At 44.5% G+C, this 69,129-nt stretch overlaps 2 protein-coding genes, 1 long non-coding RNA gene and 1 pseudogene across 14 annotated transcripts; 3 read left to right on the forward strand and 1 right to left on the reverse strand.

Moving 5' to 3' along the window:
• The first annotated feature begins 9,953 nt into the window (after positions 1–9,953).
• On the forward strand, positions 9,954–14,107 carry LOC110741171 (annotated as a pseudogene).
• Positions 14,108–25,271: 11,164 nt separating this feature from the next.
• On the reverse strand, positions 25,272–30,156 carry LOC108581900. Its single transcript, XR_001894753.1, has 2 exons — positions 30,072–30,156; positions 25,272–25,572 (listed from the first exon to the last, which is right to left on the reverse strand). It is a non-coding gene; the product is annotated as an uncharacterized LOC108581900 (long non-coding RNA).
• Positions 29,697–31,371, forward strand: DUSP23 (dual specificity phosphatase 23). The gene is made up of 3 exons (XM_003892893.5): positions 29,697–29,794; positions 29,900–30,168; positions 30,981–31,371. Exons 2-3 carry the CDS (start codon positions 29,902–29,904, stop codon positions 31,164–31,166), a joined length of 453 nt encoding a protein of 150 aa, XP_003892942.1. The 5' UTR covers positions 29,697–29,794; positions 29,900–29,901; the 3' UTR covers positions 31,167–31,371.
• Positions 31,372–50,215: 18,844 nt separating this feature from the next.
• Positions 50,216–66,036, forward strand: FCRL6 (Fc receptor like 6). 12 transcript variants are annotated; one of them, XM_021925529.2, is made up of 12 exons: positions 50,218–50,563; positions 52,433–52,473; positions 56,662–56,682; positions 58,249–58,515; positions 59,021–59,305; positions 59,461–59,742; positions 60,151–60,276; positions 63,302–63,367; positions 64,053–64,124; positions 65,260–65,291; positions 65,368–65,391; positions 65,815–66,036. In XM_021925529.2, the coding sequence occupies exons 1-12, from the start codon at positions 50,544–50,546 to the stop codon at positions 65,851–65,853; spliced, it is 1,275 nt and encodes a 424-aa protein (XP_021781221.1). In that variant the 5' UTR covers positions 50,218–50,543; the 3' UTR covers positions 65,854–66,036. The 12 variants fall into 12 exon arrangements, 11 of the variants coding, with proteins under 11 accessions (XP_021781221.1, XP_021781214.1, XP_021781232.1 ...); XM_021925522.2 differs by having other exon boundaries at positions 50,219–50,563; positions 65,368–65,430; XM_031654351.1 differs by adding an exon at positions 54,066–54,209 and having other exon boundaries at positions 50,225–50,563; positions 65,368–66,036.
• Positions 66,037–69,129: the final 3,093 nt, after the last annotated feature.

Raw genomic sequence — 69,129 nt, forward strand, 5'->3', positions numbered from 1 at the left:
AACGTTTTCTGCTGGCAAGCTGGCTCACTGATTAAAAAAAAAAAAGGCCCTGATTTATAGCATTTGCTGATTTCTGTGGTGTAAATGCTCTATACCACTATGTCTGATTTCAACCCACAGAGAATTTAACAGGCTCCTAATAATTACCAAATAACAATTCATTCTCGTGAGCCCATATGGGTCACCTTCAATACACTACTGGGTGAAAATGTGCATTAATATTATAACTTCATATGCTAATTGAATTTATTTCAATTATACTTTTAAATAGATTATACTTCAAAATAAAAGAAGAAAACTGTTGAACACATGCTAAGATTTCCATTTCTAGTTCTTGGTTACACATAGCCTTGGAAATAAGCCCAGGCCCATATTCCCTGGCCACAAAGGAAATCAGGCAGCAGAGATTAAGATGAAGAAAATGTGCCTTACTATTCTCTTCCTTTCTGAGCTTTCATTAGAACCCATGTCTGTGAATCAAAATAAAAGGAGAAGAAGAAAGGTCATCATGCGAGGGAGGTTGCTGTGGGTATTTCCTTGTGCTCTTCGGTTTATAAAGAAGATGAGATCATAAACAGGAAGAGAAATGAAGAGCACTGGGAGAGGCAGACAGGGACATTACAATTTATATGTGCATTTTTGTGACCCTGATCATTTCTGAAAACTATCTCAGAGTCATTTTCTTTTAAAATGGCTACTACTGCCAAATATTAAATCAGGTAATTCTTGAATTTGCCCTAATCCTCTTATATTCATCAAAAGCCTGTCTTCCTCCCGATCACAAAAAGATTCAGTAGGAAAGAGCATTTAATTAGAAATCAAGAAACCTGCATTATCATCCTCATACAGGTACTGTTTTGCTGCAAAAGCCTCAACAAGTCACTCAACCTCTCTGAGCCTCTATTGTCTTCTATAAAACAAGAGCTTTCAATTATAAGGTTTCTGAGGACTTCTTTGGTTTTAAAAATCCTACAATTTTCTTATTTCTACTGGCCAAACCCTCTTAACGAAGCTCATTCCTCTCAAGAACTTGCTTAGATCCCCCGAAGTGTTCCTGGGTCGGATAGAAAGAGAGCAGAAAGAGCCAGCGCTTCCATGTAGACAGCACTGGTATGGTGCCAGGACCTGAGACAAATAGGAGGGGCATCCCCAGGAGGCACCATGGGACCCTGCTCTGGACCCCAGTGCCACATCTGGGGTTTGGGAAATACTTCATCAGCACCCACCAGCCTAGGACACTAGAACTGAAGGCCTCACAACATGGATAGTGTTAATCCCTCTGTGACAACACAATGCCTCTCCTGCTAGTATCTCCATTATCTCCTTCCATAAACTAGTTCTTCATGAAGTCCCCACTGAAGGAGTGCTGTTCCTGCCCTGTGCTCTAAGATCATCTTTGCCTCTGTCTCTTCTTTTTTTTTTTTTTTTTTTTTGAGATGGAGTCTCTCTCTGTCACTCAGGTTGGAATGCAGTGGCGCGATCTCGGCTCACTGCAACCTTCGCCTCCTGGGTTCAAGCCATTCTCTTGCCTCAGCCTCCTAAGTAGCTGGGATTACAGGTGCCTGCTACCACACTTGGCAAATTTTTGTACTTTTAGTAGAGATGGGATTTCGCCATGTTGGCCAGGCTAGTCTTGAACTCCTGACCTCAAGTAATCCGCCTGCCTCAGCCTCCCGAAGTGCTGGGATTACAGGCGTGAACCACTGTGCCCAGCCCAAACTATTCTTTCTTCAGGATCTTCCTCCCTGGGGGGCTTTCATTCATCAGAAATCAACAATATCTGAGCTTGGCTCTGAGCCATACAGATATAAAATAGGAGCATGCAAGCCTTGTGACTCTTGACAGGGGGAGAGAGAAAGATCTAAAGGGGATGCCATTATTACTGTGGTCCCTGGTGGCAAAGGAGAACAAATTCCAGCTCACTGTGAGATCGGAGAAGATTCAGACACTGGGAAAGGCCAACAGCAGCTTCTTCAATTGTAGTTTACAGCCTCTTAAGTCTTAGTTGACTCTTTACAAAGATGAAAGCCACTCCTCCCCTGAGGTTTGTGGGAGAAACAAAACAGTGAAAGAAAGTAATTTTCTCTAAGAGCAGAGGCCTCACACTGTCACTAGGATTGTTAAAGAGCATAAATCCCTAGCAATAATTGCAAAGATCTTTATGTCACTTTTCAGAGCATAAATGCCTTTCAGCACATTATCTAATCTGATTTCACAACAAGCTGTGAGTTACTGGTGTCACAGGAAAGACTGGAGAGGGGACCAGGAAACCTAGATGCAGACCTGGACTTAATCACTTATCAGCTGGTGACTTACTTGAGCTACTTGTCCTCAGGCCACACTTTACCTTCATTTTACAGATGAGGAAACTGAAGCTCCAAGGGCTAAGTAACTTGTTCTTACCCACAGGTGACAATATGGGCCAGACTGGAAAGAACGAAGACTGAAGCAGCAACTTCTTTATTATAGAGGACGGCATGAAAATAAAAAAGATAAAAATAATACACAAAGCCTGCAATAGGCAAAGTGGGCAGAAAGTAGGCCTACCGAGGTTAAGGAGATGTGAAGTCCATCACTGAAAAATTAGCATGGTTTATTTATTAGAGAAATGATAGCTGTATGAATGCCCAATCCAAGTAGAATCCATAAAGAGCAAAATAGGGGGTGACTGTGACTCACATATGTGACTTCCTCTGAGCCCCAAGTATGACAAACCACCTTGAGGCTGCCAAAGAGTCACAAGCCCCCACCTGCCAGTCATAGCCAGTCATTAAGAGTCTTACAAAAGGAGTCATTGAGTTACATCCTATGGTTCCTCTGGTACCTCAACTAGTAAAGAAGGGCAGAGGCCTAGAAGTGCAGAGTCCAGGAACCTAAGAATGCCTTGTTTCACATAATGTCATTTCATTTTTATACTAAATCTACTCTTAAAGGTTTTAAGTCATGCCTCTTAGTTGTGATGAAACAAGAAAACGTGATTTTTATGCCCAGGTATCAGCTTCCTATCTAAAGATTTCAAGCACGCTCTTCTCAAGTTTGTTTTTTGCATCCTGAAGAGTCCTTGCTGTGGTAACCATTTATCTGAAAACTTGTCCTTCGATAGGACCCCTCCCTCTGTTCCACCATGCTAACACCTGGGGAATGGGCTTTTCCCAAAAGGATAAGGAGGCGCTGGAACCAGAGTCACCATGGCCATGTCCAAAGACTCTGACAGCAGCTGGGATGGAAGATGAGGTGGAGGTGGGAATAAGCTGAAACACTGCTTTGCACCCTCAGGGGGCACCATTCACACCATATTCCTGTACTGGGCAGCCCTCGTGTGAGCCCATCTTTCTACTTCCTGCTTTCCAGTTGCTATCTCCCTACCTTGAGTTTTGTTCCCTTTGATTTTTATAGGGAAAAGTGCAAGGTAAGGAAAATATATTAATGTGCAAATTTTTTTCAAATATAGTCTTTTGGGAAGTGTAGTGGGTGAGACTCAGATTTACACTAAGGAATGGCAACATCTGCCATTGAAGACCCTATCCCAGCCTCCATAATGCACAAGTAATCACCATGACATGGTTTGGTGCTGACTCAGGGAAGGAAGAACCATTGATCCCAAAATCTCTCTGCACCACCTGAGTATTGATTCCTGTGTACAACTTGTGTTGTACTGTGTTAGCCTCTCCCCATTAACATTTACAGAATGTGATTTATGGACCTCAGAGAGTCTGATCCATCTTATTTTATATGACTAAGTCAAAAGAAAAGTGCAAAGACTATTCTTAGCATTCAAAAAAGTAAAAGACAGCTGTTCCACATATGCACCATCCCAGTCAAATGACAATATATAGAGTACATATAGACTGAGGGGATGACAAGCACATGCATACTCAGGGTGAGCTCAGTAGAATGGTGAGGGGTTGCATCAGTAAGAATTGCATTCACCTGGCCGGGCACAGTGGCTCACGCCTGTAATCCCAGCACTTTGGGAGGCCAAGGCCTGTGGATCACCTGAGGTCAAGAGTTCAAGACCAGCCTGACCAACACAGAGAAAGCCCGTCTCTACTAAAAATACAAAATCAGTCGCGTGTGGTGGCGCATGCCTGTAATCCCAGCTACTTGGGAGGCTGAGGCAGGAGAATCACTTGAACCCGGGAGGCGGAGGTTGTGGTGAGCCAAGATCAAGCCATTGCACTCCAGCCTGGGCAACAAGTGTGAAACTCCATCTCAAAAAAAAAAAAAAAAAAAAATGCATTCACCTGTAGTATCAGAGACCCAAATACAGTGGCTTAAGCAGAACTAGGGGCTCATCTTCTTCCATAAAAGAAGTCAAGATAGAAGGCCCAGGAAGTGGTTTTGTTGCCCCATAAAGTTATCAAGATCTCAGGTCCCCTCCAACTTATGGACCTACCATTCTTATTAGGTGGCTTCCATTTTCAAAGTCACAAGATGACTGATGAAATCTGGCCAATCCATCTGTTTTCAAAACTAAAGGGGCTGGTGGGGGAGGGAAAATGGAAAGACTAAGGTCAAAAGATGAGACCCCAGAATTTCGTCTCACTTCAAGGAACACTCTCAGAAGTCCCACCCAAACCTGTCTGTTCAAATTTCATTAGCTAGAACTTAATCACATAACAAAATGTTATAAGAATGCAAGGGAGGCTAGGAAATGCTGTCTCTTAGCTGTGCATAAAGTAAAACCAGGGTTTATTTCTAGGAAGAATAGAAAAACAGATATTGGGTGACCAAAGAGTGGGTGCTGTCATAGTATTGTATAATCTGTGTGAAGTCAATGTGATGGGCCATGTGATCTCAGCTGAGCAGAGTGGATAAGAAATCACTAAGATGGTGAAGGGTGCGAGCTTAGCAGAAGAGTAAGAAATGTACAGAGCCAACTGTGAGAGTGACAATGTAGTGTGTGGTGTATAACCTATGGGGGCTCAGTGGGAAGGTGAGGCTGTGCACAGTCAGTCTGGGTTCGTGGGATCATTCAAATGTAAAGCAGAGTCACTGCAGGGTCAATGTGCACAACCAACATGGTCTGAATGAGTTGGTGAGAGGTGTGCACAACTGGTATGAATTCAGAGGGCAAATTAGTGTCTGGTTGGCCTCTAGAAATGCACCTTCATTAAAGCCTTTATTTCTCTTTTGCAGCTCTTTGAGAGCATCCTTTCATAAGAACTACTCAGCAAGATCAGAGAAACTTGGAAATATCCTGTGGTCATATAGAGAGGCCATGCCCACCCCTCCATCTAGATAAGTGGTTTGTAATTAGGGCCTGCCTTCATGGGGCAGTTGATACAGGTACAGATACAGGTGCAGGTGATTCCTCTTGTCAGTTCCAAGCAGGTGCCACTTTGCTGCTGTCCTTCTATGACCAAGTTTCCTCCGGTTAGCAGGCTTCATACATCACAGCAGGCAGGTTTATACACCTTAACCCAAAGCCAGTACTGCTAACAAATTACCTTGACATGTTGATTGCTTGCCTTAACTCACCCTGGAGGCCTCCAGAGGCCTTCTTCCCATCACCACAAACACTTCCAATTAGTGCACTGGTTTATCAGGAACTCTTTTCTTGGTGCTCTATTCTGCTCTCCATGACCTTGGTTGCCTGAGTGATACATCCTTTGATTTGTTTCTACATCCTGCTTGGATTTTTCCCCTGCTCATCTCTGTCTCTGCTTATATAGGATGTGTTTTATTGCCACACAGACTTAGTTGGTAGCCACTGTGGCATCATCCAACACTAACTATCCCTCAGTCAACTCTAGAACACCTATAGGTGGCCTCTATAAGAGACATTTCCAGGAACAGAATGCCAAACACACTGTTTATCAGACTTCTTGAGTTGCACAATGGGAGGAAATTGTTGCTTAGGAGTTCAAAAGACACACACCTGGAATGGTGCCCTGTTGCTTGTCCAGTCAATGCCAAGTTAATGATGGGAAGGAACTGCTGGTGTGTCACCTGATTGCCAAGCACTCTCCCAAATCCTTCCTGAGGTCAACATTCCCAACCCCACCAAACCCTACAGTTCACAAATCAGCTGCAAGTGGAGCGTAAAAAATGCAACATTGTGGAATTAACTGCTTATGGGCCACACCTGAAATTGCTTTATTTTGGACAGAGAAGTGGTTGCAACATGCCCTTAAAACCATCATGAGTGTCTAAGAGATGACAATGACTCATAGACTTATCTGTCATGAGCAGTTAAAATTCTAGAAATAAACTCAACGTGAATTCTTAAGAACAATGGTTCGAAAGAACTGACAGTTGAGAACCCATCCCATTTTACTTTGTAGATGCATTGATACATTTGTGGAAAATGACAAGAAATTAATCTTGAGCTGCTTTGCCCAAGAGGTTACCCATAGTTGTATACTCTCAACATACCTGCAAGACAACGTGCTGGAGCTATGCCAGGATCTGATATTATTGAGTCTGATTTTCCCAACTGAAGATCTTGATTTGGATTAGTTATCTTGAATGTGGACATTCTTCTTCCTTTAATAATATCCTAATGAGATAAATTAGGATTGCACACAACTTTAGTAACTTTACCTGTGTGAAAAACTGACTTTTGCTCACTTTTGGAATAAGGAAGGAGCAGCAGAAATTATTACCCACGAACCCTATGTAAAAGATCCTGTGTCACAGAAATACGTCTGGTCTTCTTTGGAAAGGTAGACTGACCCCAATTTCAGGACACCGCAGGAATTCAATATAAATTTGGAATTCTATGTTACAATTTACAGAGGAGTAGCTAACTCAACAACTGGAAAGGATAACGATTACTGTCTCTTGATTACAAAATTTTTTTCTGTTCAAGCCTTCTTTGAACTTTCATTACATGAAGTCAACTCCATGATCAGAAAGGCCATGAGAATTGTGCCAAATGCTAGATAAAGATGTAAGTTTGTCAACCCCTTCACCAGTCCTCTTGTTTACCTGGTTGCCCAATGAGATTGAGTCTCTCTATTGGATCAAGACTGGTGTTGACAAAGAGTCCTAGAGCCAAGATGGGAAGCCAGATAGAAAAATACAACGAGTTTAAGAATTACAGGCAGAGCTGGGAACAGGAAAAGTCAATAAGGCTTCAAGCAAAATGAGCAGTCAGAAATCACATGCATATCAGGAGTTCAGGTTAAGTGCGTAGGTTAAAAACCAAGCCAGCAGTCAGAAACCAGGAAACCCACAGGCAAGTCCAAGGGTCAGAAAAGGAGCAATGCAAGTCCAAGGGTCAGAAAACAAGTAAAAGGCCAAGACAGTCAATTAAAAAGCACCATCATGATGAACTTCACCAAAGTCCCTGCTGTTTCAGGGAAGAAGGTTCTTCCTTCATTTCTGTGGGAGATACGACCATGCGAGGTTGTGCAGATGGAAGCCGAGGATCCATGTTAAAAGACTGGAGTCAAATGACAGAGGCGCTGTGTCTGGAATCATGCTGAAGGATGCATCATGACACCTCTAGACAGTGCAGTAATTAACCACCTATGTCACGTCAGGATTTCAGGGCACGCTGGCCAGGAACAGCCACATCCCTGTCAGTACCATTTTTCCACCTCCTGGCACCCTTTCCCTTCTGATTCCCAAGCCCAGGAAATTTCATACTGCCCATCAGTGATCCAAATTCTTCCTGGGAGGCACAGTGCTCAGACTTTCCCATATCCTAAAGTCTTCCAAGTGAAAGAAAAAAAAAATGCTTCTTTTTTTTTCAATTTGGAAGGCATATCACAGATGCTAAGAGGAAGCAAGTGTATCAAACTCTGAGTTTAAATGATAAATATCCTTAGCTCTCCTGAAGGTATTTCAATTTGAAGGAAAGAACTAATTAATACAAAAGTGCCTCTAGAACTCTGCGCCAGCATGCTAGAGGAATAAGGGTTAAAAACAAAACATCTCTATTTAAAAAAAAATTACTTAAACATACAACTTGAATTATAGTTGTAAAAAAAAAATGTTGGTTTTCCTTCACGTTGAAAAATACTTATTAATCAAGACTTCTAAAGACTCTGTTTAAAGGCGATAACTGATTCATCTCCCTTATTTCCCTTTTTAATCAGGTATAGTTCTAGGAATAAACACAGACAATTTGAATTTTAATGATTTCCAACAAGTGATATTTGACCACATAAAAAATTCAAATATTTCTGTTTTCTAGGACAAAAGATAAATTATTGCAGAGGCCACGCTGCACAAAAAAAAAAAAAAAAGCAGGGGCTTGAAATTGTCTTGGCAAGTCCCTCCCCATCGCTGGTCCCAGTATCCTCACAGAGATAAAAGTACAGACTTTGCAGGGCCAGGCAAGGTGGCTCACGCCTACAATCCCAGCACTTTGGGAAGCCAAGGTGGGCAGATCACTTGAGGTCAGGAGTGCAAAACCAGCCTGACCAACATGGCGAAATCCCATCTCTATTAAAAGTACAAAAAAAAAATTAGCTGGGCATGGTGGCGGGCACCTGTAATCTCAGCTACTCAGGAGGCAGAAGCAGGAGAATAGCTTGAACCCAAGAGGTGGAGGTTACAGTGAGCTAAGATCATGCCACTGCACTCCAGTGAGACTCCATCTCGAATATATATATATATATACACACACACACACACACACACACAGAGAGAGAGAGAGAGAGAGAGAGAGAGAGAGAAGAGAGACTTTGCAGAGTTCTTGTGAAGATGAAAAATTATGCATGAGAAGTATCTAGCGCACATTGTAGCACACCATAGGTGTTCAATGAATAGTAGCAATTGCTACTTTTATTCTACTTACCTAACAAATGTCAAATCACTTTACACTGTAAACACACTTCTATCTAATGGAAAGAAGAGAGAGAAAAGCAGGAAGAGCATCGAGGTGCAGTGGCAGAAATTCCAGTAAAGAGTAGAAAACTAGGTAATGATCCCATTTTCATCATCAGTTAGTTGTGTGAGTCTTTGAAAGCCACCTAACTTCACTGAACCTCAGCTTCCTCATTTGAAAAAATGAAAGATTTGAACATATAACTTTGGTCACTCCCAGATGTGAGGGTCTCTGCCACTGATTACCTTCCCAAGCAGAGAGAAGACTGGTAAAAGATTGTCCCTATCTGGGGACAGCCTATCCCTAGGTGATCAGATGTTTGCCCAATGCAGCTCTGAACTCACCCTTACACCTACAGCTCCCAATCCTGCCTCTCATATTTGGACCTTGCTCAAGAGCACAAACTAATTTCTACTCCTAAGACCAGACATAAACCCTAATCACTAATACATGGTCATCCAAAGATTTAGGATAATTTGCTTTAGTTACTTGTGCCTTAGTTTTCTCCTCTGTAAAAGTAGAAGAGCAATATTCACCTTATTGAGTTTTTATGAAGATTAGATAAGACATGCTGGTTAAAGTGAGTTATCACCTGTACAGCATTGTACAACACTAACATAGCAACTATGATTATTGTTGGTTTACACTGCTGCAAACACTCTATGGAAAACAGAATAGAAGTTGCATTCTGTGTCAGGACACCATGGTTCATCCACCTGAGCTCTTGCCTTCTGTGGTTTTTGTAAGCCTAGAAGAATCAGGCAGAATGGCATTGAATTCTGCTGTAATCAGATATTGATTCTCTTCCTAACTGAGAAAGGAGGATTATTTAAACTTTCACTTATAGGAAACTGGCAGGAACCTGTTTAAATGGCCCAAGTAAGTTTTCACCTCTTTAGCAATATCCTACCCATGTGATCCGAGTTTTCCCTATTTCAAGAGGTAATTGCAGAATTCCAGGAAAGCCACCTATTACTAATTGTAACAAATCCATCAATCTCTACAAAGAACAACAGACCTTTCCCTCCAGAGCCCCACTCTTGGGCTTTGCTGGGCTTACTGTTCCATGGATCACCAGGCTCCTGTGGTCACAAGGAGGCTGTAAGAAATTCAAGGCCATCTAAGAGGAAGCTGAGCATGCTGCTGTGTTCCTCAGGGACGTCCTGAAATGCCCCCTGTTTGCAGTGTTGTGAAATGTTGTAGAGTCTCTTCCAGAATTTTTTCCTCCATACCAAAGCCTAAAAACTATTTGTTGATAAAGGTTTTAGGCAGTTACTTCAGGACATAGTCCCATGTGTTGGGTTTTCTGAGCAGTCAGCTATGTAGAAACTTTAGTTAACATTCTCTCTCTCTCTCTCTCTCTCTCATCCTTCCCATCCGCATTTCATTTGCAGGTCGCATGCCCTTGGCAGGGTTGAACCTGTAAACAGAATAGTAAGCAACTACTTGCCTGGTGTAATTTGAGATGTATCACAATCCCCCTGCTCAAAATGTCTTCCCCACCAAATGCCACAGGGCCTAAAATTCCCAGTATTCAACTCATGGCAACTAGTCTTCTCTTCCTTCACCCCATCATCTCTCCTAACACCTGCATGTGTGAAGCACATCCATCCTTCCAGGCCTAGCTCAATAACACTTTTTCCTGAAGCTTTCATGATCGCCCAGTTGGAAGTGATCGCTCATTCCTCTGAACATTCAAAAAGCTTCACTTGTGCCTCTTTTATGTGATATATTACTTTATATTTAAACACATGTATTATATCCCACCAGGTATAATCTGGAGTTTCAATTCCTCAGCTGAGTCTTATTTATCTTTGTACCACCATCCCATCCTCAAGCAACCAGGCCCAGAGCTGACACTTAATAAAGAATCAGTATCTGACCAATGGGTGCTATATGGCTGAATGAGGAGTAAGACACAGCTTTTCCTGGGCTGAGATTTTGCTGCTCACTAACTCTGTATACTTCAGCAGTCACTTCAGAGCCTTATTTTCTTACTATAAAATAAGGTCATTGAAGAGTTACAAATTCCAGAGCCCTCTCAGCCATCATTGCTAATCTACTGGATGATCTTACAGTTCATACTGGTTCAGCAAAAGCCCAACATTATTTGCATTCACTTTTGGAAATAGCTTGACAAAATATATACTGTATTAAGGTCTTTAAAAAGAAAAAAGGTAAATTTAAAAAACAGTAAGATAAGGCTAAACAAAAAGCAAACACACAGAAATAAATTATTGATGGTCCTATTTACTTACAAAGTGGGACATAAATTTAGCTTTTAGCTTCCTACCAACCAAAGCAAAAATGTATTAAAGTAAAAGTCTATTGTTTGCTCAAGAAAATACAGATTTTCCTGTTACTAAAATTCAAGAGAAATTGATGTAGTAAACTTTGTACTCAAAAATCCCAACAATGAATATGCCAGAAAGTTTCATAGAACTATTTCCTGCAGCATCCTTTTACAAGAGTGTTCCAGTTATCTATCACTGTACAACACCAAAATAGTGGCTTAAAGTGACAACATTGTGTATTATTATCTCTAAGATAAGGGGTTAAGCTAAGCAATTCTCACTTAGAGTCTCTTACAGAACTGTAGTCACAAAGTGACTGGGTCTGAAGTAACCTAGAGCCTAAGCTAGGAAGATTCAAACAACTGGAGGCTAGAACAGTTGGTCCTCGTCAGATATCTCTCGGTGGTCTCTCCATGTGACTCCAGCATGGCAGTGTTAGAGCAGCTAGAACTCTTACATAGAAGCTCAAGTGCTGAGAGGAAGACAGCCAAGCCAACTTTCGCACTTTTTATGGGTTAGCCTCAAAAATCACATAGTATCACTTCTAACACACCCATTTGCTAGAATCAAATCACTAAGACCAACCTGTATTCAAGGGAAGGGTATTTTAGTTTCCATCTTTTGATGGGGGAGTGTCCAAGAATGTGAGAATATGTCTTAAAACCATGATTAAGGAAAACATAGAAATTTGCTATTCAGTAAACACTATTCTTTGGAAAGCCAAAGAAGAAATACTTCAGCTTGATTCAGGGATAAAATTTAGAATTACAGAGTTGTGCTGTTCAATATGGAAGCCACTGGCATGAGTGGCTATTTAAACTTCACTAAAATTAAATTAAACATTTTCAGTACCATTATTTTGTTTTAATAGCCACATTCCAAATGCTCAATAGCCACACATGGCTAGTGACTATTAATGATGGATACACAGTTACAGAACATTTCCATCACTGCAGAAAGTTCTATCGAGAAACACTTATCTAGGATGATGAAAGAACAATATATCCTTAATGGAGGCTGAGGTGTAGGGAGCATTACTTGAGCCCACAAATTCAGGGTTCCAGTGAGCTACGATCATGTCACTGCACTCCAGCCTGGTGACGGAGCAAGACCTTGTCTCTAAAAGGAAAAAAAAAAAAAAAAACTATATATCCAGCTGTCGATTAGAGCTGCTAAGTCTTCTAATTAAGCTTTTGGTAGGAATTGGGCAAAAGAGATGTCCAAATTGTAACATTTGACAAGACTATGAACCGCATGAAATCTGTGTTGCTAAAATAAGATAGTCCATATGCCTTTAAAATCAACCAAGTAGAAGGTAGATTCACTTCCTTTAAAGAAAATGAAGGTAGGCCTGGGTGATTGCTGTCAAAATGGGCAGTTCATAAAACCTGGGAAAGTAGTGTTGGTCTGGGCCAGACACTACACCGGATGCTACTCTGGATGCAAAAACCATCATCGTGAAGAACATTGATGATGGCACCTTAGAATGCCCCTACAGCTGTTCTCTGGTGGCTGGAATTGACTGTTATCCTTGAAACGTGACAGCTGCCATGGGCAAGAAGAGCACCCAGAGGTCAAAGATCAAGTCTTTTGTGAAAGTTTATAACTGTGGTCACCTCATGCCCACAAGGCACTCTGTGGATACGCCCTTGGACAAAACTGTCATCAACAAGGATGTCTTCAGAGACCCTCCTCTTAAACACAAGGCCCAAAGGGAGGCCAAAGTCAAATTCAAAGAGAGGTAAAAGAACAAGTGGCTCTTCCAAAAGCTGTGGTTTTAGATTTTTTTGGGGGGGTCATTAAAAATTTTAAAAATAAAAATAAAAAAAGGAAGAAAAAAAATGAAGGCTCCTAACCAAGACCCAAATCGCTGGCCACCTTGCCTCCATGTGGAGGTTTTCAGTGAAGGACCTGTCAGTAAGGGCAAGATTTTCCTCCAGACTTTCACACACTGTTTTCTCAAAACATTTGGGGGAAAGAAAAATAAAATCAAAGCTACAAAGTTCATTCCCTCACTCTTTAATTCAACATTTACTGAGTAGGCAAGGATGCTATGATTTGCATCTGAAAAAAAAAGATTGAAATAGATTTTACTAATCTCCCAAGTCCCAGAAATAAACAAACAAATGTCAATAACATGCCCAAGGAATATCCACTTTTAAGTAGCATCATTTTCTACTGAAACCACCAGAGAAAAATGGTTGCAAAACGTACCCCTAAATAGCTGAAAGAGTCGGCCAGCTATATATAATCATTAGATATAAGCCAATTAAATTGCAAATACTATCTGCCAAAAACGATGATTTTGAATATAGAAAAGTTGAATTCAAGCCACTCTATTTTCCAGTAAGATAAAGAGGCCATTTCTTGTTAGTGACAATAAAATTACATCACTAGCATAGACAGTAGTTATTTTTGTACTTTTTATAATAAGGGTACATGCAGTTAGATCACACACAAATTGTTTCAAATCATTAAGATACAAATTAAAAAGAAGAGTTGGAGGAAGCAGAGGCAGAACACAGTTTCATTTTTTAAAGACCAGAATTATCTGATCTGTTAGGAAACCATTCTCAGGAACACTTATTGTGGTATAAAGCTCAGACTGCATATAAGCATCAGTTATCAGATCTTACAGCCCAGCTGCATTACATATCTTCTCCTTCACCCTCCCCACCCTCTCTCCACCCTTTACCCTGCTCTGTGTCTCAGGAGGCTGACTTGTATGGGCTGCATCAATGGGCTCCCTCTCCATACCCCTTCTAAAGGAGTTCAGTCAATGGGAGGTACCCGCAAGAGATTAGAGACCGGGAGAATAGGAAGTTAGAGAATTTAACCCCCCCAGCTTCCTCCCTACTGGGCCACCGTAGGTTGGCTGCATTCCTCACCCAAATGCTGATGTCAAGCAGTCCTCTTCATATGGCTCCACTCTCCAAATCCCCGTAACCCCTCACTTCCTTTGATTTTTCACCCATGAGTTGCAGTGGCTCCCTGCTATTATTGTTGGCCTAAGGAACTATACCCACCTCTCGTAGGTTTTCCTCAACTCTACCTGCACCTTTGTATCTAGTTCCTTTCTTTCTTTTTCTTTCCTTTTTTTTTTTTTTTTTTTTTTTTTTAGAAGGAGTCTTGCTCTGTCACCCAGGCTGGAGTGCAGCAGCACAATATCAACTCACTGCAACCTCCGCCTCCCAGGTTCAACTGATTCTCATGCCTCAGCCTCCCGAGGAGCTGGGATTACAGGCATGCACCACCATACGTGGCTAATTTTTGTGTTAATATTTTTAGTGGGGATGGAATTTCACCATGTTGACCAGGTTGGTCTCGAACCCCTGACCTCAAGTGATCCGCCTGTCTCAGCATCCCAAAGTGCTGGGATTATAAGCATGAGCCACTGCACCTGGCCTGTATACAGTTCCTTTCATTAAAGTCTCCTTAGTTACTCGAATCGTGTGCACTGTTTCCTTACAAACCCTGATGATACACAAATTCATTACTAGTTTTTAATGCCCAGAGATCAAAGAAAGATCAATTAAATATATAAGCAATCTTAAAGTTATTCCTGAAAGATTTTTCCAGCACATCAAAAAGAGTATAACATGATTAATAATGGAATATTGTACCTAAATCCAACCTGTTCCTCAGGAAATATTAACGGAAAAAAAAAATGAGAACTATAATTTATGAAAAACATTTAAATGAAAAGTCTGCCAAAATAATGACTCTATGATTTCACACAGCAATATTGTCCTTTTAAAAAAAACAGGGGGCAGGAAAGTTTAACCAGACAAAATTAATAAGAGTAAACAAATTAGCCCTCAATTAGAGCAGAACTTGAGCAGTTCGGGTGGTAAGAAGTCTTTGTAATCAACAGCACTGTATGAGGAAGTAATATCAGGACACAATCAACAAATAGACTTGTTATCCCAAAGATAGGTGAAGTTGTCCTGGAGTTAAGTCCCTGAAGCTACCCTGCCCGCTACCTCTACGGTGCAGTGAATGAACAAAATTCTTCAACTCAGGCAAATCTGCTTTCAAAGTAGGCCCAGCACTTTGGGAGGCCAAGACGGGTGGATCACGAGGTCAGGAGATCAAGACCATCCTGGCTAACACGGTGAAACCCCGTCTCTACTAAAAAATACAAAACACTAGCCAGGCGAGGTGGCGGGCACCTGTAGTCGCAGCTACTCGGGAAGCTGAGGCAGGAGAATGGTGTAAACCCAGCAGGCGGAGCTTGCAGTGAGCTGAGATCCGGCCACTGCACTCCAGCCTGGGCGACAGAGCAAGACTCTGTCAAAAAAAAAAAAAAAAAAAAAAAAAAAAAAAACCACTTATAAAGTGAAGGAAATAATATTTCCAATGTAGAGTAGTTGTAAGGATTAAGTAGAAAAATACATATAAAATACCTAGCACAGTGCCTGATTTGTTCAAGTCATTAAGAAATGGAAATTCAAAAGGAAATCCAACAGAAGGAAACCAAAGACTTACATTGTGAGACCAGCCTGAAAATCAGCAAGTAGATTAGAAACATATATGAAGGAATAGTTGACAAAGTGTCTCAGCCAGGCTTCTGTGGGTCATGTACATTTCGAGGACCTCTATAGTGGATGAAATCCTTTCTCAAATTCCCTTCTGTAAGAAATAATCACCTAAGAGAATTTTCTCATTCTCTGTCCTGGAAGATCTCCAGCTTTCCTTCTTTTTCTTGCACTTTATGTTTCAGGTTAATTAACACTTTCCCCAAGGTACATACTGATCATTTCTTGCTATCACAAACCATCCTAGAGGCCGGCACGGTTCAAATGGGTACTGGACTGAAGTAGGCACACCATTGGCAAGTGGTTGCCCTTCCAGCTGACTGGAAAGTTTTCCGGCACTTTGTTCCAGAAGTGCCCTGAGTGCAGTGCCCAGCCGGGTCCTCCGCTCAGTCTTTTGAGATCATCCCATCTGAGTGACTAAACATTGCCTTTGGGTGGGTGGGCCACACGCAGGACCCAGAAGTAAGATCATCATTTCCTCACAAAAGGGAATGCTTTTTCCTTCCATTCTATTCTTTGTGTTATGCCAGAGACTCATGACTGACCCTAAAATTCATATTTTAACAGCAGTCTCTAAGATATAAAGATTCTTCAACAGGACCTTAAGGAAGTGGGAGTGAGAACAAAGTATTTAGACATAGGAGAGAGGAAGAGTGTTCCAAAAACTAAGACACTTCACAGTGTGTTGGAAAGTCCCATGAAAGCACACGTGAGAGAACCTTGAAGACAAATCAATTCAGAAATTCCACCCCCTCCCTGAAGTTGGTTTACAGACCTTGCAAACGTAGGCCCAGTTCCCCGAGTTTTCCTGATTCTGGGATTGGTGTTCCGTGGATCCTCACGACGAACTTCCTAGTAGACTCCTCAATAAAATATGCCATGGTGAACAGAAAGAACTCAAGTAAAAGGGATCAACATGTAGCAAACTCCTACTATGTGCCAGGCATTGCACAGCACTTTTTACCCGTTATCTCAGTCAATCCTGATAGTAACCCCATCAAATAGACAGTGTAATCCCCATTTCACAGGTAAAAATGAAAAGACTCTGAGAAGTTAGGTAACTTACTTAAGATTAACTTGTAGAACAATAATTTGCACCAGATCTTCCTGTTTCGTAGCCCATTCTCATTTCATTCTGCCACACATTCATCAAGGACGTCATCCATTGCTCAGCATCTTTACATGTAGCTATGAAACCCTGTAACACATTCTGTTTATTCTGGCATAGGCTCTTCATCTTTTACACAAAGTTGCCAAAAGTACCAATGACTTCTAGAAATCCAGATAACCCAAATGTACAGTATCCCCCACTCTACTATTTTCTACATGTAACTGGGTGCTTGACAATGAACACCTGTATCAGTTGTCTGTCATTGCATAATAAACCAATACAAAGCTAGTTGCTTACAACAACAATTTATTATATATCATGATTCTGTCAGTCATTTGGGCCATTCTTCCACTGGTCTTACATAAGCCTACTCACAAAGCTGCATTTAGCTGGTAGGTCACCTGGGGATAGGTAGAGCTTGAGGCAACAGGGTCTCTCTCTACACATGGTCTTTCATAACAAGTTTTTTTACAACATGGTGATCTCAGGGCAGCTTCCAAGATAACAAGCCTCAAAGTGCATGCATTTTACAAGCTTATGTCCCAAGCCTTTGGCCAAACCCCAAATCATTATGGGAGGGAACTAGGGGCATGAATACCATGAGGCACAATTCACTGAGGATCATTATTGTAACAATGTACCACAGCTGGCCCTCTGATCCCAATGACTGACATCCCTCCCATCTGCAAAATGCATCACTCATCCCAAAACCACCAAAGATCTCATCCAATCATGGCATCGAACTACAAGTCTAGACTCATCTGTCTCAGGTCCAGGTGCGGCTGAGGCTACTTGGGTGCAGTTCCTCATGCAGCTCCACAGGTGTGGCTTCTCATCATTCAAGAACCCATGAATTTAAAAAAAAAAAAAAAGTTATTGCCTCCATGCATACTCATCACACAATTGTGAGACTGGTACACTCAATAGATACTCCCATTTAAAAGGGGGAGGAACAGAAAGCCACAAAGCCATCTGGTCCATAGCAATTCTGAGATCCAGTCATGAGTATATTGCAGGACCTTCTATTCTAGGTATAGAAAATGCTACTTGAATACAGCCTGGTTTACCTACTTCTATTCTCTGGAAGTGGTTGCCTCTGCTTTCTCCAAGATGACCTATGTTTTCAATAAAAATAGCCTGTGTGTGCAGCTGAGTAATTTTCTCAGCTTACCTCCTGTTTCTATTTATTTTGACCTTCCTATACATCAGTTAGTCTAAACTAATCCAATACCTTTCTATGTGGGCTTTCTATATGCCAGGTGATAGTCCACTTGATTAGACAAAAGCTGTACCCACAACTATTTTTGAGATAGGACTCTACTTTGGTTCAGTATGTCAAGGTGCTGTGGAAAAAATGCCCTTAAAATTCTTAAAAGCCATTTTGCCCAGCTGAGAGAATCTAGTAGTCACTATTTTAAATCATTCTGTGGTCTTAAGAAAGTCTTGTAGCCACACCCTTGATTTGATTTGTACCCTGAGACCATTTCTAACTTTGAGAATCTTTTTTCAGTAGGAGAGACTGGCAATGTCAGACAGCTTTATTTCCCACCTAGCATATCCTGGGCACTCCATATTTGCTTTAAAGTCTGATTGCAAATGGAGCAATTCTTTTTTTTTTTTTTTTTTTTTTTTTTTTTGGTTCATCTCTCTCTTCCTATATCCTAGTATGTATCACTTTTAAAAAGCTAATTGGCCCCTTCAGCATTCTAAATGGAAACTTCCTTAAGCCAAATCTACAAGTTCATTAAGTACATTTTTTATCTTCCAAGTTTCTGGAGATGACAGTGTTGCCAGTTATTCTACTACTATATAACGTGATTTGCCCTTTATCAGCCTCCAGTAGTGGTTTCCTCTCAGGTCCTCGGGCTCCACTAATAATCTACTTGCTGTACCTATTGCCTCTGCTAACCACTCAACCCCAAAGCCAATGCCGCATAGTTTAGCTTTTTGTTACAGCAACATACCATTTCTGGGTATAAATTTTTATATCGGGCTGGGCGTGGTGGCTCAAGACCGTAATCCCAGAACTTTGGGAGGCCGAGGCAGGCGGATCACCTAAGATCGGGAGTTCGAGACCAGCCTGGCCAACATGGCAAAACCCCGTCTCTAATAAAAATACAAAAATTAGCCAGTCATGGTGGCAGACGCCTGTAATCCCAGCTACTTGGGAGGCTGAGGCAGGAAAATCACATGAACCTGGAGGGTGGAGGTTGCAGTGATCTGAGATTATGCCACTGTACTCCAGCATGGGCCACAGAGCAAGACTCCATCTCAAAAAATAAAAATAAAAATAAAATATATATATATCTCTCTCTCTCAGTTTTCCATTCCTAGGAAGTAAATGACCCCAAAATTTAGTGGCTTAACAGCAATTTCTATTTCTCATGATTCTGTGAATTAGCTGGGTCACACTTCTGCTGGTCATACCTAGGATCATTCATGCAGCTGCATCCAGCCTGGGGACTGGGCTCAACTGGTCTCTCCTACTATATGGTATATAATCCAGGGCTTCTTTATAGCATAAAGGTCTTAGGGTTCCAAGATGACAAGACCCAACATGCAAGTGCTTATCAAACCTCTGCTTCTATCAGATTTGTTTTGTTTTGTTTTGTTTTAATTTATTTTATTTTATTTTATTTTTTGAGACAGAGTTTCACTCTTGTTGCCCAGGCTGGAGTGCAGTGGTACCATCTTGGCTCACTGCAACCTCCGCCTCCTGGGTTCAAGCAATTCTCCTGCCTCAGCCTCCCAAGTGGCTGGGATTACAGGCATGTGCCACCATGCCCAGCTAATTTTGTATTTTTAGTAGAGACGGGGTTTCACCATGTTGGTCAGGCTGGTCTCAAACTCCTGATCTCAAGTGATCCACCTGCCTTGGCCTCCCAAAGTGCTGAGATTACAGGCATGAGCCACGGCACCCAGCCCACATTTGTTTATATCACATTAGCCAAGGCAAGAGCAAGGCTGAGTCCAGTACAAATGTAGGAGAGGCATATATAAGGGTGTGGATACTAGGAGGTTTAATCCATTCAGGTCATTGCTATAACAATCTGCTCCAAAACCAAAATGTAAGTTTCATGCTTTTATCTGGATCTTTATTCAAGTATATAGCCCAATATCTTGTTCACTTGGACTTATTTGGCATGTTTGTTTAATTGAATTAAAGAGGTAGAAAGTTTTAGAAACACAAGGACCAGAAAGGCTGAAACTACTGTAGTTTTGGAAATCCAAAAGACTATAGAGCAAAGCTAACCATTAAAAAACATTTTTTTCACCATTTTTCCATATTCTTGTGAATCAAATACGTTTTCTGACCAAAGGGATTTAGGGTATCATAATTTTCAAATAAATAACTGACTCATCAACCTTGTCTCTGTCATGGTCATAGCTATTCTAGAAATAAATTCTATATGAATTTGCAAATTTTCTCATTCTAAATAACTGTTTGAACATCTGAATAATCACACAATGTAGATTCCTCTGTATTTGCACAAGAGAAAAAGAATTAAATAGAATTACTGGCATTTCAAACCCAGTATTTGAATTTTGCTAAGATTAGACGCTAGACTTGATTTGTCTTTCCCATCTGAGGATATAGGTATATTTAGTTTTTCACTAAAATAAAGAGAATCATGGCTGTGTTTTAATGGCCTCAAAGGTTCTTTTCCTAACAGTCATTTTCTCCAGAAGAGGTTGAGGTTTTTCATCAACAGTAGTGGATAATGATGAGCACATTTTGAAACTGACTCATGATTAATGATATCTTCCTTTCAAGGATTGATAGACCATAAAACTCTGCGCTAAAAGACACATTCTTCCCTTGCTACCAATTGTGAGTCTAAGAATCCAGGTATGTTTGCACTATTTTTTTCCCATGAAGCAGAATATCCCATCAAAGTGTAACAAGGGGAGTCACTGAGAACTCAATTTGCATGTGCTGCTTTTTTTTATTTTGTTCTGTTCTATTTTGTCTATTTGCTTGCTTGTAATACAATAACTCCTCTGCCTAAGTTTCCAGTTCTAGCATATGATGTTCCTACCCCAACGTAGGGAACAACAGGAGGGGTTCCTGAACCTATTTTTGGGGACCAGATGGGGCCAGTAATGCATACTCTATTTGAAACTCCTGCTACCAATTGGTCCTGATAAGTATGTGCAGCCTATTGTGATGCTGATGATAACAATAGCCAGGGTTTATTGATTCCTCACTGTGCCAAGCATTGTTCAAAGCACTTTACAGGATTAACTCATTTAATCCTCACAACTCTCTGAGGTGGGCATTATGATTTATCTCTACTTTATAGAGAAGGGCACTGAGGTGTAAAGCAATTTATTTGGGGTTAAACAGTTTTAAGTGGCAGAGCCAGGATTTGAACCCACCACCAACTCTATTGCTTCAAAGACACTGGTCTCAAGCAGAATTCAGAATTTTTTCCTACATCTGTGGCCTTGGGACTGTATCCTTAGCAGGATGTCACTGATACTCATAGGCTTTGATGTTATTTGACCTATCTGACTTTCTGATGCTTTGCACAAATTGTTAATAGAAAGGTAATTACAGTCACCTAAGGCCAATGACATCTTGGCCTAGATTGTCTCCTTGATTGTTTGGGAGACTATATCCTCCTAGAATCCAAATGGGATTGCTACCCAGGTCACTATCTGTGCTGATGTGTCATGGCCTCCAACCCCACAAAGCTGGAACTCTCATGCGCCATGCGCCCTCCCTAGTCACCACCACCATGTCCCACCCTTACACACAGTCAATCCAAATGTGTTTCCTGAGGGTGTACTCTATGTCAGGCTCATTGTATACACAGAAGATAGGCCCACATACTGAGGGCTTTCATTCCCAACAGCCCAGACTTCCAATTTGAGAAACATGATTACTTTGGGGAAATACCAACCTGGCAGTAATTGGTGGGGAGAAATGTTTTAGGAAAGATTCAGACTAAACCACCTTTGTGGTCCCTTCCAACCCCACCCCCATCCTCTTAATTTCTCTCTAAGGCAAGCATTTATTAGTTTGATTTCAACACACACACTTGTACCTGTAATTACTATATAATGTCTGTTTACTTTTTTAAATGAAAATGAATTTAAATTAATCTTGTTTTGTGAATTTCAAGGCACCCCCTGAGATAAATGAAGACACTCCAGGGTGTCATCAAGCCAGTGCTGGGAATCCTACTCTACAAAGTAGAGAAGAGAGCTCATTAAACCTTGAAGGAGCCAGAGGGGAGAAATGTATATAGATATAGAGAGAGCACACTAAAAAGAGAGTTTTATATGTGCATTATACATGCACGCAAATATATGTGAAAGGTGGTGCACCAAAATGTGGTTATCTTTAGGTGACTTGTTTCTCATAAACTTAATATCAATGCCACTCATGACTAAGCTCTCTGTACCAGAGAGGAGATCCTGGGAGCAACATTTCCAAAATCCTTCCCATGGATCTTGAGTGCCAATGAGAGGCACCTATGTAAGATTTGGAAAGAAAAGAGAGACCATCATTTGCCAGAGACAGGTAAGTGCATAGGCAGACGAAAGGCTGAAAACAGCATTCAGGTGAATTTCTTGAGACCCCCCACATGAGTGCCAGAGACTGAGATAACTGGTGGGAATTTCCCAGAAGTTCCTGAGACTTACAGTGGAATTGCTTCCAGGAAGGATCTTAAAGAGAATCTCATTTAGATGTTACCAGCTCAGATCAGCCCACCTGCCAGGTATGTAAACCCTGAATTCCTTATATTGCTTCCTTTCCTACTAGGAGAGCACAGAATGGTTTCTCTTTTCCTAATTGAACACCAACTAATATAAATAGGTAATAGGTGATCATTTTTAAAATTTTGCATGTGTACGTATTTTAATGCTTTTACAATAAACATATTATTTTATAATATAGCAATAAAAGCTTTAATATGTGTTTAATATATAATGTCATAAATATTCTAATACACACACTGCAGAAGCTCAGAAGAGGGACACAAAACATGAATTGGAGCAGGGAAAGCTTCCTAGAGAAAGTGCTCTGTTTCCAAAGTGAAACTTAAGGAAGCTGAGGTGTTGCTGCAGGCCAAAGGTAAGAGCAGGGCAGGAAAAAAGCACAGCATGGGCACAGGCACATAGGAGAGCTCTGCTTCTCTGACTGACTGCACATTGTTCAGTGTAACGGGAAAAGCACTGCTGCAGAGGAATGAGGTAAGGTGAGGCTGAAGGAAAAAGCAAGAGGCCTCATCCTGGAGGGCTTGATATGCCAGTCTGTAAATCTTGGGGGTTGTTCTTGAAGACAATAAGGAGTTATTGAAGAACTGGAAAAGTAACTTCTGTGCTCTATAGAAGTCTGCGGATGCACAGAGGGGAAATGTGTAGAGGCCGGAATAGAGTAGGCCAGTCCAGGGATCTACAGAGATGAAGGGTCCTAAGGAGGTTTTCGGGGGATGGGATTTGGGTGGGAAGAAGGCCTGTTACAGAGGGGAAAGGAGGGGCTTGTGTGGAAAAAGGTTGTCCATGGTGCCTTCTTTCCCCTAAACTACAGGGAGGCTAGAGACATTTAAATTGGAGGATAATGACTGGGGCACTTTTTGCCCTGCCTGGAAAGGAAACTAGTGTAAAGATAGGTAGAGTAGGAAGCAATGTTTCAAGCATTCCTCTAGAAAGGAAATCTGGAAACCAAGCGCTTCCTTGGAACAAAAAACAGGAAAGGTACATGTACATTAAGCATGTTTTTCTTGGACATCTTTCTAACCTGTAGATAAAGCCAATGGGTTGTTCTAATCCAGCATTCTTAGGTGTTTCTAACTGACTTCAAGTTTTCACCCAGGCCAGTTAGGCCCCTTTGAGGCCTCTCTCTCTGCTGACCAGATCCTCCGCCCATAGCCCTGCTCAGCTAAAACTTCTCAGCTCCAGAGAAGAGACACCTGGAGATCTCCAACTCACCACCTCTGTGACCAGACCACTTTCTGGGTGCTACCGACGACCAAAGGAAAAACAGAGCTGCAGGACAGACAAGCCTTACACCAGGGCTTCTTAGTCATAGGTGTGCTTATGAGCCACCTGAGGATCTCATAGGTCGGACGGCCTGAGATTCTGCATTTATCACAGGCTCGCAGGTGACATCAACTGTGGATCACACCTTGAGAAGCACTGGTCTAAAGGTGGTGGAGGGAGCAGCCAGGAGTTTCGAAGGTGCCAAAAGGAAACCAGATGCTGACAGTTTGTGAGCTCCACTGGTTCATCATATTTGTTGCATCTGCACTGGAAAATGAACCTATGTGGCCTATAGTTTCAGAGACTGCAAAACTTAAAACAAAGGGGAAAGAAAAAAAGCAATACAGCAGTTTAGAAACTTCAAAGGTTTAGTGCTGTGGTGAGCATATTGAAGATAAGAAAACAAAGTAAATAAAGGCAACTGTATTGGTTTTCTATTGCTGCATAACAAATTGCCACAAACTTAATGGCTAAAGAAACACCATTTATGATGTCAGTTCTGTAGGTTAGAAGTTGGCCACAGGTTAGCTGAACCTCTGCTCAGGGTCTCCTCAGGCTGATATCAAAGTGCCGGCCAGGCTACGGCTCAGCTGAGGCTCAAGGCAGCATGAACAGAAGTGAGAGAGTCCACCAAAATGGTTTTGATCACAGAAGTGCCTCTCCCCTAACTGAGTGCTCCCTCTTGATTCCACTCTCACCTGCCTTTGTTGAATGGCTTTTCAAAAACCAAAGTCTAGTCCCCACCTCCCTCCCCATCTGCAGCTCCCATGATGATAGCATCTGATGCGAGGCAGCATTCCCAACACCCCAACTTAAACTTTCAATGCGCTCCTGGGATGATCTAAGAAAAAAAAAAAAAAAAACACAAAATTTTAAGTGCCATAAAGGCAATTGGCTTGTCAAAAGTACAAGAAATCAACTAGTAAATTGGGAGATTTCAGTTACGGTATGTTCTGCAACAGTATACGAATCACAAATTTTTCAACAAGACAAAAAAAAGAGAAACAAGGAAAAGCTATCAGTGCCATCTTGTGGAAAGACCTATATTAAAATGTCCAAGGTAATCTGGCCACACCCCAGACCATTTCAGAGCCTCTACTCCGAAGGCTGACACACATCCAACTGACATGAGGGTAGCTTCACTGTTTGTTTGCGGGTAATGGTTCTGGTAGAGGCTCCATTCTAATTGCTTGCTTCTTGTGCCGTGACCAATTGTTAAATAATTTGTATATCATCTCTAACCATACAAATACTACAGCAACCTATACCTCCAATACCATACACATATAAAATTCATGCCCAGACTACTCTGGTTGGTTCCCCCACAAAGCATGGTTCTCCAAATATGGAAAATTTGTATTAACCTATCACAACATCCCTGCATACACACTTACACCACAACTGCTTACAGCATAATTCTTCCTTTTTGAATTAACCTTAATTTTATTTTACTTCTTGAGTTTATTGTAAGTTATTTTTCTTCTTTCCTTCAAATTGAATATTTTATCTATATTAGCTACATATTACTGCATAATAAATTACCCAAAATTTGATGGCTTAGAAGAATAAATATTTATTATCTCACAGTTTCTATAGGTAAGGAATTCAGGAGAAGCTTAGCTGGGTTGTTCTGGCTCAGGGAATCCATGAGGCTATAATCAAGATGTTGGGTAAGTCATCTAAACTCTTCATGGGCTGGAGAATTCACTGCAACAATAGTGAGCCACTGACTTGATGGTTGGTAGGAGGCTTCAGTTTTTCACCACATGGATCTCTCCACACAGCTGCTTGAGTGTTCTCATAACATGGCAGCTGGCTTCTTCCCAAAGCTTCCCAAAGCTTCCCACGGCAGGTCTTCTTTCCAAAAGAGAACAAGGCAAAAATTAAGTATTTTTGATGCGGCCTAGGAAGTCACACACCACCATTTCCACAATATCTTACTGGTTACAAAAATCAGCCCTATCAACGTGGAAAAGGACTACGCAGGCATGAAAAGGCTCATTGGGTGCCATCTTGGAAGCTAGTTGCCATATGATTTCTTCTTAGGTTCAATCTCCAGATCATTGAATCTTAGGTGTGAAGTGTGTTTAGACATTAAAAACTCAGAACACTGAGGGCACTGAGAATTCTGACTGTAGTCCAAGGGCCACAGGAACCTGGACCCAAGCAATCCTTTGCATTGGTGGAACACAGGGACCTACCTGGAGGAATAAAGTCTCTGATTCCAATTGCACCCCTAATTGCCACTAGCATCAAGCCAATCAGGGAACTGGGGCTTCAACATGAACAAGAACTAAGTCAAAACATTCTTATCAGCTGGAAAAAGGGAAGCTGGGATACCCTAAAAATGATCTGTTGAGCCTTATTTTTTAAGTTCAGGGGTACATGTGAAGAATGTGCAGGTTTGTTACATATGTAAAAGTGTGCCATGGTGGTTTGCTGCACAGATCATCCCATCCCCTAGGTTTTAGTCCCAGCATCCATTAGCTATTCTTCATGATGTTCTCCCTCCCCCAGTCCCCACCCCAGACAGGCCCCAGTGTTTGTTGTTCCCCATCCCCATGTGTCCATGTGTTCTCATCATTCAGCTCCCACTTATAAGTAAGAACATGCAGTGTTTGGTTTTCTCTTCCTGTGTTAGTTTGTTGAGGATAATGGCTTCCAGTTCCATCCATATCCCTGCAAAAGAATGATCTCATTGCTTTTTATGGCTGCATTGTATTCCACGGTGTATATGTACCACATTTTCTTTATCACTGATGGGCATTTAGGTTGATTCCATGTCTTTGCTATTGTGAATATGCTGCAATAAACATACAGTGCATGTATCTTTATAATAGATGATTTATATTCCTTTGGGTATATACCCAGTAATGGGATTGCTGGGTCTGCTGAACGTTTCATTGGACAGTAGACAAAATGGAAAGAAAAATCCCTCTCTTCATAAGACATTTCTGGTAGTTCCATCTCAAGCTTATCTTCCCCCCACTGACTTCTTTTGCACTTGTTTTCACTGCACAATTGGCTTTTTAATATGTATTATCTGATTGTCTTTGATGAGCAATTTAATACTTTATTATATGTCCTAAGAATAATTACATCAGAGTCTAAATCCCCCCCAAGGATGTTGTAAATTCCTTGAAGTCAGGGAAATTTCTTAAGCTTATTACTCAGCCCACTATCAGTGTCAATAGATTGTTCTCCAGGAACATGGCCCCTCCAACACACTCACATATACATGCCATCACACACATGCACACCACAGGAGCAATGCTCTATAAAGAACAAGCTTTATTTATCCCATTTCACAAAAATACTAATTAGACATAGCCAAGATCATACTGACACAGCCATTCTTTATTTAAAAGCATAGTCAAGTAAAAAATACACTTCAAAGAGATACTATCCAATACTCAACACGGTCCTCAAACTTGTGCATTTAAAAAGAATTACAAACGCACGTTGCCACGTGGTCTGACAGACTCACATTCACTCCTAGAAATGTACCTTCCCAGTCTTGCCAATGCATTCTACTTATTAATTTCCCATTCATTTGTTTATTTAACATTCTGAGCCCTGTGGCTCAGGCTCCATATTAGATGTGTGGAATTCAAAGATGGAACAATGCATTCTTGCCTCCTGTGCAAACAAATATCCTCAATCCAGTGAAATTACTATACTGGGAAGACATATTTATACAAGGTGAGATGGGAGTACAAAAAAACAAAAACAAACAAACAAACAAAAAAAGCCCAAATCTTCCTGAGAGTCAGGTAACTCTGTACAGAGGAGAAAATAAAAGAAGGTCAGTATCATGTATGTGGGCAGACAAGGAGGTGGTTAGTTGCAGAAGTCCCGTTAACTGCAGAAGTCCGAGCCACGAAACCATCAGAGAGGGTTTTTCCTTACAGTTTGAGGCCCCCTGGGCCCAAGACAAAACATCAAATGGCACCCGTGACAATGGGACACAGCTTAAGGCAGGGACCCTGGGCCCTTTCCATCTGGGTCTGCTGGAAGGGAAGGGCAGAGCTTCCTAAAAAGGGAGCCAATGGCCTGTCCACAGGGAGGCCCCAGTGGTTTGATGGGTGCACTGCTAGCCCTGCAGAAACCCACAAGAGGGAGAGAATCACTATTAGGGGACTCAGGGAAGAGGAAGATCTAGGTCTCCCAAAAAAATTTTCTCCTTCTGGAGAAGATGGGCTTTGAGCTGGATATCAAGAAGGCAAAGACGGGGCACATAGGAGGGCAGGGAGTGAAGTGGAAAGCTCCCTGATGAGTAGGGGAAGCAAAGAAAGGAGAACAAGGCAAAGGGACTAAGAAGAGGTTAACTTACAAGAACAAGTGCGACCAGAAATCCTGAAGAGCAGTTGGATAGGGAAGAGAAGTGGGAGGTCAGGGGGTGGGGGGAAGAGGTGACTGGTGGCTGAGAGACCATGGCTAGGAAACAGAGAAAGGAATAAACTGGGGAGGGCCGGTAAGATTGATAGGAATTTATGTAGGAAATGAGAGTGCAAACAGGAAGGGCTTAATTAGGGCTGTGATTGTCTGGAAGGAACAAAAGGGGAGATTTGGCAGCTCCTGGAACCTGGGGAAAGTAGTTGTCTGGGTAAACGGTAAGTGTATTTCCCACAGGGTCAGAGCAGGCTTTGATCTTTAGGAGAAGACAAATTCCTTTCCATCTTGCTGAAGCCAAAGGCTTAAATGGTCAAACGTGTGTCATAGGTAGGTGCAAAGGGAAGGAAATATAATACACCCTCATGGCCAAGTGCCCTGGGCTTGGATCACTGTGTCCTTGGCCAAGTTAACCAACTTCTTTAAGCTTCCAATGATTCATGTACAAAAAAGATACAAAAATGCCTTTCACATGTGGTTCTTCCAGAAAGCGCTTGGCACAGGGCCTGGCACATAAATAAATTCAGTAAGGGTTAACTATTTTCATAATTCAGTTAGTCTGCATCGCTACAAGCACATTACTCAAATGAGGATATGGACTGGTCAGATGACAGCGGAAACGGTGTTCAGATCTAGGACCCCCCACCTTGTAAGAACAACACTAATCAACTCTAGCCTGCTCAGGGGACAGTGACCCAGAGAACTAGAAAACCTTGAAAAATGAAGAAATATGAAATACTAATAAAAATTAAGAAAACCCACAAGCGTGTAACCCAGATAATATTTGGGGACATGAGGGGGTTATGTGAAGAGAAAACAATGTTCCATTTAACTTTAGGAAATGGCGGTGTTATTAAAGATTTTGGAGGCATTAGTCATCATCCTTTGGTCAAGTTTATTAACCTCTCCAGTGCCTCTGTTTTTTCATCCATAAAATGGGATTCATTAGATCACCTACCTTATAAGATAACTGTGGCGATTAAATGAGTATGTGTTAAGTGCTTAGAAGACTATCTGGCGCATAATAAATGCTCAATAAGGCCTGAGGAGCAACCGGATTGACAGAAGTGGGGGTTGACTGTTGGTGCTGGTTATTATTACTATAATTATTACCCTAGGTAAGTTTTTAATAGTTCCAGCAATGAAAAAATGAGAATAGCCTCCTGCGCAGCAGTAATTCCCTCTCACTGGAACAGTTCAAAAAGTCGCTGATAACTACCAGTCAGTCATTAGAGAGCAGACTCCTAGTCCTGGGAGAAAGCCGATTTGTCATCTCTTAAACCCCAGGGCATCCAGCATGAAGGAGGTGGAACTAGGCCGGCCCGCAGGGAGCCAGGGGCAGGCGCTAGTGACGCAATGACTGCAACACGCCGCCAGGGCGCAGCAGAGCCCGACCCCGGGTTGCCCCATCCGCAGCAAACAATTCCTAACTCGCTCCAGGTCTTCCTTCTTAGCTGAGTGGGTTGAACCACGCGGAAGTAACCCCGCCCATTATGATGAGCCAGCCAATCACCGCGTGACCTGCTCGGGCGGGGCGGTATCGCGGCGCTTCCCTCGGTCGCTCAGAGCTTGGGTTCCGCGTTCCAGCCCCGCCCCAGGGTCTGGGCCAATCCCCGCGGCAGGGTAGAGCGTCCCCGAGGGCGGCGCCCCGCAAACCACGTGGCCCAGGAGGCGCCGAGGCCAGGTAGGCGGTGGGTTACCCAGCTCGGAGCGGGCGAGGAGACGGGTGGGCGGAGCGGGGCTGGCCAGCCTCGCCCCCCATGACCCGCTGTTCTGTGCCCTCTCCCAGCGATGGGCGTGCAGCCCCCCAACTTCTCCTGGGTGCTCCCGGGCCGGCTGGCGGGGCTGGCGCTGCCGCGGCTCCCCGCCCACTACCAGTTCCTGTTGGACCTGGGCGTGCGGCACCTGGTGTCCCTGACGGAGCGCGGGCCCCCACACAGCGACAGCTGCCCCGGCCTCACCCTGCACCGTCTGCGCATCCCCGACTTCTGCCCGCCGGCCCCCGACCAGATCGACCGCTTCGTGCAGATCGTGGACGAGGCCAACGCACGGGGAGAGGTCAGAGGGCGGGGTCAGCGCAGGGAGGGAGGGGCCTGGAAGGTCATCCGGGGACGCGGGCGGAGCTGGGGAGACCCGGCCTGGAATAACTTAACTGGGCTCGGGAAGGTACTGGGGGCAGACAGTAGGGCCGGGAGACTGGCCGGGAGACTGGGAAGCCAGTGCGGGGGAGGGAGGCGCTAAACGGAAGGAACTAAAGAGAGGGCGAAGCAGTGCGAACTGGGCTTGAGGAGAGACGGTGAAAACCAGCTAATACTGTGAGTTGAGAAAGAGAAGGGTGTGGACAGACACCTGAGAGAGGTGGGGGTTGAAGTCAGGTGGAGGCTGTTTACCATTTTTTTTTTTAGAGTAAAGCTGCCCAAATATAACGGAACGTAAGTGGCTCCATGTAATGTTAATTTTTCTAGCAACCGCATTCTTAAAAAGCAAAGAAGCGATAAAATTAATTTTGGTGATCTTAATGAGATATTTTCATTCTTTTTTCCACTACCTCTTCATACCCTGTTGCGTTTTTCACACTACATCTCAATTTGGACTAGCCACATTTCAAGTACACAGTAGCCACAGTAGCCGTGGCGAGTGGTTTCTGTATTGAACACCACAGGTGGAGGGCTGTGCGGAGGCGGGCAGCTCTTGAACCAGCCACTGCAGAGGCCTCCTAGCCACCCAGTGCAGGGACAGCCCTCCCTGACTTTGCTGCAGAGCCCTGGACCTGGCACAGAAGAAGGAGCTGTGGGGAGAACCAAGTGAGGGACAGGAGACAGTTGGGGCTGGGGGAGTTGGGCGGAACCCATCGAGCTCCGTCTTCATAGGCTGTGGGAGTGCACTGTGCCCTGGGCTTTGGCCGCACTGGCACCATGCTGGCCTGTTACCTGGTAAAGGAGCGGGGCTTGGCTGCAGGAGATGCCATTGCTGAAATCCGACGACTACGACCCGGCTCCATCGAGACTTATGAGCAGGAGAAAGCAGTCTTCCAGTTCTACCAGCGAACGAAATAAGGGGCCTCAGTATCCTTCTACCGGGCCCTCACTCCCCTGCCCCATGTTGTCGATGGGGTCAGAGATGAAGGGAAGTGGACTAAAGTATTAAACCCTTTAGCTCCCAGTGGCTCAAGACACTGAAGTAGCCCACCCCTGCAGGCAGGTCTTGATTGAAGGGGAGGCTTGTACTTTTTTGTTGAATAAATGAGTTGTACAAACCAGGGCACGTTGCATGGTACTTTATAAAGCATTCCCAGGCCGGGCGTGGTGGCTCAAACCTGTAATCCCAGCACTTTGGGAGGCCGAGACGGGCGGATCACGAGGTCAGGAGATCGAGACCATCCTGGCTAACACCGTGAAACCCCGTCTCTACTAAAAATACAAAAAACTAGCCGGGCGAGGTGGCGGGCGCCTGTAGTCCCAGCTACTCCGGAGGCTGAGGCAGGAGAATAGCGTAAACCCGGGAGGCGGAGCTTGCAGTGAGCTGAGATCCGGCCACTGCACTCCAGACCGGGCTACAGAGCAAGACTCCGTCTCAAAAAAATAAATAAATAAAATAAAAATAAAAATAAAATAAAAAATAAAAAAAAATAAAGCATTCCCACACATCAAATTATTTCAGCCTCACTGTAGCCCTGTGATACAGGAAAGGCAGATGGGCCATCTCTGTTCTTTGGATGAGGTGGCCAAAGCTCAGAGAGGCCCATCATCACACTTCTAGAAAGTGGAAGGATGGGCCAAAACAGCAACACACGTCTTCAGTCCCTTGAAGATGCTGAAATACTATGTATCTGTTCCCTGACAATATTCGATGTGTTTTCTGGGGGAGCTAGTCAATGAAAAGGATTCAGGTCCAGAGTAGCCTGGCCTCCTGGCATTCCCAGGTCTCTTGATGCTCACAGGCCAGGAGGCCCCTCCGTGTAGGCCCACCTGCTGCACACGTGTCACCCTTGTTTCTCTGGGGGTAGAGACAGCCTGGATGTCACACTCACAGATAACCACCGTCTCCACCTCCTCGGCTGGGCGTCTCTTACCAACCTCAGGTGCTGCTCAGCTCATCTGGGCTCTCTGGCCCATTCTGCTGCCCCACAATCTCAGGCCAAAGGACTCAAGAACAGAGCCAATCTAGGCAGTTACACAGAGCAGATATTTAACAATTAAATGAAGAGTTTTAGGGCTCTAAATCTTGCCCACGTTTGTCAGATGTTATCTCCAGTTATCCCCTATTGGACCCCATTCTGCCCTCCTGTTGGGCCCTATTTTGCCAGCACCACTACACTTTTGACTTATGAGAGATGGGAAGAATGGCATATATCCACCCCATGGACTCTTTGCTGTAGATCTGCCTGAATCCCTGTGCTCTTTTCTGCAACAGCAGGCTGAATAAGATAGAAATACACCATAAAATGTGTGAATTCCTGTATGTACCTGTATGAGTCCTGTTAGATCCGGAGGCCACACAGTGGAATGAGACATGATTCCTGCTCTTGGGAGCTCAGGCTGCTGGAGAAGGTGGGCACAGATAGAGTCCACCACAGACAATAGGTGCTATTGTAGACAAGCATTCCAGTTCCAGTGGAGACACAGAAGAGGGGGGAGTCAAGGGCTCCCCTGTAGATCTCATCTTTTGTGTCATAGACCAGAGACAGGCCTAGCCACCTGGTCCTTTCTGCTGCTTTCCACCTTCCACTACTAACCACCCAGTTCATCCCTGTCCAACTCAACCTTAACCAAGGGATATCAGCTGAAGTCTTGCCAATCTAAGGCCATAAGATGCCCTCTCCCCAGTTTTCCCTTATTTGTCAAATCTGAGTGATAGTTCCTTCAAGCTTAGTCCCCACCTAGCTTACTCAGGTGAGGATGTCTCCCAAAGAGAAGAAACGCACACATTCCAGGCATTCCAGCTGCAACAGAGGAATGAGAACGCAAATAGAGGATGCACTGAAACCCTTACCCTCCTGTCACCAAAAGTTCTGTCTACCCTGCTCTCCCCCATCCACCCCTCCCCCAACAGTATGGCCCCATTCTGTTTAGAACATCTTCCAAAGGATTGTGTGTGTGTTTTCATGTGAAGGGAGTAGGGCATGAAGGGTGTGAATGGGCCACTTCCTGAACCCCTCCCCTACAGTCAGGGATTACCAGGATGGATTGAGAGATTGGGGTGTGAGGCACAAAGCTACCCTGAGTTCCTGTCTCCGCTCTGATCCTCACCTGTTAGGCCATACAACCAATCCTTGCCCTTTCTGCCACTTTGTTCCTGTGTCACTCCATCCTCCCCACATCTCTGCATTGTGGAAGAGGAATATACCCTTCCCTTCCTCCCAAGGCTCCTTCAAAGGAAAAAAATTTTTCTAACCCCATTAAAGCCCTGTGTACTGCTTCCATCCCCATAATTTAAGCAAGTCTCCTCTGCCTCAAGAGTTCCTTAGGGAAATACACATATAATTAAGTGCTTATGGAAACTGCTTTTTAAGTAAGTAAGAGTTGCCTTGAAATGAAAAACTCTGCCCTTATCCTTCCATCTACCTGGGAGGTTAGCCTGAGGCTTCCTTTAGGCTCATTTCCACTCCCAATTGTTTGTCTTCTCACCAAGGCCTCTTATGTCTATGGCTACCAATAAGGGGTAACAGACTAGCTATATCCCCATTCTACGCCGAGATAGATGAGCTAGATGATCCGTGCCACCATCTAAAAAGAACATTTGCCTCAAACCAGGATTTCTCAACTACTGACATTTGAAAGTGGGTGATTCTTTGTTGTCGGGGCTGTCTGTGCGTTGTTGGATCTTTAGCAGCTTGCCCAGCCTCTATTTACTAGATGCCAGTAGGATGCCCTTCCTCCCCCCAGATGTGACAACCAAAAATGTCTCTAGACATTGCCAGATGTCCCCTGGGGGAGCAAAATCGACCTCAACTGAGAACTACTGCATCAGACCAACAAGCACTGGATGCGGTCATTGGCTTTCATTTCCTCTGGGAGTGGACGTGGGAACATACTTGGTAATGTCTCCTGTGGATGCACACATTTTAATAGGGCAGAAAGGACCAACTCAAACCTCCTACCTTTTCAAGCAATGTCTCGTAGCCATCCCTGGTCCCTCAGCCTTTTTCCTGGCTGGTTTCCCAAGACAGTGATAGACACCACTAACTTCCCACATTCAGGAGACTTTGATTCTCAATGAGCTGCTGATGGGCACAGCTGCAGTAACATCTACTCCCACCCCCATGGTTTTTTACGTTTAATTCATGTTTATTCTCTGGTACATGATCAGAGTTCTCTGCTGAACAGAGGCTTCTCTTATCTGGAAAACATCCCTTCATATCATATCTGCAGTAGTCACCTCTTGGGTTCCTCTTTCAGAAAATTGTCCAGATGCAGAAGAAACACCTGGAAGCAGGTCAGAAGGAGCACCAGCCACACTGTTCTTTGAGAAGATTCCTCCTCATCCTTCCCTGACGGGGGCCCTTTTGCTCTCTGGGTTCTAGATTCCATGACTGCCTCACAAGTCATGTATCCCAACATAGGCGTCCTACTTTAGAGAGGACTGGAGTGGGGAAATAGGCCACACACTGCATACACTGAGGCTGGCACACACCTCCCTTGGAGCTATACTTGGTCATCACCCTTACATCCTGACGATTCATAACACGTGGGGCTCCTGTCCACAGGAGGCTCATCACCACTCTTCCTCTGGCTGAGGAGGTCCCAACTGCCCCCCATTATCCCCAAGAGCCAGTCTTCCCGGGGCAATGGTGAGCACATTACCTGGGGCAGAGATTTGATCCAAACCACAAACCATTTCCCAGAATGAACTGCACCTGTGTGCCAAGCTTCAAATCAAATGTTCTGCTGTCGGTATCCTGCCATTCTTTCTGAGAATCTGGTCTCACAGGATTGCTTTGTCACAAAACAATGTCAATTACCACAAATGCATTTTACATTTTGTCATGACCGTACTTCTCTTACTTATAGGATCATAATTGCCATCATTTACAAAGTGCTTACCATGTAGCAGGTGTTTTACATACATTGTGTTATATTATTTTATCCTTACAACTCTGCAATTCATGTGTATTTCCCCCTTTTTATAGATGAATGGACTGAGATTTAGAGAGATAAGTAACATGCCCAAAGCCACACACTGTTGATGGAGCTGGGATACAAACTCAAGTCATAACTTCAGAGCTCATGTTTCTTTGGCCAGGCATCCCACTTGCCAAGACTTTTCCTGGTTTCAGCCCACAAAGGAGTCTGCCTTCACGATTAGAGCTTGGCCTCATGGGCCGTCTCATCAACATGGCTTCCAATGACCACCCTTTTTATTTTTCTTAGGAAGCCAAAGAACAACGCTGCATCTGACACTGACATCAATAGCACCTGAATTATGTGCTTCTCCTTAAAATGTGACCCAGTGACATTTTGGGCTGGATGATAAAAAATAAATTAAAAATGTGGCCTGAGTATTTAAGAGCAAAATAGTGACACTGATTTATCAGGGTGGTTCTGTCACTTCCACTGTTATCTAATTCAAAGCAAACAGATATCCTTATCTGGCATAACAGTCTTAAGGCATATATGTCTGGTATCAAGTCCTCAAAAATGTCTTTTTATGTCTGATGATTTACTGAAAACCCTAATACCCTTTCTGTGTTCTTGTTGCTTGAGCCCTTAATGCATGCCAGGCACTATGCCAAATGCTTTACAGACATTATCTCATTCCATCCTCAAAAAAAAAAGAAAAAGAAAAAACAAAACAAAAACCCTATGAACAAAGTATTACAGTAACCAGTGCACAGATGGATAAACTGATCCAGAGAGTTTAGGTGATCTGCCCACAGTCACCAAGTTGAGCCGGATTCAAACTTAGGGCTATCTAACTGTAAACCGCCTTCCCTCTTGGGAGCAGTGAGAATAGACTTTGTTGTAATTAGAAAATATGTAACAGCATCTCGTGTTCCCCAGAATGGAGTCATCTGGACTCACAGGGCCATCAGTGGAGCTCTCCAATCACACGACTTTCCCAGCCCTGCTGCTCAATGTTCAGTGGCATAACTCTGACTTGGGAGCGTGCAGGCTGCCAGCACAGTCATCATCTCTAACAGGCTTCTGCCTCAAGCCTCCAACGCCATCTAAAATATAATCCGCTGTTGACTTAGAAATGAATTACATAAGCACTTCTTCCATTACTTTAAAATTTTTCTCAGGTTATTATGGATTCGAAGCATGCTCTTGAGAAGTCAGCATGCTTGTCCAAGCAAGCAGAAATTTAAGAAACACTTTGGTGCATGTCCATGCCTGAAGTTGATGACTTATTTGCAACCTTGATAACAGAGTTTCTTGTGCCAATAAATTGCTTAAATTGCTTTGACAACTCTTTCACCCTATTTTTCCACTGACTTACTCTGTCACCATGGATATATAATCATGAAACAAATTAGTGATGTTTTCAGTGTGTGGCATTCAGTATGGCAAACAGTTCTGAGATTATTTCCCCACTAGCTTTTGTCAACGAAAAGAGTCAAACTCTAAAATATTTTAAGAGATTTACTCTGAGTCAAATATGAGTGAGCATGGCTCGTGACACAGCCCTTAGGAGATCCTGAGAACATGTGCCCAAGGTGGTTGGTGTACAGCTTGGTTTTATACATTTTAGGGAGGCACAAGACATTAATCATCAATCAAATACATTTAAGAAATACATTGATTTGGTTCAGAAAGGTGGGACAACTCAAAGCAGGTAGGGAGGGGGCTTCCAGGCTATAGATAAATTTAAACATTTTCTGACTGACAATTGATTGAGTTTGTCTAAAGATCTGGGATCAATAGAAGGGAAATGTTCAGGTTAAGATAAAAGATTGTAGACCGGGCACAGTGGCTCACGCCTGTAATCCCAGCAGTTTGGGAGGCCAAGGTGGGCGGATCACGAGGTCAGGAATTGAAGACCAGCCTGGCCAATATGGCGAAACCCCATCTCTACTAAAAACATAAAAATTAGCTGGGCATGGTGGCATGCGCCTGTTATCGAAGCTACTCAAGAGGCTGAGGCAGGAGAATTGTTTGAACCTGGGAGGTGGAGGTTGCAGTGAGCGGAGATCACACCATTGCACTTCAACCTGGGCGACAGGGCAAGACTCCATCTCAGAAAAAGAAAAAAGAAAGATAAAAGATTATGGATACTAAAGTTCTTTTGAAATCTTATAGTGGCTGCTGTTAGAGATAATAGATGACAAATGTTTCCTATTCAGGCTTTTAAAAGGTGCTAAATTCTTGCTTAATCTCTTCAGGATTAAGGGGGCCTAGAAGAAAAAGATCTAGCTATGTTTCTAGAGATTCTTTACAGATGCACACGTTCCCCCACAAAGGACAGCTTTGCAAGACCATTTCAAAATATGGCAAAGAAACATGCTTTTGGGGTAAAATAATTTGACTTTCTTTTTTGTCAAGTAATGTTATGCCAGAGTCACATTGGAAAGTAAGTCACAATATATAGGGTTAAATATAACCCATCTGATGAGAATTTGTGGTTTGGAGGTCATGACTCCCCAGGCCCCTTAGATAGGAATTTGGGCAAGATAAAAAAAAATCAGAGCTTAGTCCTCACTTTTTAAATTATTATTATTGTTTTTATTTTTCTTTTTTGAGATGAAGTCTCACCCTGTCGCCCAGGCTGGAGTGCAGTGGCACGATCTCAGCTCACTGCAACCTCCGCCTCCTGGGTTCAAGTGATTCTCCTGCTTCAGCCTCCCAAGTAGCTGGGACTAAAGGCACCCGCCACCACGCCCAGCTAATTTTTTGTATTTTTAGTAGAGATGGGATTTCACTGTGTTAGCCAGGATGGTCTTGATCTCCTGACCTTGTGATCCGCCTGCCTCGGCCTCCCAAAGTGCTGGGATTACAGGCATGAATCACCGTGCCTGGTCAGTCCTCACTTTTACAGTAAACACACCACTGTATCTTCTTTAATAATACACATTGAGCATTAGTGACTCTACTCCAAACTCAAGGGGACCCCATGGGAAATATTCATCCATGCACCATCCCACAGGTGACACCACTTACCTTCTTCACTAGATTTTGTGTGTCCTTGGGCTCCCCCACCCCAGTGAAATTCACTGGTTTGCATGTTTTCCGTAGGTACTCTTCATGAGATCTAATTGGGGCTGGGTGCAGCCTAGAGCCATGGAATAGAATTAAAGTAGCCACACTGGGATCAAGCCTACAGGCAGAACCATGCCATTCTTGACCACGACCTGTAAGGACCTAAAGAATCCAATCATTTTCTTCATCTCCTTCCTCACCTCGTATACTCCTCTCTCCCACAGGCTTTGTTCTCTTCTCTCTGTCTGTGTTGGGGGTCCCCAGAACCACTCTCAGATTGGATATTTTGCTAGAAGGACTCACAAAACTCAGAAAAGCTGTTATACTCTTTTTTTCCTCTCAAAATATTACCCTGTCTTGATATACTCTCGATTATAGTGTATTACAATGAAAGGGAGTGGGTTAAAATCCACAAAAAAGAAAGGTACGGTCCAGGCGCAGTGGCTCACGCCTGTAATCCCAACATTTTGGGAGGCCGAGGCAAGTGGATCACGAGGTCAGGAGATTGAGACCATCCTGGCTAACACGGTGAAACCCCATCTCTACTAAAAATACAAAAAATTAGCCAGGGTGGTGGCACATGCCTATAGTCCCAGCTACTCAGGAGGCTGAGGCAGGAGAATCTCTTGAACCCCTGAGGTGGAGGTTGCAATGAGCCAAGATCACACCACTGCCCTCCTGCCCTCCTGCCCTCCTGCCTGGGTGACAGAGTGAGACTCCGTCTAAAAAAAAAAGAGAGAGAGAGAGAGAGAAGAAAGAAGGAAGGAAGGAAGGGAGGGAGGGAGGGAGGGAGGGAAGGAGGGAAGGGAAGGAAGGGCAGAGTTCAGAAGAAACTAGGCACAAGCTTCCAGTTGTCCTTTCCCAGTGAAGTCACATGGACAGTGCTTAATTCTTCCAGCAACAATGTATGACAACACATACAAAATATGGCCAACCAAGGATGTTCACCTGAGCCTTGGTGTTCAGAATTTTGTTTTTAGTTTAGTTTAGTTTTGTTGGGGTAGTGGGGGATCAGTCACATAGGCATGGAGCATTCACATAACTCAGTCTCCAGCCCCAACACAGGTCAGACTGAAACAACAGGGCCCAAAGCAACCTAGGCATATAGAAACAGGTGTTCACCATAAATCACATTTTTGGTAGAAATGATCTGGCCTGGCTCACGGTCTCAGATATACAAAGACACTCTTACCATTGAGGATATTTCAAGGGTTCAGAGGTCTCAGAAGCTAATCAAGGGCGGTCTCAATGACCCTTGGAATGTGCAGGGTTTGGGCAATCCGGGCCTGCTGAGTTTATCTTTTACTGCACACTACTCCACGCTACTTTTCCTGCACACTCTTTTTGCCCTCTCCACATGACAGTCTGGGTGCGTGGGATGCTTCGCTCTCCAACTCTTTGCCTAGTTCTCAACTCCTACTGACCCCTACTGGTCATCACTTTTTTAAAAAGTTTAAACATCACTTTTTCAGGAAAAGGTTTCCAACAGGCTCCCATGTATTCCCAAAGTATCTCTCCTACTTTGAGGCCTTTTGCTCACCAATAATAATTCATTTAGGCATTTAATATTTCTCTGTATGCTACTACAGTCTAAGGGCCATGTGTGTACCTGCAGCACAGTACAATGCCTGGCACATAAATACTCAATAAACAGATGATGACTGACTAACTGACGTGCTGTCACTTACCCGGGTATCTGCACATAGGTGAATAAATGGGAAGAAAGTAATAAACCTAGGGAATGGATAATCTAGTGGAGGAATACATGACATATGTACCCTCCTAAGTGTAAATGCAAAGTTGGATACAATTAGCCAATATGCAATGCATAAATACTTAAGCAATGGGATAGTGATTAAAGAGGTAAAAGGAGTGAAATTCGAAAAGTTGAACCTTCAAAGAGATGTGGAGAGTGAGGTTGGATAGCCTAAAGGGATATACAAATGCCAGATGTTATTAAAAATACCAATGTTGTGTTTTGGGTGCAGAGTCCATATGGGAAGACTTAGACAGAGGGACAAATAGGTATCAGTGAGGGGAGGGAAAAATATGGGGAGTCGATTGGCATAGATGAAGTACAAACCTCATCCAGTGGGTAGCAGGAAACGCATGGTTAGGTGAAGATAGTGAAAGGGCAGCAAAACTCATGCCAAAAGGTTTGGATCATATCTGATCAACAGTGTGGAGTCACCACAGTTTTCTGAGTAGAGGACATGTCACTAGGTCCAATTTTTCTTAAGTTACACTCTGACAGAATGGCTCCATTACTTAGCCACAATACGGTGCATTATGATTTAACGTTGCCAAAGACAGACAGGGTCTCTCAGCTGCTGATTTTTAAGGCTTTTCAGAAGATAAGAGTTAAGTAAGAACCTGCTTTTCCTGCTTGCTGGAAGTTAATGACTTTAATGCTTTGCAAAAGAAAGTAAAAGGGTTGTTAAGTCAGAGTGCTCACCCTCTGGGCCTGCAGGTTATGATTTTTTAATGCTTTTCAAATGGGAAAGGATCTCAAGTGAGTGTCATCCCTGCATGCTAGAAATATATGTCTTTCAGACGGCAGCTGGCACAGCCTCCTGCACACCCACTGCTCTGCCTGATTCACTGCATTCACATTTTAAATCTTGGAATGTTGCCACATCTCAGTTGACCCAATTCACAGGTCCACAGAGGCAGCGACCCCAGGGGCTGCAACTCAGCCCAGCCTTTCTTCCTATTGCCTCAGGTCAGGGGGTGTCCTGAGCCTTCAAAATTTTTGCCTCAGTTACATCCCTACTCCCTCCCCTTCTCTGTCACTGCATCTGTCCACTTACCCTCAAACCTGTCTTCTCTTCTCCAAATAGTGATCAATTTGTCAAGTACTAAAAAGCCACACAAATCAGGTAGTATCTTTTTTCTGTAAGCAGAGGGCATGGTGTGTGCTGAGGAGAGAAGAGCTGGGGACTGCAAAGACAGCTCCCCACAGAGGAACATCCCCGGTCCTGGAAAAGTCAAGGCAGCTGAGTCTGGCAACTCAGGCATCTCCTGGTCAGCACTGTTCACCTGAAGACCTAGAAAATCACAGACCAGCACAGGCACCAGGGAGTCCTCTCCTGTCCCTCACAGGGAACTGCAGAGCCCAAGATGGGACTGGGCGGGGGGGACAAGCCTGGGTCTCCACATGGTGTTCTGCAATCCTGTGGTCCCAGATCTGCCCTGGCACCGGTGGTCAAATCCCTCCAGGGATGAAGGACGGCTGGGAAGACATGGAGGGTTCCAGGTCGATGTAGGAGTCAGGCCACACTCTTGAGAGGGACCCTCAACCCACCCCAACCCACCTCTGCTCCTTTAATAACCTGGAGGCCACAAAGGAAGTCAATGGGATCCCCAGGTGAGGCAAATCAGAAAGAAACCAGGACATTACAAATTAAAATAAGAATAACAACAATAAGATATGATTTTATATACAGCAGGATTGGACACACATATACCCACCCCACACACACACACACACACGCACATCCACACACACACCCACACACATTCACACACACCAAATCTCAAAATACTAAAGTTGGCAAGGCTAAGGGGAAACAGGAGCTCCTAAACTGCTGAGGATATGTAAATCAGTATAGTAACCTTGGAGAGTGATATGTTGATTAGTTCACCCCAAAATCCAGCCACTTCACTTTGCATGTGTGTTGTATGTATATAATATATACGATATATATTTATATATATAATAACATATAATATATATTATACATAATATTATATATATATATTTGCAGACAAATTCTGTATTTGAGTAAGTTAGCCACGTGTATGAGGCGCCTCACTTATTCACTAACCCAATGCATATTGTATTGAGCACCTACTATATGCCAGGCACAATTCTAGGGTCTAAAAATTGAGTGTTAACAAAAGCCAAAATGTCTGCCTCCGTGGAGTGTATATATAGTCTTGTTTAAATAGCCAAAAACTGAAAACAACCTGAAAATACATTGCTAGGAGAATAGACAAACACTGAACTACAGACACCAGTATCAACACAGATGTATTTTGGAAACAAAGTTGGGTGGGTAGGAAAGAAACTTGCAGATACAAAATACTATTTGTATGAATAAAAGCAAACAATACTGTAAATTGTGTGTTGATACATACATATGTTACACAAACAAATGGTTTGGATACCTATCAAACTCAGAATCTTAGCTGCCTCCAGGAAAGGAGAGAAAAGACCAGGAAGGAGAACTTCAAGTTTAACTGAAATGTGCTTTGTTTCCTAAAAGGAAAACATCCGAAGCAAATGTATACATGAAAATGTTAGCTGTGTGTATTTAGGATGTTAAGCATACAGATGTTTGTTGTGGCACGTTGGGTCCTTTTTCATTTTAGTTCAAGGTAGGGAAGCTTTTGTTTTGTATCGCTTTAAAATTTTAGAAAAGAATTAGGGGAGAGGAGGATTAAGACCCCATCTCCCAGTGACTCAGGTGCCGGAGCCTGCTCTAAATGCGCCTCTGGGATCCTGACCTCCAACCACCTGACCATTGGACAGGACGACTGGGAGAGAGAAGAGCAGAGTACCCCTCCTGCTGCTGCTGCCCTAGATCTCAGCAAGCTGCTGGGTGCCTGCTGTGTCCCCCTCCCCGCCACCAGCTAAGTCAGTGAGAGTGTGGAGCTCCGTAAATTCACCCACACTGCCGTGGGAGTGGAAATTTGCCAACTACTTTGAAGAGCAATCTGGCGCTATCTAGTAAAGTGGAAGAGACACATACTCTATTATTTGGAAATTCTGTTTTTAAGGTTTTACCCTGGAGAAACTCTCAAACATGTGCCCAAGGAGACATGTGCAAATATTCTTTGTAGCATTGGTTATAATGGCCAAAAATTGAAAATGGCACCATTATCCATCATTAGAAGAACAGATAAAATCAGACATGTATATCCAATGAAATACTATGCCACCGTGGAGATGATGAGAGCCACACGTGTCAGTGTGAATTCATCTCACAAACAAGGCTGAGGAAAAGGGTGAGTTGCAGAGTCCTCCACAGTGAAATACCATTTACATAAAATTGTAACTGTTCCAAACAGTACCATATACTGTTGATCAGTGCAGGTGTATGTAGTGAAAGTGTGAAAACACACTTGGAAGGGATGAATACCAGGTTCAGGTGTTACTTATGGGAAGGGAGAAAGAATAGAATTGGGGAGGAGTATATATGGGACTTCAGCTGATACTGCGCTTTTTTTTTTTTTTTTTTTTTTTTTGAGACGGAGTCTCGCTCTGTCACCCAGGCTGGAGTGCAGTGGCCGGATCTCAGCTCACCGCAAGCTCTGCCTCCCGGGTTCACGCCATTCTCCTGCCTCAGCCTCCCGAGTAGCTGGGACTATAGGCGCCCGCCACCTCGCCTGGCTAGTTTTTTTGTATTTTTTAGTAGAGACGGGGTTTCACCGTGTTAGCCAGGATGGTCTCGATCTCCTGACCTCGTGATCCGCCCGTCTCGGCCTCCCAAAGTGCTAGGATTACAGGCGTGAGCCACCGCGCCCGGCCTGCGCTATTTTATTTCTTTAAGAAAAACAAAAACTTGAAGCAAATATGGCAACATTTTCGAATTAAAAAGTGCTGGGTGATGAGTACCCGAATGTTTCTTATGTTCTTTCATATGCTTTTCACTTTTGAATATTTAATAATATTTATTTATTTATTTAGAAAGGGCAGGAAGAGAGGTGGTGGGTAGCGGAAGAGCCCCTGAGACAAAGGGAAGAGCGGCCAGGTGCAGTGGCTCATACCTGTAATCCCAGCACTTTGGGGGGCCAAGGTGGGTGAATCACTTGAGGTCAGGAGTTCAAGACCAGCTTGGCCAACATGGTGAAACCCTGTCTCTACATAAAATACAAAAATTAGCTGGGCATGGTGGCAGGCGCCTGTAATCCCAGCTACTCAGGAGGCTAAGGAAGGAGCTTGAACCCGGGAAGAGGAAGTTGCAGTGAGCCCCAGATCATGCCACTGCACTCCAGCCTGGGCAACATAGTGAGACTCCATCTTAAAAAAAGAGAGAGAGAGAGAGAGAATGACAGAAGAGCACGTAAGAAAGCAAGGTGCTCCCTGTGTTGGCAGATCTGAAACATCAGCCAGAACATAGTAAGAGGGGGGCATAGCCTCAGGACAGGCCAGAGAGACAGGGCTGGGCATGCAGGGTGCTATAAAAGAGGTGATGATTTATTCTTAGTAGAATGGAGAGATAGGGAGCTAGGGGTTTTAGCCAGAGGAGTATTTACCTTGATCTGTTTACACTGATTAGGTCACTTTTGTCTGCTCTGTGCAAGATGGAAAAAGGAGGGTAGGAGCAGAGGCCAGGAAAAGAATTAAGAGGCCTTTACAGTAATGTAGGCAAAGGACATTGGGGAACTCCATTGTAATGGTGGCAGAAAAGATGGAGAGAATAAGGTGTATTTGAGATATATTTTGAAGAGGAATCAATAGAACTTGGGAATAGGTTAGATGTGAAGTGTGACTCTGAGGTTTGGATTTGAGTAACTGGTGGTGCTGTTTACCGGCTGAGAAGACTGGTGGGCATGAGAGCAGGAACCATGACAAGAATTGTTTGTGCATCTGTTTACTCGTTCCCAGCAAGGAGGAGAGGGACAGAGTTTTATTTTGGGCATGTCAAGTTCGAGATGATTGTGACCCACCCAAGTGGAGGAGTAGAGCTGGGCAATTGCATATTCAGGTCCAAGATCCTCAGGAGAGGTTGAGTCAGATCAGGAGATATAAAGTTGGGTGTCACCAGCATATTATTTCGAGCCGTGAGAATAGGGAGACAGTGTAAATAGCAAACTCTGAACATCCCTACATTTAGTGTCAGGAGAAAGAGGATGATCCGGCAAACAGACTAAGGAGTGGCTGGTGAGGCAGGAGAATTAGGAGAGGGGACGTGATGCATGCCAAGACAGAAAAGCATTTCAGAGTGGAACATGAAATGTCAATGGTTCAAACGCAGAGTGGCCAAGTCAGCAGAGGGCCGAGAATCCCCTGTTGGAGCCAGCAACACGGGAGCCTTTGTGTCTTTAGCAAAAGCAATTCAGTGGAGTGGTGGGAGCTAAGGCCAGATCACCCACTATCAGGGAGTGAGTAGGGATTGCAGAAGAGGAAAGAATGAGTGTGGGTGAGTCTTCTGGCCCAAACGGAAGGGAGGAGAAAGATGGGGAGGAAGCTGAAAAAGATGAGTGAGGCAAAGGAGAGGTTTAGTTTGCTTTGGATGTTACTGTGCGTGTCCATATACAGATGAAAAAAATCCAGTGGAGAGACAAATTGATGGTGGGAAAGAGTGGAGGGAATGAATGCAGGAAGGAATACTTTGAGAAGAGGAATGAGTAGGGAATCCAAGCCATGCAGCCTCATTCAGCTAAGTCAGGATTCTAACTCAAGCCTGTCTGATTCACACACCATGCTCATTCCTAGGAGCCTCTTTCCCTCACCCGTGAGTGTCCAACTCCCAGGGTCCAGTGCACTAAATCCTTTACCACCATCTCCTCTAAAGACACAAGTTTTATAGTCTTCCCATTTCCATCTGGGTTCTGCATCTACCCAAGGAACTGGAGGAGAAAATAAGCAAACTAAAGAAAATTAAATCTGACCTATTTTATGCATTCTATATAAATGCATGAAATAGATTATGTTTGACAGTGGTAAACAGAGAACCCAAAATAATCCAATTTATCACTTTAATTATATATGCTTTTCTTCCTCAATCTCCAGCCAAAAATGAGCCTCCAGTCATTTTCAGTTCCTTCTGTGGAGCCATTCCCTGATTTCTAAAGCTGTTTTTAATAACCACAGACTTCCAGTCAAGGATGTTTTATCTGAAGCATACTGAAAACATAACATGCTGCCTACGATGGCACATGCGAGGAGGAATGGGGTGGGTACGTAGGAAATTGAAAGTAAGGAAGTAGAGGGAGTGTGGAGTTCTGATTCAAAGGAACAGCATGGATTAAACTGATGTCCCTCCAAAGAAATTGATATTCTCCTACTGCCACGAAGGAAAGTAATAGGTGCTGAGTTATTTGGATACTAAGCTAATTCAGAGTCAACCAACCACCTTTAGTAAAGTAACCTTACCCTAAAATCTACTTATTCATGAATAAGAGAGGGTAAGAGGACCTGAAGGAGGGCAGGTGAGAAGGCAGTTAGCAGCCATCACACTGCAGGGAGAAGGGGACCTCTGCCTTATTGCAGTCTCCATCTCACACATATGTGTCGAACACCTGCTTCCAGGCACTGAGGGTACAGCAAAGGGCAAGACAGAAATGGCCCTTGCCCTCAGAAAGCTTGCAGTCTCTTGGGGAAATGCACACAAGAGGCAATCACAGTGCCAGGGAAAAGTGCTAAATCCTCAGACAGGGGATGTATGTGCACCTAACTCAGCCTGGGTGGGGAATGGTGGTCAGGAAAATGTTTCTGCAGGAATGGTTGGTCAAGCTGGTTTTTTTTATTTGTTTGTTTTTTTGTTGTTTTTTGTTTTTGTTTTTTGTTTTTTTGAGACAGAGTCTCGCTCTGTTTCCCAGGCTGTGGTAGGTATACGATCTCAGCTCACTGCAAAACTCTGCCTCCTGAATTCACGCCATTCTCTCCTGCCTCAGCCTGCAGGTAGCTGGGACTACAGACACCATGCACACCATGGCTAATTTTCTTCTTTTTTTTTTTTTTTTTTTTTTTTTTTTTTTCTGTATTTTTAGAGACAAGGTTTCAGCATATTTATGGGGTGGTGTCTCACAAGCCCTCGTGATCCATGCCTCAGCCTCCCAAAGTGCTGGGATTACAGGCGTGAGCCACTGTGCCTGGCATAAACTTTTAAATCTAAGACTTGATCGAGATTTAGCCAGACTGGCCGTGAGGGCAGGCAGTCAGGAGATAATAAACAAGAAAAACATAAAGCACATGTGTGTGCCCACAAATACACAGTATCTATTATCTTAAAGGGTCATGTGAATGGGAACATTGTTGCTGCTTTATTTTGCACTTTGGGGAAAATCAGAGTCATGACAAGCTGTCTCAGACTCACAATCAGGGTTAGTGGTGCTGTTGGATAATGTAGGAAACAGAAAAGGACCAGGTTGGGAGGTCGAGGCTGGGTTCAGCCTTGACAGGTTGAGTAAAAGGAGCTTCTGAGACCTCCACATGGAGCTCTCAGGTAAGCAGTCAGATACTTATATCTGAAACTCAGGCTTATGGCTTGGGCTAGAAAGATACATTTGGGATTTATTGCATCAGAGGTAGCAAGTTAAACCATGGCACAGATGAGCATCCTCAGTGAGAGAAATACTCTCACTAAAAGGGAAAGTGAAAAGAGAAAAGGGCATGGGGCCAGGGGATGAAGAACTTCTTCACAGCCGCTAGAGGAGGGAGGCTGAGCCTGCGGAGGAACACGGGAAGGTGTTACTGGGAGAGATGGTAGGAAAACCAGGACACAGTTGCTTCACAGTGGTTTAAAATGGAGGGAGTAACCCACAGTAATGACATTAGCATGTACCCAAACAAAATGAGGACAAAACCCATCCATGGGATGGGCCAGAGATGTGAAGGAATCACATCTGAAGCCAAATTGGAATGGGTTGAAGATGAGTGAGGAGTAAGCTAACACACACCAGTGCTTGCCAAAATCTACTGCTTTGTGAAACTTATAGAAAATTATATCTCAGTGGACATTGGCCAGTTGCACAAGGCTGCTCCCAGCTGGAAGTGCGGTCCCACACAGATGCTCTGAGGGCTAAGGAAATCAATATTTTATAACACCTATAGCCATTTGAGATACACCAATGTGTCTCAGAATACCAACTGGTAAGGTCTGCTATAGACCACTTTCTCAACTAGAGTGCCTATGAATTGGGGCTCCCAGGGGGGTGTGGAATCAAGGTGAGCTTGCTGGCTTGGTTTGGTTTCGTTAAGAGTTTTTAAGACCTTAGCATCTTTCAGAAGCATCTATGGAAAAAATCCAGTTGAGATGGGGGGACTGGATTCATGAGAGAGAAAAGGGTAGTATAGCATTGGTGGTATAAGGCTCCTCAGAAGATACAAAAGAATCCAATTTCAGGTGAAGGGTCAAATGTACAAGATATAGTGTGTGCAAAAGTGTAATTCTCCCCACAATACTAGAAATTGAATGTCGTTATTACCATGTTACAAATTTAGAACCTGAAGCTTAGTGAGATTAAGTCACTGCCCCAGGTTCCTTGCCTAGTAAGCTGCATAGCCAGGACTATAACCTGTATTTCTCTGACTCCAAAATTCCTAACAATTATACTTAGGTGCTAGGCCTGGAGACACAAAGATGAGCTAGATTCAGTTCTTTCCTTTGAAGAAGTCATATACTAAAAGTATAGAGAGACACTAAAATAAATATAACACAGTGTGATAAATAGAATAATGGAAACATGGGGGAAAATAGGAACCGCGAAAACTACACCCAAGTATGTGCCCATCACTTCCCGAACTCATGGAGGCAGGGGTGGACTAGACATACAGCAAGGGCTAAAAAGAAATACAAATACCTGGATGGATGGATGGATGGATGGATGGATGGATGGATGGATGGATGGTTGGATGGTGATGGATGGATAGATGGATAGATAGATAGAGAATAATAGTACGAATAAAGATTCCCTCCTTAGGGCAAGTGTTGTTCATGTGGCCACAAGAGGTCGCTGCAGACCTGACACAAAAGAAGGTTTTTTTCCACTGGCGCTGCCATTTTCTCTCCAGTAGCTTTCCAGAAGGAAGGGGTAAGGATGGAGAGAGGAAATGAGGGTGGTGACCAGATGCCCCATAGCATTTTCTGCCCTCTGTAGGACAGGCCCAGAGCTTCATGCCCAGTCTGGCTCCATCTTCACCCGACTCCTGGTCATTTCCACTCCTGTCTTAAGTTCTAGGCTTTTGATGTTTCTCCAATGTGTTCTGTCTTTCAGACCTAACTCAGAAATGGTCTCAGGTTTCTCCATAGGCCTGTGGTTCCAGCTATGGATGAGACTCCAATCGCAGCAGACTTTCTGGCTGAGTGCCTTTGCACAAAGTACTTATCTTTCTGGGATTCACTCAAAATACTAAGGTTGAGAGGAAGGCTCTAGTAGTTAAGGCTTCCTGGCCCACACTTCTTACAATAGCTCACCTTCACCGAGCACTTCCTACTCACGGGCATTGGTCTAAGTCTGCAGTATCCAAGGAGGCAGACACTTTTCACATGGAGCTGTTTAAATTTTTTAAAATTTCAACTAAAGTAAAAACAATTAAAACTTCAGTTTCTCCATCTCATGAGTCGATTTCAAATGCTTAATAGCTCTACGTGGCCACCAAACTGGACAGCCCAGAAAACATTTCATCATCACTGAAAGTTCTATTAGATCTTGCTGTCTGAGTGCGTCTCATGTTTTTAATCTTGTTTAACCTTCATAACAACCCTATGAAGCAGGTATAATTATTTATCCACTTTAAAGATAAGGACCCTGAGGAACAGACTGGTTAAAAACTTACCCAGGGTCTCTCACCAGATTCGTATCCAGAATGAGGATTCAAGCGCAGATATTGGGCTCCAGGGCCTACCATGCAGAGCTGTCCCCCTACCCCAAGCTCTCCTGCTCTCCCCTCTCGCCTCTGGGAGCTGCAATGACTTATCCTATTCCCCAACGGCCATTGTCCCTGACTAATGCCGCCCTGACAACTGACTCTGAGCGATGAGAGCACCTGGGCCTGGAGCCTCTTCTGGCTCCTCTTCTGGATCCTCATCCACACTCTATTTTCCTCCCACCTCCTTTTAGCCCCTGAATTCCCTTAGAGTATTAGTGTTAGTATCATGGGTTTTAATATCTCCGCTAACCCATCCCATTATCAGTTCAAGGTCAGCCTGAGTCCTGGAAGATTCCTAACCTGGGCAGCAGCCCTGTTGCTGCTCCCCGAGGGTCACCTTCATCCCCAAGGGAATGACATGCAGCCAGCTCAGCTCAGAGAGCTGGTTTCACCAATACCTCTGAAGGCGCAATAGCATCTCACTCTGCAAGGGAAGTGTGAAAGGTCAGATGCAGTTCACGCTCTCATGCCACTAGAACCCAGTGAAAGCAGAAGTTGCCAGGGCAGAGGCGTCAACCATTCTGTGTGCAAACCACCGTAGGTGTTTGCAAGCTAGACCACTTGCGGTTATCCCCTCTCTCTCCTGCCCCAGCTGCTGCCCTGCAGGGCCTCCACACAACCACAGGACCTGCAGCTGAACGAAGCTGGAGACAACTCAGGAGATCTGTTGGAAAGAGAACGATAGAGGAAAATGTATGAATGTTGCCATCTTTAGGTGAGTGACAAGAGATCTACTTCCTACTTTACTTCCTCACTACTTTTACCCCTTTCCTAAACAACTGAGTCACCAAAAAAAAAAAAAATGCCTGGCAGTGTCAAATTAGTTTCCCACTTCTACTGAATCAGATAATCTAGGGCAAGAAAACTTAGAAAATTCTCTCTCTCCATCCCTGGCCTCAGGAATAAGCACATCAAATTCCATCAAATTCCATGTGTAGAACTTCTCACTTAAAGATTTCCAGGAATAACTTTACCATAAGAAAATGCTTAGCCGGGCGTGGTGGCTCATGCCTGTAATCTCAGCTACTTGGGAGGCAGAGGCAGGAAAATCACTTGAACCCGGGAGGCGGAGGTTGCAGTGAGCCAAGATTACACTCCAGCCTGGGCAACAGAGCGAGACTCCTTCTAAATAATAAAGAGAAAGAGAGAGAGAGAGAAAGAAAGAGAAAGAAAGAGAAAGAAAGAGAGAGAAAGAAAGAAAGAAAGAAAGAAAGAAAGAAAGAAAGAAAATGCTTCCTAGTATTTTGCCTGACTCCGTGTTTCACCACAAACTCTCATGTTCTGTCCACAGAGGAGATGGGAATGTGGGACCTCTTTCTCTGTTGAGGGAACATTGAATAATTTCCAGTTTGTATCTATTACAAATGATGCTGCTATGAGCACTCGTGTGCATGTTTTTTGATGCCTGTATGTATACATTTCTGTTCAACATCTACCCAAGAGTGAAAATGCTGAACCATCAGGGATCGTTGTGTTTAGTTTTGGTAGATTCTGCCAAGCCATTTTCTAGTGACTGTACTATTTGTATTCCCACTGGTGGTGTACAAGAGTTCTAGTTTCTTCACATCCTCACCAATACTCAGGAGAGGATTGCATGGGGCAGGTCACTGGGCTCCCCCCGACCCAGCTCAGTCTCAGCCGGTATCACTCCCTTATTCTTACGGAAGGTGTAGTGGTATCTTACTGTGGTTTAAATTTGCGTTCCCCCAGTGATTTATGATATCAAGCTCCTTGTGCTATGTTGATCTGACACGTGGATATCTGCTTCTGTGAAGTACTTATCCAATTATTTTTGCCCATTTTTCTAGTATTTGTCTGTCTTTTTCTTATTGACTTGCAGAAATTCTTATATTTCTTATGTGGGCCCTTTGTCAGCCGCATGTATTTAAACTATCTCATCACACCACAACTCGTCTATTCCCTTTCTTAATGGTGTCTTTTAAGGAAGAGTTCTTCTCAAAATAATACCTGACAGTCTCAAAAGCCTCAGATTCCGAAGCTCCATCTGTGTTCTACTCCATACTCATCGATGCTTGATTCCTTCTTGAACTGAGGATCCTGTGAACTGTCCTCAGGGCTCCACTTCTCCATCGCATTGCAGCGTCCACAAACATTTACCGCTGGAGATAGGAGCGCCTCGGAAGCTGGGAGGTCGCTTGGGAGTCAAGGGGTGGATGATCTTAGTTTTCCAGTGCTGCGCTGCCTCCCAGGCTGAATGATGCTGAGGACAAGCAAATTCGGGCCGTCTCTGGATCTTTCTAGTGGAGGTGTCCCGTAACCATGTTCCATCCTAGTTCCCTGGCATAGGCTTGTTGAAGCCACAGAAAATGTCAGGGATTTATTAGTGACTTACTGACTCCTTCATGTTTAGTGTTCAAGAAAATTTATTCATGTAATACTTCTTCAGCCAAAGAAGAAATACCAATTAGAGCTTTGTAAGTTTCTTCCCCACTTCCTATTTCAACTATCAAGCTATAGCACCACCCAGCTTAGGTCACTCACCCACCTTCGATCCTGAGGCCTGACTGCTCTCTGCCAGCTTCGCCCAGCCTATTTCTGACCTGTGTTCCCTCCTCTGTGCCAGGACAGGCCCCATGCTGCTCTGGACGGCTGTGCTGCTCTTTGGTAAGTCAACCAGCTTGGGCATCCCCTCCTAGAGCACTAAGGACCATAAGTCATCCCTGAGACACCTTTTCCAATTCCAGTGGGTTTGTGGCCGGAGCTCAAGACAGGTGCGTGCACCTGGGCATGCTTGGGAGAGATGGGCACTGGGGTAGGAGAAACTCCTCAGTGTTTCCTATCCCATTGTCCTGGGTCATTGGCAGGGCAGCCCTTTGATACGTCAGAGATAAATTAGGGAGGCAGAAAATCACATTACAAGGTCCCCTAACTTCCCAATGACATTTCTACCTTGTGATATCAGGTTAAAATACTAATAATAGTTGTCTCAAAAGGAAATTGAAGTTACAGAAGGGAAAGAGGCCGCTGGGGGCGACACGGCAGGAGTCAGGGAAATGAGGGATAACAGTCCCAGACGCTTTGCTCAGCAATGGGAGGTGGAATTTTACAGGGTGACATATTTTTATGGAGCCTCAGCATTTTCTTAGAACCACTTAACAATGATCAGACCTCTCACCTGGTTGAAAGGCCTGTGCCCTGAGTAACCAAAGCCCTTTTCAAATTGACCGTCTCTCTTCCGCGTACATCTTCTCTCTGTTGGAGGCTGTTTCAGACCCATGGGGCTGGTCTGAAGAATCAGCTTCATTATCTGATCCATGCCTCTCTCTCTTCTCTCCATTCCTCCTCATGCAGGTTACTTGTAACTGAGGGAGCTGGTCTAAGGGTGGAGGATTGCACGAGGAGGGTGACTGGGCTCCCCCAGACCCAGCTCAGTCTCAGCCAGTATCACCCCCCTTATACCTAAAAGAAATAATTTGTGCATATATTTTGTTTCACTTTACAGTTTCCAAGTGGACCTACTTTTCAATTCTTGGTCCCAATAGCTTGTTTGCTGTTTGTTTTCATTGAACTAGAAAAGCAAAACTGTTCCTAAATATAACCTCTTCCTGGACAGAGTTTGTGAGAATTTGACCCTTTGAGGAAAATGCCTGTTCCAGTCAATGTTCCTTCTCCAGCGTAGCGTGTTACTCTGTGTGTTTTATGAATGGCCATTTGGACAAATGGAAAGGTCTAACGCTCACACTGAGGCAGTGCCTGGATATACTCCAGGCACAAGACTCACAGGAGCAAATGGCACTACCTTGTAAAAGGAACAGCCCTTGGAGTTGTCTAGATACAGTCTGAGAGTGTTCCAGCTTGGAACCCAGGACAAGGATGACAGACAGCAAAGGAGGAGAGGAAGGGAGTCAGTGATGGGCTGACTGGTGCACAGTGTAATGGAGAACCCAGCACCAGCACATTTGGTCCCATGTGATGATCAGGGACCCCAGAAAAACAGCCTAAATCACAGACCCTGCGGCTGGGTGTGTAGAAACATGTATCATGTAGAGCTGCTGTTTCCTTTCTCAAGAGCAGGGTGTGGTCATAATAAATTGGTGGCTATTACTATTATTGGCTGTCAGGACTCCAGCAGGAAAGGAACCCTGACATTGAGGATGCTGGGACCTGGCTGAACGTGAAATATGTACTTAAAGTTTGGGAAATTAAGCTTAATTTTCTTCTGAGCTGAACATTAGCCAACTTCCCTCCTACCACAGGAGCCTGCTCCCTGCATACTCCCACAGCGTCCATAGGAGGTGTCATGGGGTCCCACACAGCGCTCCCAGCAATGTGACTGCTGCGGCTTGGCACAGCACCCTGTTCCACAGTGGTAGAGCTCAGTGGTGAGAGAGTTCTTCATGGTGAGCTGAAATCTGCCTCCCTGATCCCTCTAGTTTCCATTTCTGTCCTATAAAGTAACTCAGAATAAGTCGCTCCCTTCTTTTAAGCTTAGCCCACCAAGTATTTTGTGTCTCTCCTCTGTTGTATCTTTCCCAGATAAATATCTCCCGATCCCTCAGAAACTCTAAGAGGAAATTATCCTGCTCCTAGAGTTGGCAGGGGCTGCTGCCTTCATTTTTTGGAACTCTATTATGGAACTTGGTTTGACAGTAGCTCTCGGCCACCTCATTATACTGTCACCTCATCTTTGGCCTATATGGCTGATGGAGGTCCCTGGGCCCTCATTGCAGAAACTGCTGTGAGCAGGTGTCACCCACTGTGTATGTTCCCAGTTGGCTGCTGTTTTGATTGCAGAAAGCAAGTTTGTAATCCCACCTCCAAGATCTTGCAGTACCATGGGCAGCAAGTCATCGGGATTTGGGGGCATGAGCTCATTTTAAGTGCATCTATGCTTCCTGGGTGCCTTCTGTCTTGTTTTTGGCTTCAGTGGCCTCAACTCTGCTTGTTTAGCACTTTGTAGCTGCAAAATTGTTTTCCAGTGAGGAGGGGAAGGGAAGGAAGACCTTACTACAGAGTAAGGTCTCTATCACTCTGAGGTCAGGCCGCCTTTCTGCTTTCAGTTAGTGTAGTAACCACTTTCCCAGGCAGTGGGTCAATATAACCTTCACAACTATACTGTAAGAAAAAAAAAATGACTATTATCATTTCTATTATGTGATATGACAGAACGAGATATTGAAGGCTCTTGGAATTTAGACAACTTGTTCAAGGTCATACAGAAAGAGTCACATTCATGACTCAAGTCCAGGTCATCTGATTCCAAATCCTGCATGCTTTCCACTGCACCAAGCTCATAGATGGGGGTTGGGGTGGAAATGGAGGGATGATGAGGAAGAGACTCATTGTTCTGCACACTCTTGAGAACTTATGACTGAGCTGACCCTGAGCTGAATAGAGAATAGAGCTGAAAGATTCCATCTGTGTCCAAAGTATTGTAGAAAACAAAGATGACACCATGTGACAGAGCCAAACATCTGCTCTTAGAGGGTTTTCACCCAGCCCTCCCAAGGCCATTCTTGCATTTTCTTGGTGTTATGCAAAATACCTAGGACATGTCAGCAATGAAGGACACAAATAAATGTATGAGGATTGGCTGGACTGACTGCACTCAGCCCTACATTCATTCATTGTTTCACACCTTGCCCCAACGTCCGGAAGATTCTTCACTGCTTCATATCCAGCTGTGACCTTCAATTTCGAGTCTTCCATTACTTGGGTTATTCAAACCTACCTAACCATATCTGTCATCATTTTGTGAGTTGGCCTCTCTTCCCAGGTTACCTATTCTCACACCACTCATTTAAAAGGATGAATGCAGCACATCCAAGATGCAAGCATGATGTGGGATGCATCCAGTTTATTTGTAGTTCTCTTATTCATCTGTGCTGCCTGACAATGTCTCACATCCTTTGATGATTGCTCTTTCAGGGGACGTGGCCTCCTCAGTCTGATCACTTCTGTACCCTTTTCACCAGAGTTCTGTGGACAGATGGGACCACAAGAATCAGGCCCTGCCCTTGCTATATGGGTTCTCTGGCACATTCGTGCAAGAGTCTAGTCCTGTGTCTTCTACTTTTTGCTCCCCACCTCATACAACTGGATGCAAAGGAAAGCATTCGTGCAGACTGTGTTCCAGGCACAGGTCCTAGGCATAGAAATATAGTAATGAGTAAGATAGGCAGAGTCCCTGCTAATGTGGAGCTTACATTCTAGACAGACAGACAGGTGATAACATGTAAGCAATTTAATGAATAAGATAAATTCAAATAGTGATAAGTGCTTTGATGATAATACAATGGGGCATTGTTTTAGTGACTGGGGAAAATTCTTCTGATTGGAGTCTCAGGGAAGACGTGTTTGAGAAGGCAATATTTGAACTGAGATAGAGCAAAGAGTTCTAGGGAGTAGGTCCACCATAAACATTGAGTAGTCAAGTGGCTGACTGGTTGGGTGGTTGAATAATTGAATGGTTGGGTTGTTGGATGATGGGATGGCTGGGTGGCTGGGTGGTTGGGTGGCTGTGTAGTTGGATGGTTGGATGTCTGATGGCTGGGTTGCTTGGTGGTTGAGTGGCTATGTGGCTGGATGGTTGGATGGTTGGGCGGATGGGTGGATGGGTGGTTTGGTGGCTGGGTGGTTAGGTGGTTGAATAGTTGGATGATTGGGTTGTTGGATGATAGGATGGCTGGGTGACTGGATGGTTGGATGGTTGGGTGGATGGGTGGATGGGCGGTTTGGTGGCTGGGTGGTTGGTTGAATGGGTGTAAGTCCCAATTGCTGAAGTGACAGGCCTCCTTGTCAGAAAGCTCTTTTTGCTACTTAACCTAATTATGTTACTTTGTTATCTTGCAGTTCCCTGTGTTGGGAAAACTGGTAAGTTGTGTCCATGTCTCTTCTAATTCAAAGTATGTCTATGGGCCACAACTTACTGGATGGGAACAGGACAGTGCCATGGGATCCCCCAGAAACATCTGCAGAGCAGCACCAGACGAGGCCCCTTCCTCAGGTGTCTTGGCCAGTTCCCAGGAAAAGGAGGAACCTGGAACTCCACTAGTCTAAGGCCAAGGGTAGTCCCAAGGTGACCCAAGCCTCAGCAGTGGGGTTCTAGGCCTCTATCCTATACCCTTAAAAGTGGCTATGGCCTCTGTCTTCTCTCCATGTGGTTCTGGAGCTCTTATATTCTCAACTCAACAAGACTGGGACTCCCTTCCTTCCTTTTATGTTCAGAGAAGCAGGTACATTTGTCTGCTGATCAGCCTTCCTTCCTTCCTCAGATCCCCTTCCCTCCAGCCCATTCAGTGACACTGACCTCCATGGAGCTTTCTGTCAAACAGGAAAAAATTCTGATCTATGAAATCTTGACCTCCAAGGACATACCCTGTGATTCCAGGGGGAGATAATTCAAACCAATACTTAGTGCTGTTAGGAAAAGCAGTAGTGGAAGCAAGGCTTGCCATTCAGTAATGCGGTAAGCATCATTTCTTCCAGGGTGAGGAGAGTGGGTCCTAAGGATCCACAAGATCTAGACAAGAGCAGGATATGCTGAGGCTCCCTAACAGTTACTCTTCATTAGTCTCAAGCCATCAGGATGGCTCAGAAGGCTGTCTGGGAATGGGGGTGTCTGGCTTATCAAAGATATGATACAGCCTGGGGACAGATACAGACTGAGGACAGGCTCAGCCTGCCCTGCAGGCAATGATGCTGCTGCCCTGCAGGTGATAGTGGATCCCTGGGAGCTCTTCTCCTGCTCACATCAGGGCACAGAATACATTTTAGGAATAGAGACAGAGAGAACAAATCCCTTCCATGAGAGTGGTGGAAGATGAAATGCCCTGCTGAGGTAGAGATGGAGGCTGGGCCTGGAGAAGCCCAATGAGGAAGGCAGGAGGGAGAGAGCTCAGGCTGTGGCACCTCCAACACTCCCCACCAACTGCTTTCTGGTGAACACAGATGCTGCTATTAACAGAAGTGAAGGTTGCAGAAAGTGTCACATTAGGTAGCCAGAGGAGGAGAAGCCAATCTAGGCTGGAGGGAATTGAATCAGGAGGAATGAGGCAAGACAATGAACAGAATGAATGCAATTAAGCCAAGCTTGGCAAGGCAGACAGGAAAGTGCAATATAAAGGAAGACAAGGAGGGTGGGTGGGAGGAAAGCCAGAGAGAAGACACAGGGAGAGGAGAGAAGGGGAGGGGAAGAGAAAGGAATAAAGAGAAAGAGGGAAGAGGAAGGAGAGAAGAAGGAAAGGAAGGAAAAGGAGTAAAGGAAGTCCAGGTCCTGCCCTTCTCTGGTCGGCATGAAAGACTGGAGACAGTGACACTGCACTGGTGCCATCCAAGGGCCTCCATCCCCAGAGGGAGGCCTTAGGCTGGGGGACAGAGAGAGAGAAGTGACCGATGGGACCTGCAACTCCAGGGCTGCCCTGTTCCTCTGTCTCGCAGCCTGGCTGTACCTCCAAGCCTGGCCAAACCCTGTGTTTGAAGGAGATGCCCTGACTCTGCAATGTCAGGGGCGGAAGAATACACCACTGTCTCAGGTGAAGTTCTACAGAGATGGAAAATTCCTTCATTTCTCTAAGGAGAGCCAGACTCTGTCCATGGGAGCAGCAACAGTGCAGAGCCGTGGCCAGTACAGCTGCACTGGGCAGGTGATGTATATTCCACAGATATTCACACCAACTTCAGAGACTGCCATGGTTCAAGTCCAAGGTAAGTCACCAGCTTGGGAGTTTGTGGGGCAGGAGGTGCCACTCAAGGATCCCGTCTCTAGAGGCCAGTAGCTCTCTGGACAGGACCCCCGTCTCTGGCTGCCCCTCATGCTGGGCCCATGAATGGGGCCCTGAGGTTTCCCAAGATGTTGTCTCAATACTCCCCTCTCCCCACTGTGGGGCACATATGGAGCCAGGGGAAGGAGTGGGGAGATTCCTGGAACAGGGGCACTGGGAAGAGCCAGGCTCACCCTTCCCCTCTGTGGACTAGAGGACCTCGAAGGGCCCCTCTGCCTCTGACTTCTAAGATTCCAGAAGGACCTGGCTGTGTGGGAGTCATTTCAGAGCTTGTAGATGAGGACGGGAGGACAGGTCCTGGGGATCAAACTGCCTCCCATCGGTGTCCCCAGGCTGCAGCCCGGGATGAGTAGAAGCTCAGGCCTCAGCCTCCTGGGGCTTCATCATCCGGGACTCCCCTCCTGAGCCCTGGGCCTGCATCTCCCCAGAGCTGTTCCCACCTCCTGTGCTGAGTGCCGCCCCCTCTCCTGAGCCCCGAGAGGGTAGCCTGGTGACCCTGAGATGTCAGACAAAGCTGCATCCCCTGAGGTCAGCCTTGAGGCTCCTTTTTTCCTTCTACAAGGACAGCCACACCTTGCAGGACAGGGGCCCTCACCCAGAACTCTGCATCCCAGGAGTCAAGGAGGGAGACTCTGGGCTTTACTGGTGTGAGGTGGCCCCCGAGGGTGGCCAGGTCCAGAAGCAGAGCCCCCAGCTGGAGGTCAGAGTGCAGGGTAAGTGTGCGAGAGAGTGGAGACACCCCCAGGGACCTGGGCATCAGGCAATGGGATCCCCTTGGGGGAAAGGAGTTGGGGAAAGGTCCCCAGGAGAAGAGGGAGCCAGGGTCCTGGGTGGTCAGGCTGAGCCTCCTACCCCACATGCATCCCAGCTCCTGTGTCCCGTCCTGTGCTCACTCTGCACCACGGACCCACTGACCCTGCTGTGGGGGACATGGTGCAGCTCCTCTGTGAGGCCCAGAGGGGCTCCCCTCCAATCCTGTACTTGTTCTACCTTGATGAGAAGATTGTGGGGAACCACTCAGCTCCCTGTGGTGGAAACGCCTCCCTCCTCTTCCCAGTGAAGTCAGAGCAGGATGCTGGGAACTACTCCTGCGAGGCTGAGAACGGTGTCTCCAGAGAGAGGAGTGGGCCCAAGAAGCTCTCTCTGAAGGGTGCGTTTTGTCCTCCAACAAAGCTTTGAGCCCCAGCAAGCTGACGGGGGTCAGATCTCACCCTCTGTGTACCTCCCACCACGCCTGGCACAGTGCTGGACCCATGGCAGCCACTGCATGACCGAGCACGGACCTTAATTGGTCCATCTGTCCACTGAGCCTGGCAGAGAAATATTGAAGTCCATGGAGTGGGGAGCATTATGGGGGGAGCAGTCACCTGGTCACTCATGGTGTCACCATCATCCTTGCTGCCATCCCCTGAGCCATCCTTCATGCCCATCTACGAGGCTCCCGCAGGCTAGATGCTTCCTCTAATACCAGTCATTCTGCCTCTTCCATGCCAGGCTGAAATGCATTTCTGAATTTTATCCTCAGTGCTCATGGCCAGCTTCTTCTCCCCATTCCCAGGTTCTCAAGTCTTGTCCACTCCCACCAGCAGCAACTGGCTGGTTCCTTGGCTGCCTGCGAGCCTGCTTGGCATGATGGTCATTGCTGCTGCACTTCTGGTTTATTTGAGACCCTGGAGAAAAGCTGGTCAGTAACTCTTCTTGGCTTTCTTAGCTGCTGAATCCTTGTGCGAGGCCCTGCCCAGCCTTTGGAAAGCCAGAATCTGACAGGGCCAGCCACTCTCTTCTCCTGGGTGTGGGGTGGGAGGGGGGACTTCTCTTCCTGTGTCACACAAAGGGGCACATGGAAGGACAGTTAATGCTTCCAAGACGTATACACACATGCACTCGCTCACACGCTCACAGTCATCCAGAGATGCACACAAACACACAACTGCACACTCAGGCATGAATAGAACATAAACCAAGGAACTATTACAAGCCAAACGTGATGTATGTCAGTATCCTTTACATTTGAAAGACAATCTGTGGCTAGGAATATGACAAAAAAAAAAAAAAAAAAAAGACCTCCTCCTTTCTCTCTCATTGAACTCTGCTAAGCAGAGCTCTGATCTGCTTAGACTGGCACATAGTGGGTGCTCAGTAAATTCTCATTCTAATCTAAGCAGATCGCCCCAGCAGGTTCCCAGGCTGCCCTTTCTCCTCTGTGCATTCTCTAATGCTTCTAATCAAAGTCACTGAAAATAAAAAGGTAGGTTAAAATTCTGATGTAGAGGAAAACAATCAGATAAACGACATTTCAGGTTATCTATTTATTTTGATATTCCAGACTTTCTTCTTCTTCCTGTCTCAGTCGCAATCATAAGAATGAATGTTGGCTTTCAAAGCAAGTAGTTTGGGTGGCCACACGTTTATTCCAACTCTAACCTTTGCTCGACTCAGGCCACATGTAAGGAATGGCTACCAGTGCCAAAGCTATCTGGTGTTGGTTCATTCCTAGGGCTTCAAATCTGCCTACAGAGGTTCAACTCAACACCACTTCCTCCTCTGCAGGGGCAATGTTTTTACTTTCTGCTTGTCTGGGACAAAAGTGATTGCTCTCATAGACCTCCAAAGACAGATGTACTTATTTAAGCTTGCAGCTCCCTCTGTTGAGAAATTTGGGACGAGTTTTCCAGGAGCTAGGCCATCCTGCTAATTAAGGAAGACCACCCAGTCATACGTTCAAAGCATTCCTTCCTACATCCACCAGGGTACCTGAAAGGGTCTCTCCCCAGCCCTAGTCCAATACCCTGCCTCACCAGGCACCTAGTTAGGGCTTGGACCAGACTTCAACTTCCTCTCCCCTTTTGAATTTATAGTCTTTGTCCATACAACTTCCCATCTCTACCCTTCTCACTAGTCTTGAGTTTGGATTCACTACAGGCTAGAGTTGCTTTAAGTATCCCTTCTTAGTGGGGGAAAAGGAGAGGAGACCCAGAGCTATTGGGGAGACAGCTGAAGTAGGGAACCACAAACCAAAGATCTGTGAGTTCTACTGTCATTGTGTCTAATGAAGTCTCCTCCAAATGGCCTAGCCTGGCCTCAGTAATACAGGTGTTTCTGTTTCTGTCCACTCACCTCTGAGTCAAAGCATTAAAGGCAGAGTAATGGCAGAGTAATGTAGCACAACTGCCTCCCTCCCCAGCCCCAAACAAGATGGTGAAACAGTGGCCACTATTGAAAGATCCTCAAGAAGAAGATGCCTTTCACAGAGAACAAAAGAGCGTCCTCTTGATGTAGAGGTTATAGACCATCACCACCACACCCACTGCCAACCTTGGAGCAGGTAGGCTTCATTTTACTAAGGAGCCTGTCTCTCATGCAAACAGGACTGCTGGTGGTGATCTTAATATGTCAGAATCTCAGGCGCACAAAATATTCTCTAGAATATTGCTCAGAAAGTCACTTTCAGGACCAATTCCATAGCTACGCAGGAAAAACAGCCAGATCAATAGCCTTATTCTCCAAATCCAGCTCTGGGAGACTCACAACCATTTCCAAATATCATAGCTGTTCTTTAACAAAGAGAAATATGCCACCACCAAACACAGTCAACAGATGTAATGTCCAAAGTCAATTTTTAGAACATTTGACCAATGATGGTGTTACTGGAACAAGGATATGGTCATGCAAGGGGTCCACTTCAAAGTAGCACTCACCTGCATGTACAGGTTCTGCTGTGCTTGTTTAAAAGCATTCCTTTTACTACCTGTTGTCACACATCCCATAAAATAAAGTTCTATCAAACTCATGGAACTCTTCATTGAATGGAGACTCAGAAACTGAGGCTCATTTCTTAGCCCTGACAAATGAGCACTGGAAAATGCTTAATCGCTGGGGATCTGTCTAAGTCTCCATAAATCCCCTCTTGATTTTACAGGAGAATCCATTTCCACATATCCTACCCGCTGATTCTGATGCTTTCTAGCTGTTAGTGTAATGAGTATTTCTTGGGCACCAGGCATGACCCAAGTGTTCTAAAATCTACATGTGACCCAATTCCTATCCCAAGAGTTACCTTTAAAGATCTGGAAGCACCTGCTGTTCCAGAGGCAGTGTGCTAGTGGAGAAAAGGCATACAAACCTGGATTAAGATTCTGTCTCCACCACTTACTGTGACCTTATATAAGTCACCTCTCCCAGCACCAGTCACCTCATCTATGAAATGGAGATAAAAATATCAACCTTTGCAAGATGGTTGTGAAAAATATTAGATACCAAAGAATTAGGAAGAGAGGTGTTTTTGAAATCCAACTATGTGCTGGTCACTGGTTAGGTGCTTTACTGGGAAGATTATATTTTATTTGGATTGCCTGGCCCCATGTCTGGCATATAGTGTATGGTCAAAGTTATTAGCTTTTCTTCCTTCTGAAAAGCAGCTTGACTGGTAAGCCTAGGCCCTCTCCTAGGAGGAGAGCAAAAATGTGATCCATTCTTGCTCACCTTACTTTCTCCTAGTTTATGATTCCCATGGAGCCATCTAGGGTATTTTTTCAAAGGAAACATCCCAGAAAAATCAACCATGTCCAGACCTGTGAATTAGCCCTCCTAATCAAACTGGCCTCAAACCTCCAGTGGCCTCCCTGTCATTCTTGTTCACAGCTTTCCTGTCCCCTGTCCCACCTGCCCTCTAAGGGACACCCAGTGAATCATGCCTTTGTATCTCCTAGGGCCCCTTCCATCCCAGATACCTCCCCCAGCTCCAGGTGGAGAGCAGTGCCCACTATATGCCAATGGTAAGGACTTCCAGCAGGACGGTGGTCTGCCCATGTGGGCCAAGAAGAACTTCTTAAGGGAAGTAAGAAGGGAGCTTTCCTGAGCCCTGTGTCTCAGGAATTGGAGGCATCTGGGGAAGGAAAACAAACAGCTTCTAGAAAGGGCATGAGGAGAGAGTGCTATGGAGTTCGTGGTGGGAGAGGGAGGTGGGAAGGGAGCCAGGGCTGCAGGAGACGGGGCAGGGAAGGTTTGGACCAAGGGTTGGCAAACCTATGACCCATGGGCCAAACCCAGCACACTGCCTGTTTTTGTAGATAAAGTTTTACTGTAACACAGACATGCTCATTTGTTTATTTTGTTTGAGGGCTTTCATATTACAGAGTTGAATAGTGGTGACAGAGATTATACAGGTCACAAAGCCAAAAATATGTACTACCTTTTTTACAGAAAAAGTTTGTCAACCTCTGGGTTAAACAGTGTCAGGGCTAGGGAAGCTGCAAAAAAAAAAAAAAAAAAAAAAAAAAGTGCTAAGGGGTCCTGACTCCTCTTGCCATGATAGCTATCCCCACATTAGTGACCAACCCCCATTGCCACTTATCACCATAACAGAGCCCCTGATGGGCTTCTCTCCATGTCTTCAGGACACTTATGGCATGAGGTAGTAGAGTCAGGTGGATTCTATTTAAGCCTCATTCCTTCTTTCAGTGCATCACCAGAAAGAGAAAGATGAAGGTGTTGTCTACTTTGTGGTGCATAGAACCTCAAAGAGGAGTGAAGGTGAGTGATCTCAGACCAAACATGGTACTTTTACGAACAGAAGTTTTGGACCTACAATGAAAGTATCACTACCACTGTCATTACCACTTTTATCATTACTGTGACCACCACCACTATCACCAAGACCATTGTATTTATCTCCATTATTGTCACCACCATCTCCTCTTTCACTACCACCTTCACCTTCACACCATCATCAATGCTACCATGACCACCACTACCTATCTCCTCCACTACCACGCTCACCACAGACACCACCATGACCACTACATTCACCATTCTCAACACCATCTCCTCCACCACTGTTACCATGATAACTGCAGGGAGTTTTTTGCCCTTTCCTGAGCAATGTGAAGGACAAAGAAAAGAGAGAAAAAATGATGTAATCTTCCTTTGCTCCAGAGTCTAAGTCTAAGCAGGACAGCCCTCACTATAAGATGGAGTCAAGAAGACTATGAGCTCCAGCCACAGCTATCAGAGTCAGGTGGCAGAGGTGGGGGAAAGGCTGGTCCTTTAACAGAGAAATAGGCCACGTGGCATCATGGGAAGAGTTTGGGTTTCTGAGTCTCAGAACTGAGTTTCAAACCTGACTCTATGTACTTACTTACTGTGGACTTGGCAAGTCAGGTGTCCTCTCTGAGCCTAATCTATAAAGGGGAGACAATGCCTGCTTTGCAGGATTACTATAAGTTGTTAGGAATGGAATCTAGGTTCTAGAAACAAACCTTAAAAATTGTCTACATGTAATAGATGTTCAAAACAGGGAGTTTTGTTGTTGCTGTCGTTTTAATGTCTTATCTGCTCTGCTAGTTCAATTCCTAGTCTGCAAAAATGGGTTTGAATTGGCATAGGGTTTCTGCTCCTTCCCATAAATGGCAGTAGGGGAAATGAACAATCAAAGAGTCTCTTAACTGAAGGGCAGTTCCCCCAGGACCTGAGGTCACACAGCTGGTGTGTAGTCCAACTGGAACTAGAACCCAGGTCTCCCCATTCCAGATTGAGGAGGAGTGAAAGGAATTTCCCCCGCTGGCTTCCCTGGCTCTCTAGAGGAAGACAACCAGCCAGGAGGGGTGGGAAGGAGATGTACTTGCTGTGAAGCACAGAGACCTGACCTGAACTCACTCTTTCCCCACAGCCAGGCCTGCTGAGTTTGCCGCGGAGAGAAAGGTGAGCTGGGATCCCTGCTCCTTTCTCACCCGCTGTCTTACATCTGGTTCCTCATCCTAAGCCAACTCTTCCACAGGACAGTTCTATCATCTATGCAGAGGTGAGATGCCTGCAGCCCAGTGAGGTTTCATCCAAGGAGGTGAATATAAGAAACACCCTCCAAGAATCCCTTGGTGACTGTGAGGAAGTTCTCTGCTAGTGACAGTGTTCTCCTATCAACACACGCCCACCCCCAGTCTCCAGTGCTCCTCAGGGGGACAGCGGGCTCCTCGACTCTTTCTGGGGCTCCTTCAATTCCCAAACCCAGCATCACAGAGCCCCTGAGCCCTTGTCCTGGTCAGGAGCACCTGAACCCTGGGTTCTCCTCTTAGCAGAAGACCAACCAATGGAATGGGAGGGGAGATACCCCCACCAACACACACACTTAGGGTCAGTCAGTGACACTGGACACAGAAGCCACAGAAATTTTATTTCCATACAAGCATGTTACTTCCCCCCGATATATATATATCTCATCCTTCAGGAAGTATCCAGAAGGAGGCCTTGTTATCATAGGAGATGACAGCTCCATGTGTGTTGTTGTCCCCGAAGACCTTCCAGTGAGACAAGATGATGTGGTGGAAGACAGTAATATTGATGATCCGGACCCTATGTAGACCTAGGTTAATGTGTGTGTTTATTTATGTCTTAGTTTTTAACAAAAAAAGTTTAAAAATTTTTTTTAAAAATTTAAATAGAAAAAAAATATATATATATGAAATAGTTATATGCCACATAACAGCATTTCAGTCAGTGATAGACTGCATACACAACAGCGGTCCCAGAAGATTATAATGGAGTTGAAAACTTCCTACTGCCTAGTGATATCATAGCTGCCTTAACATCATAATACAATGCATTTCTCACACGTTTGTGGTGATGCTGGTACAAATAAGCTACAGCGCTGCTAGTTATATAGAAATATAGCACATACAATTATGTACAGTACACTATACTTGATAATGATAACAAACAACTATGTTACTGGTTTATGTATTTACTATTTGCAATGGTGCCATCTCAGGTCACTGCAACCTTTGCCTCCTGGGTTCAAGTGATTCTCCTGCCACAGCCTCCCGAGTAGCTGGGATTACAGGCATGCACCACCACACCCTCCTAATTTTTGTATTTTTGGTAGATACAGGGTTTCGCTATGTTGGCCAGGCTGGTCTCGAACCCCTGACCTCAAGTGATCCACCCACCTCAGCCTCCCAAAGTACTAGCATTACAGCCATGAGCCACTGCACCCGACCTGAAGAAAATACTTTCATGAATTTAGTGTAGTCTAAGCATACAGTGTTGATAAAGCCTGCAGTAGTGTACAGTAATGTTCTAGGCCTTCACGTTCACTCACCACTCACTCACTGACTCACCCAGAGCAACCCCAGCCCTGCAAGCTCCATTCACAGTAAATGTCCTATACAGGTATATATTTTTTCATCTTTAATATTGTATTTTTACTGTACCTTTTCTGCGTTTAGATATGTTAACTATGAAAATACCGTTGTATCATAGCTGCCTACTATATTCAGGTTTGTAGCCTAGGAGCAATAGGCTATACCAAAAAAAGAAAATGAAAAAAAAAAAAAAAAAGAAAAGAACAGGCTATACCATATAACCTAGGTGTGTAATAGGCTATACCATCTGGCTTCGTGTAAGTACACACTATGATGTTTGTACAGTGATGAAATTTCCTGACAACGCATTTCTCAGAATGCATCCCTGTACGTGTGTGTGCACATGTGCTTCTATGATGGTCCTCAGTCCCTTTGAATATGCTTACCTTGACCCTGAAAAGAAAGAGCATCTGCTGCCCTTTCAGAGCACCTGGCAAGTCAGAAATGCTTCTAGATGTATTTGCATGCACTTATTTTAAAAAGAAAAAAAAAAAGCCAAATACACTTTCTCACATTGTAATTTTGCCTTACTGTCTCTTATTTCTCGTTGCTGGCCCCTTTCTCAGTCCAAATGCCAACTGGTGGAGAGGGAAAAGAAATGAATGAAAGGGGCACTGTTGTCGAGTGGTTATGCCAGCAGGAAATATCACCAGGTTTACCCTGAAACATTGTTCTCTCAGAGGAATAGGAAAACATTTCGAATCTCTCTCTATTTTGTTCTTAAAGGTCAGTTCTTGGGATATTGACGACTACAGTCTGAGAGATGCTGCGGTGAGATTTTCAGGGTTGCGTGGTCTTTGAGGCGGGTGTTTTTTTAAGACAACATTGACCACTGTTCGGTGTCCACATGATCATTGTAAGGTTGCAATGCCACATGCTAGTTGGTTACATAAGACCCAATTCCAGTGATTGAAGGCGGTTATACTGTATGGTGGTGTGTTCAAGATGGCACTGGCATCCTTGAGCGGGGCCTGGCTGTGCAGCACCATTTGATTTTTTTAAACACCCTGGAGGTCTGGTGGTTGCTGCTGTTGTCCTTTCCTGTGAAAGTCACAAGAGAAGTTACAGTCCAGGTGAACCTGGAGTTTACAGAGTTGGTTTTGTTTCTGTTTTATCTTTTGCTTTGTTTTTTAAATTTACCTATAGCTGTTGATACTATTGCCTGCATGCTATTTCTCGTGAGCGCTAAATACAGTGTGGTCCAGTGACAATAACAGCCCGTGGTACTGCCAGGACTGTCCGTGGGCTTATCAGTGAAAGCCCCATGCGGGTGGAAGAAACCTGTCATTTCCTTCTTACATGTGTTTGAAATACTAAACAAATAATTTGTTCTTCTTAGGAAAAAATGATACGACAGTAAAAATTTTTTTAATTAAGGGTTTTATATAATGGATACGCCCCACCTCTCAAACTTAAAAAAACAAAAGGAAGAGCATCACTCCACACCCCAGAGGGCTAAGCCCAGGGCAGCTCTGAATGCATTTCCAGCTTCCAAGCTGCTGCTGAGCCCATGAGTGACCGCAGGGCTGAGGAGCCTCTCAGAGGTTCAGCAAGACCAAGGTCAGCCAGAAAAGCGCCTGGCCCAGACAATGTCATAGAATCCTGACACCAGAGCCAGAGCCTCACAGGCACTGAGAGCTCTGCCTTTCCACACAGCCCCATTCCTGTTCAAATTCTTTCCAGTTTACCAAAGACAGAACTGAGGCTTGCCCAAAGCCCTGGTATGTGGAGTACATCAGAAAACTCAGTTACCCCTTACTTGTTTAAAAAGGTATATGGTTGTAGCATCTAGTTTTTTGTTAATAGAGGTCTATCAATTGGTTTCATATTGTTCATCAATATCAACGATTTGCAATACCTGATAGTTTGATTTGGTTTGTTCAAGGAGTCCTTACTCCTTGATGACTGAGGGTGGTCAATAAAGGATTGGTTGTACTTGTTCCTATGAGGCCCTGGCTCCAGCTTTATAGGCCCCTGCTCTGGAAGCAGAGAAAGTAAGATTCAGCTTACAGATGCTGGACTGCATCAGACCCCACCCAGCTGGCTGATGAAGGAGATGTTAGTGTGATCAGGGATCTCCTGGCACCGTGGAAGCTGCAGGCATCTAGCATCTCCCCTGGACCAGCTGTGTTGACATCACCTTGGAGCTCGTTAGAAATGCAGACACCCAAACTCAACTCCGACCTGCTGAATCAGAACCTGCATCTCAATAACATCTCCAGGCAATGTATATACCCATTAAAGTTTAAAGTTTAAAAAGCATTGGTCTACCTACAAGATATAAATTTCATCAGAGTACATTCAACCCCTCCCCATCCTCATCTTTCTCTTCCTCATCCTCCTCTTCCTCTCTCTCATAGATGTCCAGTCCATGTCCAGAATACCCCAGGGCCCCTCCCATT

Source organism: Papio anubis, chromosome 1 (assembly GCF_008728515.1).
Source record: "Papio anubis isolate 15944 chromosome 1, Panubis1.0, whole genome shotgun sequence".
Classification (NCBI taxonomy): Eukaryota; Metazoa; Chordata; class Mammalia; order Primates; family Cercopithecidae; genus Papio; species Papio anubis.

Coding starts and splice junctions, on each gene's coding strand:
- FCRL6 (XM_021925518.2), top strand. CDS start 50,544: ATGAATGTTGCCATCTTTAG. Junction 59,743..60,150: donor CAAGAAGCTCTCTCTGAAGG/GTGCGTTTTGTC, acceptor CCCCATTCCCAG/GTTCTCAAGTCTTGTCCACT. Junction 65,292..65,367: donor AGTTTGCCGCGGAGAGAAAG/GTGAGCTGGGAT, acceptor ACTCTTCCACAG/GACAGTTCTATCATCTATGC.
- DUSP23 (XM_003892893.5), top strand. CDS start 29,902: ATGGGCGTGCAGCCCCCCAACTTCTCCTGGGTGCTCCCGGGCCGGCTG. Junction 30,169..30,980: donor AGGCCAACGCACGGGGAGAG/GTCAGAGGGCGG, acceptor CCGTCTTCATAG/GCTGTGGGAGTGCACTGTGC.